Raw genomic sequence first — 72,089 nt, forward strand, 5'->3', positions numbered from 1 at the left:
ACAACAGATCAAGAAATGGCTTTACTTATAGACTTTTTCATTTTTCCCCCTTTTTTTGGCAGTAGGGGTAGGGGGTGTGGGATTTGTCTTGCCATACTTAGCCATACCCGTCATGTTCAGGGTTCACTCCTGGTGCTGCTCAGTGGACCATACAAGGCACCAGGCGTAAAACCCGAGTCAGCCACATGCAAGGCAAGCACCTTCCTTACCCACTGAACTAGATCTCTCCCCACTGGCTTTGCTTATAGATAAGGTGTTTTGTACTTCTGTCTAAGCTTCAGAATCTTTATAATTTTCGGGGGCAGGGGGTTGGATCAACTCTGTCTGTGCTTCAGGGCCAACTTCTGACTGCTCAAGATTCACTCGTGGCTGTACTTTGAGAACTATACAAGGTTGTTAAGGATTGAACCAGACTTGACTGTGAGCACTACAATTACGTTGTCTCCTGTAGTTTGTCTCCTGTAGTTTATCTCTGGCCTCCAGATCCTTTTGAAGGTGGAGAGCACAATAATTATTCTGGGAGTTAATTAGTATAATGTGTCTATTACTCTATAAACCAGGCATCACAGCACTCAAGAGTTTAAAGACAATGTCGTCAGGTTTCCAGTCTAAAGTTTTCTCCATATTTACTCCTTTCATATAGTGAATGCCTATTCTTTTGTAAATAGTTTTCTATTTTATGAAAATAGAATCAGTCAGTGTCAGTGCTGTGCTGTGGTCTGAGTTCTCCCAAGGCTGCATGGTCTCTTGTTTTCAGCTGTGGTTTCTATTTTTTTTAAAAAGAGTCTCAAATGAAAACCTATTGACATTTTTTTGCTTTTTTGGGTCTCACCCAGTAATACTCAGGGGTTACATCTGTCTCTACATTCAGGAATTACTCCTGGAGGTACTTGGGGACCATATGGGATGTCGAGGATTGAACCCCCAGGTTGACGGCATGCAAGGCAAATACCCTGCCCACTTGTACTATCGCTCCAGCCCAAGAACCTATTAATTTTAAAAAGACAAAGACAAAAATACCCTAGACTAAGTTCTTAGAAGTGTTTAAAAATTTTCTCTCTTGAGATAAAGGGATTCTCACCGGCTTCATCAGGGAGGTCAAACTCTTCTCCTACATGTTGGTCTGTTTTGTAGTATGAAGCCCCTGCTTCTGGCCCCTGGAAGCTATGAGGTTGCGCTGTGCTTTTAAGAACTTTTTAGAAGAAAACCAGTGTCATGAACAGCACAAACTAGAAAAGTGCGCTCTAAAGGTCTTCTTGGAGATTGAATCTTAGAAATTGAATCTCTGCAACAGCTTATAAAGCTTTTTTGATTTTGTTTCCTTCCTTACATAAATTCTTATGCATCTCACTAGAAATTTAAAGTACTTCAAGATTTTCAAGCTCATTGTTGTTCAGAAGTTTCTCCTGTTAGGATTGACAGTAGAGTCTGCCTTACACTGGTTCTTTCCCAGTGACCATCGCATGAGAGTTGGTTGTTTAGAACAGGTATTTGTTTTATCCCACATGTGGGAACCACTACTATTCACCCACAAGACAACACCATATACAGAACGTGACTTCATTTTTCTAAAGGCAAAAAAGTTTTAAATAGGATTTTTGCATAGTGGTTTCCATAAAAGTTTCCTGTCAATTCTAGATAATACCACTTCACTTTAAGATTTTTGGTTGATTCTCCATTTTATAAAGAAATGCAAACATGTCTTCCACCATCCCCTACCAAGTCTACTAACCTTTCACTTTTTTCCTCATGATCTCGATTTCTCCTAAATTCAATTAAAAAAGAAATTTTCCCAATCCTAAAGTAGCTTGTGAATTGCATTAGAGTTATCACATTTTTGCACCAGCTGAAGGAATTCTTCCATAAAATGATTTCCCCTTTTTCTTAGTTTTTCCTGAGACCTTCACATTCTACACTTTTGTTCAGAAGTTCAGGACTCCCAGAGGCCGGAGAGAAGGACAGTGGGTGAGAGAAGTACAGTGCCTTGCATGGGGCCAACCTGGAATTGGTCCCCATCACCACATATGGTCCCGTTGGTCTGCCAGGAGTGATTCCTGAGCAGAACCAGAAGGAAACCCTGAGTATTGCTGGGTATGGTCCCAAAGCAAAACAAAGTAATTTATTTATCTTTTATTTTTTTAAATGTATTCTTTTATTGAATCACCATGTGGAAAGTTACAAAGCTTTCAGGTCTAAGTCCCAGTTATACAATGCTCGAACACCCATCCCTTCACCAGTGCACATATTCCACTACCAAGAATCACAGTATACTTCCCCCCTATCCCCCCACCTCCCCAGCCCCCACCCCACCTGTGTAACTGATAAATTTCACTTTTCTTTCACTTTACTTTGATTACAAAAGTAATTTATTTTTAACATCTAATATCTTTATCTTTTACCTTTTAACTTGTATTTTATATGCACTATAATATTTCTAAAATGTTAATATAATATATGCACATAAGTTATGAATAAATAAATACCCACAAATACATAAACATTTTATACTGGTGTTACAATTAAAATAGAAAGCATTTTGAAACTATTGCTCAATGGACTAGAAATTATCAGGGCTGCTTTTAAAATTTTCAGTGGAAAATCTTCCAGCTTTAAGTTTGAGAAATAAGCCCACAGAGGTCAAAGAGATAATATAGGGGAAACCACTTTTCTTGCATGTGGTCAGCTGGGTGTGACTCAGACACCAAAAAAGTAAAATAAAAAGAGAAACTTAAATAAACTCACAGGCCAGGGATATGGGTTAGTAGTAGAGCCTACAGCTTGCATGTGTGAGCACCTATGAGGACCTAGGTTCAGTCCCTGGTAAAACACACACACACACACACACACACACATACACACACATACACACATGGAACTTGAATCAATTTTGGTTTACTATTGAATTTTTTCTCTTGTAAAGTAATAAAGCAGGGTATCATTATTCACAAGCTCCATGGCTTCCAATTTATTAATTTATTCAAATATTTATCAACCACATCCTGTCTGTAGAGTGTAACAAGGCAGACCTCCTCAAAGTTGCTAAATTAGATACTTAGAATTTTAACACAATTCTAATTGCATTTGAGTTTCATTTCCCATAGACTGCTGCTCAAATATGCAAATCAGATTACAGAAAGAAGTTTGTTATTGCCCAAGACTAGAATCTAAAAATACAAATAACTTCCAGTTAATTCCTAGGTTAAAAACTAGTTTCCAATAAAGGACTAATTTTTTCCTTTCACTTCTTATTTTCACCTTCTAATGCATTCAAATGCTACCTATTCTTAGAAGCATCCATGGTTGAATAGAATCAAGCTTAAACAGAATAGCAGAGGATGTAGAATATGGTAGTAAATACCGTAAACAGCTACTAGTACTTGCTATGAGAGTATCCAAAACACTTTTAATCACTTAATCTTTAATAATGAATATTCAACATTTTATCTTGTTGACACTTAACATTGATAGTAAGGCCAATTTTATTTTATTTTGTTTTTGAACCACACCCAGAAGTCCTCAGGGACTACATTGGTTCTGTGCTCAGGGATCACTCCTGGCAGACTCAGGGAACCATAAGAGGTACTGGGGATCTAACATAGGTGGGCTACATGCAAGGCAAACCCCTTACCAGCTGTACTATTGCTCCAGCCCTATAATGTCAATTTTGAAAATGAGTTGAAACACACTGTTAATTTAGTTAAATTTATATACAATAAGGAGAAATCAGGAAGTAGCTCCTGGCAGGCCAAAGAACATGAACAGGTCTTAATATTTTATTTTACTTTATTATTTGACACTCTCAAGCAGGGTGTCTAAGGGTCCCAGAGGTTACTTTACGAATCTGGACAGACAGGTAAATGCAAGGGCTGATGTAAAGAATCACCAGGTATAAACCTGGTGGTGTTCAGAGTGTCAGAAGGAAGGTACTGAGTATTGAACTAGGGTCTTTTGCATGCAAGGCATGTGTGTCTGATCACTGAGCTATCATTGTGGCCCCAAAAGCATGCGATTGGAATTACTACATTCTAATATGACTCATTTGACAAATATAACTTTTTTCTTTTTATAAACTTTATTAAGATAAAATTTAACCAAAATAATTATACCTGCTTAAAGAGTACAGTTTGTAGTTTGCACAAATGTATTCAGTCAAAATATCTAACAGTATTGTGCTTTTGTGAGAAATAGAAATTGAGGAATCAACACTTTCTCTTTATAAACTGTTCCACTATTCCTTATTTGGTTCATTGTTCTGAATTTTGTCATAATGCAATCACTTTAGCTTTCTTATAATTTAGCATTTACATTCTACTTTTTTCCATGACTACTTCAAAACTGATACTTTATATTTCAAATAATTTTTTGTAGAAAGTATACATATTTGGTTTTTTATCTTATCATCTTGCTCTTTGTTTTCTGTTTATCTAAACCCACCTGTTCTTTGTTCTTTGTTTCTTTCTCCAGCCTTCTTTTATATTGATTTATTTAATTTTTTGGTATTTTCATTTATTGCCACTTTGATGTGTTAACTACATCTCCTATTGCCATTTTGCAAATAATATACAGTTCCTCATTTCCTACCCATTGCTTAAATAAAATTTACATTGAAGTTAAATTTATGAGATTCTCAGGATAAATTTAGCTTTATTTGCCCAAGAGTGTCAAATACTGCTAGTTTCCTCTCTCTTCTCCAATTTATTTTCATAAAAAGATTGAAAATGCTTTTATAATAAAGTATTACTTTCTTAGAATTGTTTTGCTTGCCTAAAGAGAATAATATAAAGTAGAAGCACTAAAAGGACCTAAGATATCAAGGAAAAAAGTAATATAATTGGTGATCCAGGGTAATAGTTGCATTTCTAGACTATAATTCAAATGTTGAGGAAAGGGATTAGGTGATAAATCCCTTTCAACTAAGAATAAATACAAATAAATTATGCATTGACTTATGCTCCCCGGGGCGTATCCGATATGCCAAAAACAGTAACAAGAAGTCTCACAATGGAGACGTGATTGGTGCCCGCTTGAGCAAATCAATGAGCAACAGGGTGACAGTGCTACAGTGAAGAAAAAATACAGAAAAATACATTTGCCATTTCTTTAAGTTTTGTTGGTGCAACAATATGAAATACATTCCTTTTATGCTTGAGAAGGGATGGAGTAGGCTGGGGGATGACAGGGACCCTAGGAATACTAGTGTGGGATTGGTGTTGCAACATCTCATACCTGAAACAATTGTTATGAGCAATTTTAATAAATCAAGGTATCTTAAATAAATAAATAAATATATAGTTCATATATATGAAAGAATAAATACAGATATAGCAGTGGTTGAAACCCTGTTTTGAAGCTGGCCTATAATCTTTCAAAGTCAAAAAAGAAAATTTTCTCATAGTAAGATTTTAATATGAACAAAGATAGGTGCAACCATTTATCTAAATATAGGATTTGTAAAGGTTTAAAATTTAAAATAGACAATCCCTGAATGGTAGATTTTACTTAATTTAAAATAAAATAGTTCTGTTTGCAAACCAAATCTATTTTAAAGAAAGTAGGATTAAGAATGTTTACCCATCTGTCACTGGATAAATGTTATTTATCTACTTTTGAATAAATGGAGCTAAAATCCTAGAATTTCTTATCTTAAGGAGTATATACAATAATGTTCATACTTTCTGAAAGAAAGTAATTTTCTTTTATTTTGAGGCCACAAAAAAGGGATTATTTCTGGGTGTGTGTTCAGGTCATGGTACCTGTCTGTTTTTTTTTTAACCTTCTGTAACATCTTTCCAACCTAAGAGAATTATATTTTAAAAACTAAATTTAAAGACTGTTGAAATTGGTGGCCAGAATGATAGTACAGTGGGCAGGGCACTTGCCTTGTACACGGCCAACTTGAATTCAGTCTCCAGCATCCCATATGGTCCCCTGAGCACTGCCAGGAATAATTCCTGAGTGCAGAGCCAGGAGTAATCCCTGAGCATTGCCAGGTATTACTAAAAAAGCCAAAACCAAACAAAGATAGCCTCTTATGAAGGATTGTTGTATTTTAGTGATTCATTCCCTTTTTGATTAAATCAGTATGTTTCCCCCATATTTATATTTTTCCCTCACCATGGATTATACATACAGACAGTGTGTATGTTTGCACATGTGTGTGTGAGAGAGAGAGAAAGAGAGGGGGGGATGGGGAGAGAGCTTGACATCTGGAAAGTTTGCAACCCAGCTGGTGGAGTGGGTGTTTTGGGTGTTTTAAGTCACTGGCCCATCTAATTTCTGGGACACAGTGATGTCACCTTAGAATATAATTCTTTAAACAACAAATTCTCCATTTCCACACTTAATATTTTTCTATCAAAAAATACACTTTTTTTTTTTAAATGAGAATAAACTCATTGTCTTAAAATGTTTAGAATCTAGGCTTAATCCTGAGGATTTTGAACAATGATGTGAGAACAAATCTTGATAGTATTCAAAGGCTTGTGAAAGTCAATGAGGTTGTGGAGACTAATCTATGCAATCAGAATATAACAATATAGAAGAAAAATATTATTGTGTAGCAAATTGGGTTCTCCTGTTCATTGTCTAGTATTTATATATAAAAACATTTCCTACAGAGAAAAAAAATACATGGAAGCAATATGAGAATGCTTATTAATTCCCAGAGAAAAGTCTTTTTATGTTCATCTACAATTAACAGCAGCAATAACAAAAGAGGCACAGTCTTGGTCAAATACTCTATAGCACAGCTTTGTATTTATTTAGTATTTAAATGCAACTGAAGAAAATACTTCAGTTACAATTCTTAGGACTCTGTTATCTATCATTTTCTATGAGTCTTTATTCGATTTTTTCTTATTTAATTAACTTGATTTAAAATAATTAAAGCAGCACTGTAGCAGTGTCATCCTGTTGTTCATCGATTTGCTTGAGTGGGCACCAGTACATCTCCATTGTGAGACTTGTTACTGTTTTTGGCATATCAAATATGCCCTGGGTAGCTTGCCAGGCTCTGCCATGCTGGCTGAATACTCTCGGTAGCTTGCTAGGCTCTCGGAGAGGGACCAAGGAATCGAACCCAGGTTGGCCGCGTGCAAGGCTAACACTCTACCTGCTGTGCTATTAAGGTAATGTTTATATAAATAATTTTAAATATTAGCTATATTGATTAAGAATGGCTAGAATCAGAATTTGGGTTTCCATTTTTTATGATGTGGGGATTTTAGCTAGACATAGGCAATTTTTCCATCTGCAATTATGATTTTATCATATTGCATTCATTTTGATGTCTTTCCTAGTACTATCTCTAAGAATTATATCTTCATTCTCCTTATGTCTTTTATGGCTTTTCTGTGTGTGGTTTAAAAATTCTCTTCAAAAATATTTTATTATTACTATCACCTTGGGTGAATTAATTTCTTCTACTCAGCTATTAGTAATTTCTTGTGTTTTATGGGGTGAAGCTCCTAAGTCGTGTCCTTGCTTATGATTTTCAGCCAACTTGATTCAGTGCAAGAGCCTGGGGATGAGGTGCTGCTCGATGGGGGCAGGTTCCCTGGGCTACCCAGGCATTTTTCTAAGATCTCCAGGACTATGTGAGGTGATTCTTGGGAACCTTCAGGGCTACCCACCACAGGGGACCAAGTGGTGTCAAGGATCCAATAGAGTGGTTGGATGTATGCAAGGCATGCAAGTTAACTACTATTCCACCTCCTTGCCTTGACTTCTAATTGAATTGCTTGGTCATATTCAGCCTTTAGTTTTTTTAAATCTTTAAAAAAAATCTGGCCCAGGGGCTGGAGTGATAGCACAGCAGGTAGGGTGTTTGCCTTGCATGCAGCCGACCCAGGTTCAAATTCCAGCATCCCATATGGTCCCCTGAGTACCGCCAGTAGTAATTCCTGAGTGCAGAGCCAGGAGTAACCCCTGTGCATCGCTGGGTGTGACCCAAAAAGAAAAAAAATATATCTGGCCCAGTTAAAAAACATTTCATCTTTGTTTATGATTTATAGAAACCACAAGTAGTTATTTATATGTAAGAGTTTCATTTTTTGTTTTGGTAAATTATTTTTTGTGATGTACTTAGATTCTTCATCTTCAGAACAATTTCCTTTTTGCATAGATATGCCAACAGAGTTGTTGTATTAAAAATCAGAAATGAAATAATATGGAACCCAAGAGATAGTATAGAAGGTCAGGCACTTGTCTTGCACATGGCAAATATGGTTCAATCCCTAGCACCACGTACAGTCTCCTGAGCACAGTTAAGAGTGATATCTGAGCATAGACAGGTTTGGCCTAGATCCTAAAAAAAGAAAAGCAACAAAAACAAGAGAAGATAAAAGAGAAGAAAAAAAACACTAATACCCTGATATTACAATTTTTATTTGACCTTGAGTTGAGTTCTGTTCAATATTATAAGAAAATGAAATCTGAGCATAATTCTAAAATGCCACTAGTTTTATATGTTATGATCATTTACATAGATAAATAATATATGCATTACTAAAAATAGTAGGAGAGTTTAGCAAACAGGCTAGAAATATGATGCCTGCCAATTTTCGATATATCTTGCTATGCCAGTAGTAAAGTACTAGAAAATGAAATTGAGGTGATGAAACCATTTTCAGCAGTTTCAGGAAGACTTAGTTATATAAAAATAAATCTATAAAATATGTATAAAGTCCTAGAGGGAAAATTATAAAACCTGATTATACAATATTAAAGACTATGCATATAAAGGAACCTCATTTTTATGAATACAAAGAGAACACTATAGAGATATCAATTTTTCCAAACTGATCATATAATAGCTATGTTGAATTATATATATTTATATAGCATGATTTTCACTTTCTTTAATAATTAGCATTTTGCGGGGCTGGAGAGATAGCACAGCGGGTAGGGCATTTGCCTTGCACGCGGCCGACCCGGGTTCGAGTCCCAGCATCCCAGGGCCAGGGGTAATTCCTGAGTGCAGAGCCAGGAGTAACCCCTGTGCATCGCCGGGTGTGACCCAAAAAGTAAAAATAATAATAATAATAATAATAATTAGCATTTTGCTATATGTATCATAGTGATAGAAGAATAAAATACATCCCATGAGTTGTAGTGAATATATTTGAAGTCCAGAAACAAATTAACTTTACCATAATTTCTCCACAGAATCATTCTTGTCTAAAATAGGATTTAATATATCCAAGTAGATATAAAACTAACGTGGCAGGTATAGAATTAGTAAAATTAACTCACATTCTTAAAAATAGTAAATGAAGATCACTCCACCAAATTCATTAGTATTAATACTTGTAAGATACTGCATATTTACAAACAACAAAAATAAAATAATATAATTGTGATATTTTAAGTGGTTTTTTTAGGTTGAAAAGTGACTTTGAAATAAAAAAAATTAATGTCTTTTTATCCAAATTTTATATCATTAACATTCAAATATAGGTTTATAATAAATGTTTTCCATTTAGCTAGGGGGTGAAAAATACCATAAGTATCAATGGAATAATTATAAAGTTTAATGTTGTTATTAATTAAATTATATAAAAGATTACTCAAATAGGGGTCAGAGACATAGAATAGAGGGTAAGGTGCGATGCTAGTCTTGCACACAGCTGGAACAAGTTCAATCCCTGACACCTCATGTGATCCACTGAGCCCAAAAAGAGTGATCCCTGAGCTCAGAGCTGGAAGTGAACCCTAAGCATAGCTGGGTGTGTCACCCCTGAAAAAAATCCCCAGAAAAATAACTCGCATAAATTATCTTGAAAATTATGTGCTGCAAATACTATATATATAAATATATATAACATATATATATGCATACATAAAAATTTGTTGGAAGACCTAGATAGATAAGATCTCTATTAGGGTAAGACTTCCTCATTTCCTTGGAGATATCTCCATATAAACTAGTGCTAACTAAATCTTATGAATCCTGGTAAGTTGTAATATTATTGAGAATAAGACAAATCTTTACATGTCATAAATTGTTTGACATATTTTATTGTTCGAATAAAAGGGTCATGTTTCTTCCTTGCTGAGAGTGTCACAAAAAACATTAATGTAGAGGTGTTCTTGCATAAGTAACATCATTTCTTTGATGGCAGATCAGAGAGCATTGTTGGTCTCCTAGTCTAACTTTGCATTTATCTTTGAAGAAATATTGGAATCTTAACTTATAAAGATTATACAAAACTAAAACATAATAATAATCTGTAAATATTTGATACATTGCTTTATCAGCAAAGGAATTTAACCTAAAATGCTGCTGTTTTATTATGAAGCTTAATCTTACCCCAGACCATCTATATGAAAATCTCTCTGGATAATAATGGAATTTTGCATTACTATAAAGCTCCCAGGATGGTTCTAATAATAATTATGTTTTAAAAAGTACTTCTCAAAATTCTGAAAAAAATAAAGAAAATGTCAATTTTGTTCTCTTTTAACATATGCCTTACACTATTTGAGCAGTGGATGGGGTATGATAGATCAGACCACCTGACCTCTGTTCTTTTTGTTCTCCTCTCCATACTACAAAGGCAGCCAACCCCCGTATAGCTTCTTTTGATTCAGGGCCTGCACACAAAATGTTTATTTTTCTTTTCTTTTTGGGTCACACACGGCGATACACAGGGGTTACTCCTGGCTTATGCATTCAGGAATTAGTCCTGGTGGTGCTCAGGGGACCATATGGGATGCTGGGAATAGAACTCGGGTCAGTCGTGTGCAAGACAAATGCCCTACCCACTGTGCTATCGCTCCAGTCCCAGAAAGTTTATTTCTAAGACTTGAATTCAAAACTTAAAGGGTGAGAGAATGCATTCAAGGCCTCTATTTTGCTATTAAGATCTAGTTCATGTGGCATGACTACAATTAATATATCTGGATATGCTTCTTGATTCCTTGATGGTAGTTAAGTCACCAGCTGCCGAGGTGATTTCTCCATCAGTAGTTTTCTAATCATAACAGAAATAACTGATTTCTTTAACAGATCAGTTTCTTTTTTTTTTCTTTCTTTTTTTTTTTTTGGTTTTTTTGGTCACACCCTGCTATGCTCAGGGGTTACTCCTGGCTCTGCACTCAGGAATCTCTCCTGGCAGTGCTTGGGGGACCATATGGGATGCTGGGAATCGAACCTGGATCGGTCGGGAGCAAGGCAAGTGCCCTACCTGCTGTGCTATGCTTCCAGCCCCAACAGGTCAGTTTCTGTGGTGGTATTCTGAAAGTAATCTTGAAAACTCAATTTGGCCTAAAACCTATTTCTTCACCTCTTCTCAGAAGTATGAAAAATTATGAATTCGCTATATTTTGTTCTGTTTCTCTTAAAAGAGGTAGAGTATAATTTTAAATCTTTAACTCCTCCCAGACCAATGTCTTCTTTTATAGCTACCTGATAATTACTCAGAATTTGACATTTCATGTACAAAGTAAATAAGAATTCCAAGAACATAAGCCTTCTGAAACAAAATTTGAAAAAATACTTACAACTTATAATAATCCATAATAAGCAGGTCAGAGGATCCACTGAAAGAATAATTTCCAGGGCTGGAGCAATAGCAGGGTAGGGCGTTTGCCTTGCACTCGGCTGATCCGGGTTTGATTCCCAGCATCCCATATGGTCCCCTGAGCACCTCCAGGAGTAATTCCTGAGTGCAGAGCCAGGAGTAACCCCTGTGCATCGCTGGGTGTGACCCAAAAAAGGAAAAAAAAAAGAATAATTTCCAACCATTTTGATACCTGATTTTACACCAATGGCATGGTACAAAATTCTTTTATTTCTGCCTTTAAAATTTCATTACACATTTGGATGACATGTGCCTGGAAATATATATATCATCAAAAGGGGCTAGGAGATAGCACAGTGATTAACCAAAACAGGTTCTATTTTAGCTTCTGTTCCCCAGAGCATCACTAGGCGTAGCTCTGGAGGCCTTCAGCACGCTGGGCTGGGTCAGATATCCCTTGCACTGCAAGGTCAGAGCAGCAACATGAAGATGCAAATCTGTGTTTTAAAAAGTTCTCAAACTTCAGTGGATAAAGGCCTGAAGATCAGGTGTGGCTGAAAAAAGATTAAAAAAAAAAAGACTGTCAAAAGATTAATAAAGCATTCTGACTGTTTGAATTCAAAGGGTGGTTTTAGAGATGGAGGGAGAATGACAAAGTAGAGAAATATTTAAGAAGTGATCTAGATAAGCCTTGACAGGACCTTGATTATAAAGAATAGAGGGTTAGAAGTGATTTTGTTTTCTCATTTGTGCAGTTGGGTTTATGTGAATGTCATTCACAAACATGTTCTCGCATTCACATACATGTCACAGACATGTTTGTGAACTAGGTATGGAGAAAGATTTCATTTCTGTTAAACTGGCACCTTTCTTTATGTTAAGCCAACATCAAGTTGAATCTTGGACTTGGCAGTTGGAGTAAGATGTGTTCTGAGCCTGTCTCAAGTTTTTGGTGAGAAAAGTTTAAATGCAATGAACTAAGGTTTCAGTGGGAGGGGAGAGGGGAGGAGGGAGGAGGCAGGGAAAGGGCGTGAGAAAGGGAGAGAGGGAGGGAGAAATCATAGCTGGCAAACTCAAGTCCCCCTGCAAAGGGAAGAGAGTGGCTTTTCATTAGATGTCTGTACTAGAAACACAGAAAGAAACTTGAAGGAGAGACTCCAATTAAAAAAAAAAAAATTTAGAATCCTTGACATTTTTCACCTTCCTTGAGGTACTGTGGACCAAGACAAACTAATAGCAAATTGATTCTCACAGTTTCTCTAGATCCTTCCACCCTCACCCCAGGCTACCAATCTGTATGCAGATTGCATTTAGCTAAATATATCCTCAGGAAACCAAAATGTCTTATAATACAGGTCATTTAAAATCTTACTAAATGACCTTCTGTCCGTTTTTTTTTTCCCACATAGATTCTATATTCTGTTGAAGAAAGAAAAAAAGAAAAAGAACATTCTTTATTTTCAGAACTCATTAGTGAATTCAAGCCACACTCTTCCTTTTGTCCCTATTTCATCTCTGTCCGGTTCTCACGTTCTTAGAAAAAGAAATGAGAACTTTAAATTCGCTGGGCTTGCGCTGGGAAGAGTCCAAAATGAGTTAGTTTTCCATTGACACTCTGCTGGTGTAGCCTTCCCGGTACAATGTAGGAAAGGCATTTACACCATCTCCCATTCTTTCCTAGTTTGGCATAGTTATGCCTTTGGCCCCCCCTGCAAATATGAGAGAGAATCAAAGACACCATTCAGACTCCTTTGTCTTTAAAGTCTGGCCTTTTAGAAGCTTTCTTTAAGGGGGGTCCTCATTTGTAGCCTGCTTTTGCCATTAACGGAAATCAATCTCAATGTCCTATTATCCCTCTTTTTTTTTTTCTCTTCACACTCTGACATTGCTCTTGCCAAGTTTTCAAGCTGAACCTGAAAGACCCTCTCTCATTTCCTGCTGCCAGTCTCCCCCGCAGCCCCCACCCCGCATTGAGTCCTTGCAGAGTTTTTCTCAGGCTCTGTGAGGGCTATGGGAGTGAGGCCTGGGAGGAGCTGGGCCTGCCCTGCTAACCCAGTGGCCTGAGCCAATCGCGGAGGAGCCTCGGTCCACCCGTTCCACCTCCCCCGCACAGTCCCTGGGAAAGAGGGACAGAGGAGGGGTGTGTTCGCTATTCACATCCTTGGCTCTCTGCCTGCCTCTTTTCCAAATAAGAAGGCTGGAGCTGCTGCGGGGTGCTTCAGAGGTCTTCTGGATTGAAGAGCCTTGCTTCTTGCCCTTCTGTGTCTGAAGACAACGGAAAAGAGCAAAGATGGTCGAGGCTTTCTGTGCTACCTGGAAGCTGACAGATAGTCAGAATTTTGATGAGTATATGAAGGCCCTGGGTATGTAAAACAAAAAGATATTCTCTGCTTTTTGGGGTCACATCGGGGGACGGACAGGGGTTATTCCTGGCTCTGCACTCAGGAATTACACCTAGCGGTGCTTAGGGGACCATATGGGATGCTGGGAATCAAACCCGGGTTGGCCACGCGCAAGGCAAACGCCCTACTCGCTGTGCTATCACTCCAGCCACAGATGTTCTCTTCTTAACTATAGGTTAAGACACTTGGAGATTTCTTTTTTCTGCCCATCAGATTAGCAAGAGACAAAGACAGAGCACATTGTCATAATGGATGATGAGCTATGCATGTCCCACAGAATGGATTTTTAAATGAGCAGACTTCTGCTTTTCTTGTTCGAGGTCAAGTAGTGGCAAATATGGAAGTTGTGCAGGATGTGAAGTGTGGTACCTTTCAACTTTTCTCTTTAGCATCAGCTATTATTTGTGCATAACAATGTGTTTATTGTTACAGCTGAGCTGTTATATTGCAATATTAAGCTAAACATGCTCTGATAAAATTTCTACTTTGGAACATGGACATAGGCTAGGAAAGGAAGATTTCTGCTTTGTGAGCCATTCTGGAAGTTACAACCGACTGTATTGCTTCCCTTTGTTATATTAGGGGTTGGTTTTGCCACTAGGCAGGTGGGCAATGTAACCAAACCAACAGTGATCATCAGTCAGGAAGGCGACAACGTGGTGATAAGGACTCAGAGCACTTTCAAAAACACAGAGATTAGTTTCCATCTGGGAGAAGAATTTGATGAAACCACTGCAGATGACAGAAATTGCAAGGTAAGACATCTCTCAGGTGGGAATCGGGAAGAAGGAATAAAGAGAGATTCTTAATTTTCTCTTCTAAGATGGTGAGGAATAAAGAATGTTCTCAGCATTTCAATTTGAAGGAAAAACAACAGGGTCAATTTTGTCTTTTCATTGTGTGTTAAGAGTGCTTGCTATAGCGCAATGCTCCAATCTATTTGTCTTTACGACGTGTTTTTTATAGTATATATCAAATCTGCTCTTCATGATATATAAAATAGTGTTGGTTTGATGGAAAGATTGCATTTTATGAGACATATCTGGTGGCCTCAGATTGACAGCTTGCCTGAGTCTAAAACTTTGTTTAAAAGAAGGTTGCTAGTCAGAAAGTGTTTGTTTAGGTTATTGCTAACATTTCTGCATTTAGATATGCATTCTTAAATTATGACATTAAATTTTACAAAATTATTCTAAAAGCATAAGATAACAGAGGATAGAGCAGTGATATTATATGACAGTCATGTGACATTCAATTGTAAAACATGAAAAATCACTTCACTTGACTTGCACATCAAAATTCTGACTATTGTTTGTGCTCTATTTTGTTTTCACCTCAGTCGGTGGTTAACCTAGATGGTGATAAACTCATTCATGTGCAGAAGTGGGATGGCAAAGAAACAAATTTTGTAAGAGAAATTAAGGATGGCAAAATGGTTATGGTAAGTAATGCCAACGCTCTCTTCTTCCTTGCTTTACACAACCTCCCCCCATTTCCTTTCCCTTCCTTCCATCAGCTCTCTTGCTCAGGTCCATATTCTTCTAGCTTCTCACCCTCTTTTTTCTTCCTTTCTCCTGGTCTTTCTTCCTACTTTCCTTGATAGAATTAAATCAATAGCAAGTTTCTTTAAGTATATGTAAAGCAGGAGAAAGAAACAATCCTAGCTAATAGTTTTCTCCACTGTTTAATTATAGAAAATCAGTGTAGTTTTAATGATTTTCATTGATTTAGTTAAAACTGTGTCAGAAGAATGATTTTTGTATGCTTCTGTACATCTAATCCTCAAGTCAAATCTAAAACCACTCGTCATATAATACATAAACCATTGATATTATCATTATCATAAAATATTAAATTTTGGGGGCTGGAGTAATAGCACAGCAGGTAGGACGTTTGCCTTGCATGCCGACCTGGATTCGATTCCCAGCATCCCATATGGTCCCCCAAACACTGCCAGAAGTAATTCCTGAGTGTATGAGCCAGGAGTAACCCCTGTGCATTGCCGGGTGTGACCCAAAAACCAAAAAAAAAAAAAAATCAAGCGTCTAGATGGCAGAAAATTACTTTGTGATTCTTGCAACAAATAAGAGACGCTTAAGAATTTTACATATTTTATTCATTATTGGGCCATACATGATTATGTTCAGGGCTTACTCCTGGTCCTGCACTGAGGGATCACTCCTGGCAGGTTCAGGGACCATATGTGATGCCAGGAATCAAATCAAGATCTGCGGTATGCAAGGCAAATGCCTACCCACTGTAGAACGAGTGTTTGATAGTTTAATCTGTGATGGTTATATAAATGTAGCACATATAATTTTTACTGTATTAAAAAATAGCAAAATTATAAAAATCCTCTCTATTCTGCTTAGAGGCAGCTGGTTTTTTTTAAAAAATTATTTTTTAATTGAATCACAGTGAGATACAGAGTTGTGTATGAACACAGAGTTGTTCATGATTGGATTTGAGTCATATAATGTTCTAATGCCAGTGTACTCTTCACCAGTGTACATTTCCCACCACCAGTGACCTCAGTTTCCCTCTGCACCTCCCCCCACCTCACCCTCTAGAGACAGCAGTTTTGAGTGTGTCCTTCTAGCTATTCCTTTCATGTATCTTTGAGCATACCTATTTAAAACTGGGTAGTCATGGGCAAAAGTATATAATAGAATATTATTCTAAATTATTTTTTGTGTTGATGGCATAGCATCATAAACTAGAAAACTACTATGCTTTAGTCGACTATCCCAGGCACTTTTTTTGTGTACCAAGTTGTGGTACTTTAATGACAGTGACATAGTTAATGTGTCACTTGGATTTGGGGGGATGCAGGGTAGGAAACTATATTTTTTCCAAGATAACAGCAGAGTATTTTTTTTTTAAAACTTGGCTTGTTTCCTTCTCCCACTGATTACTAAAGTGAAAACTGTTCTAGATTAGGTTGGTGTTTCCAGATTGTTCTTCTTTGGTTGGGGGTAACATGGAGCCGTGGCAACAGAGGAATGTTTTTTCTTTCATGTTCAAAAGAAATGATTGATTGATTTCTAAAAGATTACATCTAAAGTTCTCAACATTTTTTTTTCACCCTGAAAGCAGAAAAGTAGATAACTCACCAATGTCAGATATCTGACAAAATTGAAAAAAAAAAAAGAGGCCAATGTAATGGATGATAAGGGAAAACTTATGTTTGCGTATGTGCTTGCTCTGCTCACACCTGTGTGTGCCATGGTGGAATGCTTACAGTGGTGGTACTTGCACACACTACTCTGGTTCTCGGACTCATTGGGGATCATACCTCTAACCATGGTGTTAGCACATCCTTAGTTACAATTCTTTATTATTATTATTATTATTATTATTATTATTATTATTATTTTGCTTTTGGGGTCACACCCAGCAATGCTCAGGGCTTTTCCCTGGCTCTGTACTCAGGGATCACCCCTGGAGGTGCTCAGGGGGACCATATGGGATACTGGGAATCGAACTAGGGTTGGCCGCGTGCAAGACAAACACCCTACCTGCTGTGCTATCGCTCCAGATTCCTTAGTTACAATTCTTGCTAGGGTCATATACTTTAGTTTTAGAGCTCCCACACACCTGGCTATGGTGTGCAAGACATCACCCAGTCTGCTGTAGCCCCGAATGGCAGAATCACAGTTACTGAGCCCACAGCATGTGCTCAGCCTGTGGGATTCAATCCTTAGACTGCATGCTTGTAACTCAGTTACTTTTGCTTGCTGAGCTATTCCCTGGGCCTTCTAAAATGGTTTCAGAGTAACTCTTCAATTGAATTTGACATGAGTCTACATTACCTCTCCCCTTAATCCAAGGGTTCACTGAAAAGAAAGGTAGCTAAAGTAAAGAGAATGTTTTAACACTGGCCTTTTCCTGATGATTTCAGAACAAGTCAGTACAAATTTTATTTGATCAAGTGATTGTCCTAAGAATTGTCTCAAAAGTTTCTAGATCATGAATTGAAAACTGTTAAAAAAAACTTACTATAAATTTCCACGTTCAAAGCAAATAGCTAATTTTTTGCCAATTACTCTGGTAGTTTAAAGCAAAAGAAATTATTTTGATCTGAATCCAGATAGCTATCTCCATTTTCACATTATTTTTCCTTTAAGACACACAGAACTGTCTACATATTTCATTAATCATCAGGGCTTTTTAGTGTTGTTTTAAGAAATTAGAAGCTTATATATTATTTAATGTCTAAAAATCCCATTATCAATTTGCATACATCAATCATGTATATGATCATCTATAATAATTTCTGTTTCTGATACTGCTGTGGAAAAAACTTGTTTATTTTTTTGAACCTTACAGACTCTTACTTTTGGTGACGTGGTTGCTGTTCGCCACTATGAGAAGGCGTAGAAAGATTCTTCATCTGCAGCTGGAGAAATGATCTAATTTCTCTGTTTACTTGAGTCTCAGTACTATCCTGTTATTCCAGCAGGTGATTGACCACCAATTAGAAGGCCATCTTTGGTGTGGTAAAGGAAAATTGTGATAAAAAATTTATTTCAATGGATGTTACTTCAAGTAACTCCCCCAATTTTGGTGAGCTAATTTATCATGTTTTATAAACAACATTAAAATTTTCAGTCACATTTTTATAAAGAAACAGACACATTTTATAATTTTTACTGTAATGTAAATTAAATTGGAATAAAAGTCTTGCATCCATGAGCAATTTTGTTATTGTTTTTAATATCACTAGTCTCTTGGGAATTGTATATTAGAGAGGTTTTAAATATAATAGACTCTTACTGCAGTAGTTAAGGCTGGAAACGGTTAAGATGCTAATGGAAAAAATACACAGAAACCAAGGAAAATGGACAAAATGCCTCAATTTTTATTAAGAGCCCTTAGATAATGGTAATGATTAAATTCATTTGTCCTGAATCCAAAAATACCTGAATCCAAAGAAGAAACAGGTAGTCTGAACAAACAAAGCAATATGCAGTATTTATTTTCTCAGACTGGGAGGAAGGCAGGGCTACCCCAGCTGGGCTGAGGGTTTACTCCTGGCTGTGTGCTCAGGTGGCCAAATGGGATTTGGGGGATATAGTGTGGGTTAGGTGCTTGCAAGGCAAGTACCTTACCTATTATATACCTCTCCAACTAAAAAATAATAACTCTTAAAAGTTATACATAATTAAAATATCATATATTTATTATTGAAATGTGAATAGGAAGAGTATATTATTCTGAATTATAAAAAACTGTCTCCTGATATGCTAAAAATGGAGTATGCATAGAGTATGCAAAGCCTCAAATTCCTCTGTGTGTGTGTGTGTGTGTGTGTTTGGGAACTGTGTTGACTAAGTAAAGTAAGTAAACTGTAATTGACTGGACTTTACATTTATAAAGTACAAAATAGTACAACAAATGTTATTTTGCTTTTCATTGTTTATAAATTGCCTGTTAGATACTCTCTTTAGACCACAATATTAAAGACATTTTTTTACTTTATGTAGAAACTGAAGATAAATGTCCAATATCTTATCACTAGTAAATAATTCCAAGAACTTCTAGCCTTAGAATTTTCCTTTTTCCCCCCTCAAAATTTAATATTGCAGATAAGTTTTCTCCTGAAGCAAAATGTAAGATAATTTTTATTGATTATTCTTTAGAAAATCTTTTGGAAGATTTAGAAATCTTTAGGTCTGGGGAAAGGGTAAGTATTTTTCAGGACAAATATTCAATATTTATTTATAATTAATCCAATGATTTTGGTAGGTTTCTATTGGTTAATTGAAAGCCCTCAGTTTAAACTTCTCCTGAACATTTAGGAAACATGCCGATTGATTTGTGCAATACTATTACCTGAGGATTATATTTAACCATCCCAATGAAGAATAGAAAAAATCTAAAGTACAATTACAGGATTTTACATTTGAATTATAACAGGATTGACCTTTGAATGTCCAGAGAAGATTAGGCAAGTTTACCAAATATACCAAGCTTATCTTTGTCTTGAAAAGCGGGAAATTACATTGAAAGATAGCTTCAACTTCTCCCACATCTACTTTTCTAGTAGACCAAATACGCTTGGCAACTTCTGAGGCATTCTTTTTCTATTAAAAATACAAAGCCAAGAATAGGGATTCAGCATTAGCTCATTATAATTACAACAAGTAACACCTTGTTGGCATTAACTTTTATAATAACCCTCTTCCTGAAAAAAAAAAAGAGAGAGACGTTATATGGGTAGCCTAAAGTTTACTGGGCAAAGAAGATGAAGGATTGCAGTGCAGTGGTGGACTAAATGAGATTTCTGAGAAGATCATTAACATAATTTGGATAATTGCAAAGTATTTTTCTTCAATTCTTATACTATCTCAAAGAGTAATCTGCCAATGTACTAACTTTTCTGTGCCTTCCCTATCCCTAAAGATCCAGGCACTCTTAAAAACAAACATAGTAAACAGAATCACTGTATCACTGTCACTGTCATCCCGTTGCTTGAGCGGGCACCAGTAATGTCTCCAGTGTGAGACTTCTTGTTACTGTTTTTGGCATATCGAATACACCACAGGTAGCTTGGCAGGCTCTGGCGTTTAGTTGGGGTACTCTCTGTAGTTTGCTGTGCTCTCCGAGAGGGACAAAGGAATCGAACCCGGGTTGGCCGTGTGCAAAGCAAACGCTGCTGTGCTATCGCTCCAGCCCATAGTAAACAGAAAAAAGAATGATTGTCACCCTCAAAAGACAGATTGACCAATAGGCCAAGAATATAGATCTTAAAAATAGATGCCCAAGGTTGAGCTACACATTATTCAGGAACTGTGTTCTCTATGGTGTATAAAGGAAAGCAAAGGAGGGCCTGAGGAAGATTATAGTGGGTGAGGACACTTGCTTTACAAGTGACTTACTCAAGCTTCATCTGCAGTATCTGCATATGGTCGGTCCCTGGAGCAGAAAGCCAGGAGATAGCCTTGAGCACTCCTAGGTGTGGTCCCCCCACCCAAACGAATAAACAGAAAGAAAAATAAAAGAGGAATTAGAAAGGGAGGGTTAAGTTCCTACTCACTGATTTCCATGTTATTGTTTTAGGTTTGCAAGCATTTCCTAGGAATTGACATACGACATACATATGCCTATCTTAGAAGAACTATTTTATAACCACTTTAATGTCTAGTTTTTTTGAAAATAGGCAGAAAGATTGCTGCAAATTTTATAATTTTAAATTTTTCCTCTGGTCTTTCTGACTCTTCAGACTGGAACCACGCAAGTTCTGATGTCCTTAAAACTGTTCCCTCATTTTTTTTCCTTCCTCCATTTTGCTTCAGACGTGAGATGGTGGGCTGAGGAACAACAAAGACCATTTTGTCCCTGTTTGGGAGGCATGTGAATTTTACAGAAAGGCTTTGCAATCATCCTCAAGCCCAGGCAGGACCTGAACTGCTCTGGCAGGGCATTAGAGAGAATCCATTTCAAAGCTCCTCTCACCATAATGCTGCCCAGCAGACGTCACACAATACAAAATCAGGTTCTCTCTGGTGGGAAATAAATATACCTTACCGTATATATTTTATGAGATTAACAACTCTGGAGGGTGCCTTCTTCTCCAGAGGAATTCTAGGCCCCACCCATTTAAATGACATTCATCTCCTTTATTTTTTATTTTTATTTATTTATTTATTTTTGCTTTTTGGGTCACACCCGGCGTTGCACAGGGGTTACTCCTGGCTCTGCACTCAGGAATTACCCCTGGCGGTGCTCAGGGGACCATATGGGACGCTGGGAATCGAACTCGGGTAGGCCGCGTGCAAGGCAAACGCCCTACCCGTTGTGCTATTTGCTCCAGCCCCTCATCTCTTAAAGTGGCTGTATTGCCTCTTCCTAAGAGGCAATACAGAGACTAGCAGTTTGGGGATATTCGCTTCTATATGACAAAGTAGATCTCTTGATAAATTCCGTCAAAGCGTCAAATCAAGGGGCTCTACTTAACGACTTTTCGTGCCTCTTTGTAGTGCAAGAGAGCGCAGTTCAGAGGCCGCAGTCAACATCAGGCGAATGTCTTTGATCGCTGTGGTTTTCAAACAAAATCCTCACTCGGGCAACTTCTGGAGGACGTATAAAACACTAAATGACGGTGCCGCACGCACTCGCACAGGCGGTGATTCAGTGGTGCGGGGTGGGGCCAGGCGCACTGCATTTCTAACGAGACTAACTCAGTGGTGCTGGCATCGGGGGTCAGACTCGCGATCCACCGCGCTTTCTCAACTCTCTGCTGCCCTCGTCCCAAGCAGGACGCTTTAAGGACACTTTATAATCAGGTGGCACCTGGGGAGGGCGACGGGCGCCAGTGAGCCCAGGCACGTTCCTTCCCAACTCGTCATCCGTGCTGCGAGACTGAGGGACAGATCATCGGCAGACAGCTGCTGCCGCTTTGGCAAAGCGACTCGCGACGGAATCTGCGTTCCCACGTGACCTCTGGGCGTCTACACTGCATTTTTTTTTCCCCGTGTCTCCTCCCCACCCCCCAGGCCCGACGGCCAGAGTGGAACCGCCGGACACCCAGCCGTCCGCCTGAGCCCTTTGGCCACGGGCCGCGATGGCGCTGCTGAGCGCGCTCGTCTGCTGCCTGCTGGTCGCCTGGCACGGCCCCCCTTGCCTTGGCGTCCAGAGTCCCGCGGCGGCGGTGGGTGAGTGATCGGCGACCCCGTCCCTAGCAGGGGGCTGCCCGGGGTGGGGGGAGGGTGGGGAGGGGGGGGGAGACGAGGGTGCAAGCGCGCGCAAAGTCGGGTTGCCACGGTGCGGGCGAGTCCAGCCGGGACGCGCCGAGCGCCCACGTTGGCAGCTGGGCATCGGGAGGGTCAAGGGCAAAAGCAACGGAGGGACGCCAGCGCCCTGCTGTCCACCCGGCCCGGAGGCCGCGCGTTGGCTGGATCCAGCGCCCCCTGCACTGGGTGCGCTCCGTTCAGCCATCCGAGCCTTTGTTTACACGTTTTGCGTCTCCTGGTCTTTGGCTTCCAGCGGAAGGAAGGAAGGAAAAACCCGCCAGTCTCAAAGGAAGGAAAGAGCCCGGGAGTTGGAAGACTGGCACTCCCAGCGGTTCCTAACTCCGCCCAGAGTCGCAGGGGCGCAGCCGAGCGGCCGCTTCACTCCCAGGGGGTGTCGATTTCAGTGGCACTGGAGTAACTCCTGTCCTGCTCAGCGACTTCGGTGGCCTTTTCCAATTCCCTCTAGCTAGAGTACTGTTGCTCACCCCTCCCCACCCCCACCCCCCCGGGTCAGCCTGTATCTACTTTAAAAACATGAGATTTCATTTTTCTTTACCTGGATCCCTGAGGGTGGGATTAGATTTGTTTTAGTTTTGTTTGGGGGGGGGGCACAACTGGTGCTCATGCATCCTACCTGCTGTCCTGACGCCCCGCATTGAATTATTTTCATTCCAAACACTTTTTCAGTGCCACAGTTAGTGCTCTTGAAGTATGCAGGACAGCAGTGCCCAAGACTGATAGAAACGCAACGTCACAGCCCAGTTGAGTTCGAAAGACGGATTCGAACGAACAATCTGTTTAAAAACGTTCTGATATTAGAATCTGAGAACCTCGGTCCCTTCTAAGTGTTGAGTGAGAGACGGTCTGATGCTGTCTGAGCTTTGTTTAAAAAGTTCAAGGTATCTCTTCACCCTCCTGACTTCTATTACTGTTATTTAGAAGGGAAGTATTAAGTAGGTGAAGTGCTGTTTTGTGGTTTGAGGCATAGGTGTCTCTGAAACTCAGTGACCCAGTTCTTGTGTTGAAACTCTCTGTCTGCCGCTGGTGTGCAAGATCTCACAGGACTTCAGAAATACTTTGGAGGGAAAAAAAAAACAAAACCCTCCTCTTTGCAGGCCAAGTTCTTATGACTCAGCTGTCAGGCAGTCTAAAGCATGAGCTTTAAATATGGTTTTCCAACCGTCCATCAGAACAAGATGTTGGTCTCAAATAGTTAGGGATGCTGGTTTCTACTTTGATCAAGTCCTGAAATGTGTTTGTTAATTACGTGGCTGTTTAGGACTTGAGGCGCTTGTCCCAACTTTCCCTGAGATTAAGCAAGGAAACGCACCTTAGAGTTATAAGGTTCCCATTGAACTTCTACTTCACAGCTCCAAGCTGTAGGTGTAGGAAGCTGGAGGTAAGTATTGCTGAAGATGTGAGGAAGTGTCAGGTTGAGTCATTCAAGGGAAGAGAAAGGGCGAAGAGAAAGGGAGTGTGGTAACAGCTTCAAAGGCCCACTGAAGTGCTCACTCTGCTATATGGTTTCCACACCATGGGATCTATTCCCCCCTCCCCCTCAACTTGCTCGCAAAGCTCCACCTTCTTTCCAGTATCAACCATGACTCGCACCCACTTGCGTCTGTTGTGTGTATGCATGTAAATTCACAGTCTTTGCTCTCCATTCCTTGATGTCCTGGTGATGAAACTATAGCACGATGGCTGGAGGTTTCACCTGGATGTGATGGGCCCTAACCATTTTTGTTTCCTACCTAGATCAAGACAAACTGAAGTATTTGGTAGGAATTGACATTGTAAACAAAGAAAATGCCTGAACGACATCTATGTCCTGACGTTTGATTTATAATTTACTGGACTCTGTAGGATACAATCTACCATTTTTAGAGAAATTATTTTTCAATTTATCTGAGCACTTTAGTGTGGAAAAAAAATTTTTTTTGAACATTAGTTACAGGACAACAACGTGTTGTGTAATGAAAGGAACTCTTCAGATTGCAAACCAGAGAATCTGGTTTAGAGTGTGAGCTCTGATATTGGCCAAGTCCATGGCCTTGAGTATACTCCTTGCCCCTACTCACCCCCTTCTCCAGCATTTGTGTATCCTTTCATATGCTTTCATATTTGTATATACTTTCATAGGAGGCAGGAGATAGGTTCTCAGCTATTCATTATTCATAAATGCCAGGTTAAGAACCTGTCAGAGCTCTGTTCTTGGCTTCTATTTAAAGACAGGCTTGAAGATAATTAGCCACCCTGACTCTTTTACCTGTCTTACAATGCAGGGTAGGAAAAGATCACTGGACGGTAGTCTGGAGAGCTGGCCCAGCTCAACTTTCAGTACTTTGTTGCCGTGCATTCTTGAGGAGATGCTGAATTATGCTTATACCTAATTAAATGCTTGTTGAGGGCCTGCTTTAGGGCAGACACATTCTAGATGCTGGGAATAGATAAATCTAGGTACTAGATTACATCAGAGGGAAATATGTTAATGTTTTTTCCAGTGTAGCTTTACAATAATATTTAATATATTCATAATTGACAAACCTTTAGTCATCAAGTATCTCATATGGATGTTGTCATGATCTATTTTACGTAAATCAAAAATGCAACTGGAAGGACATTTCAATGTAAACACTCACAACAGAGGCAGTGTGTACATGGGTTAAGAGAGATTTGGAGTCAGATCTCTCAAAATTGTATCTTACTTCTCTTGCATATAACATCTGTGACTTGGATTTTTACCCTCCTCATGTGCTGTAGTTCCTTATCTGCAAAGTGGAAATAATGATGAGTCAATATATGCAAAGCATTTAGAAAACCAGTAGTAACCTTACAGTAAGTACTACATGAGTTTTAAGAGTTCATTAGACATGAGGAAGTTCAAAGAAACTTGGGCATGCAAAATACAAATATTGGGCTTATTAGATACTGGATACCTCTTTTTTTTCTGGACCAGAGAGAACCTGTAGGCAATGCTCAGAGGCTCTTGCAGATGGCAATGGCAGGAATCTACCTAACTTTGGCCTCTCATATGCAAAACCTGCGTCCCAGTCCTTTGAGCCCTCTCTTTAGCCATTTTTTTCTTTTTTGATAACATAGCTTTAAATAGTTTTATTTTAATAGTTTAAAATAAAACTTAATAGTTTTATTTATTTTCTTAGCTCTCATGCAGTTGGCACTATTATTCTTTTCATTTTTTTACAAATGCCAAGATCACACAGCTAGATTAGTAAATGAAACTTGGATTCAAAGTCAGTCTATTTCTCCACTCATAACCCATAAAACTATACTGTTCTGTTCATTGAAACTTTACAATTAATAAAACATATGCTTACATAAAATGAGAGTCACTATATATTTCTACCTTAAGGAAGGGCAGTCTCTAGGATGATTGAGTTATTGCCTTTTCCCTTTTATGTACTGGATAAAGTTTGTCTAAATTGGAAATAGATTTGTTTCATTTGTTTAACAATTTGTTTAGCAATTTCATCTGTTAAAAGATGAAATAAATAATTTAGCAAATGTTTTGGGTGATAAGTAAATGCCAAGTAATTGATCATAAAGTTGATTCTTGTATTTCTTCTTGTAGATCTTTTGTTTCTCACTCCTTATCTGTGAATTTAAGCATGTTAAAAGAGTATAACAACTTCATAAGCAACTGACTTAAATCACTATTTCCATGATAACAGTTTAACTATAATAATTATTTATATTGCTATCCTGACTTTAGATTTTATTGAAATATTTGCTCATTTAATACTTAGCTTTGATAATCATTGTATAGAGAATGTTTAAATTCTATTTATTCCATGCTTCTGACATAATAGGTGTTGTGTTTCTCAAGTAGCAGTCATGATCAGAAAGAGTTTAAAATTCATTGTGAAAGTATTGTAACATAACTTATTCATTGCATTAGAAAGGCAGGAAAATAAAGATATTTGTAAATTATGTATAAGAAATTCTAATGAACTTTCAAAATGGGGATTTAGAATTTAGTTACCCCTTATTAAATGTTAATAGCAAATTTCCTATTTTATGTAGTATTTGTGTTTCAAGTATAAATTGAACATGACTTCTGTTTCAGAAAATTATCAGAATGAAAGGACATAGTATTTTTTAATTTCCTTCAGAATGCTTTATGCATAGTGAATGCTTAATAAGTAAGATACTTAAGGAAATATTTGTACTAAGATTTCTTTTGGTGAACAAATCTCTTTCAAACAGGGAAGTGAACAAATGGGTTCTAATTTACTATTGAAATCCCAATCAATGAAAATATGCTCTTTAACACATGTTTTTCTTTAAATATTATTATTATTATTATTATTATTATTATTATTATTATTATTATTTTGCTTTTTGGGTCACACCCGACGATGCTCAGGGGTTACTCCTGGCTCTGCACTCAGGAATCACCCCTGGCGGTGCTCCGGGGACCATATGGGATGCTGGGAATCGAACCCGGGTCGGCTGCGTGCAAGGCAAACGCCCTACCCGCTGTGCTATCACTCCAGCCCCTCTTTAATATTATTAATGTTTTATGAAACTGGTAGAAAATTAACTATATTAAGTGCCATTAAACACCCTTAGCAATTTCTTTTCATCCCAATTTTTATTTAGGCATTGCTAGTTACAACACGATTATTAATTTAGACATACAATGCTTTAACACCACACCCATCACCAGAGTGTCAGTATTTCTCCACTTATGTTTCAGGTCTCATCTGATAAACCCTATCTTCTTGGTATACTCAGTTTTGTAGTTCAGCTCTCAAAATTTGTTGCCATTGTTCATTATTATTTATTTTTTTGTATTTCTTCATATTTCACTATAAAGAGATTATGAAGGGAGACCATGAAGAATTGCCATTCTATATTTGTTTATCTCCTCTGACTTATTCACACAATATTAAGGAACTTATATCCATATACCAGCAAGTTGTATGATATTACCATTTCTTATAGCTGGGTAGTGTTCTATTGGGGATATACATATATATATATGCCTACATATATATATATATATATAGTAGTTTTTTTGTCCACTCACTTGTTCTTGGGCAATTGGGTTATTTCTAGGCTATTTATAGACTATTGTGACTAGTGCTGAAATAAGCATAAGTATGCAAATATCTTTTTCAAATTATCATATTTAAACTCTTGAAATTAATGCTAAAAATTAAAATTGCTAGATAATATGGAAGCTCAATTCTTATTTTTTTGAGGATTCTTACATTTTTTTCCATAATATTTTCCATAAATGCTATATCAGATGTCATTCCTGTTAGCAATGGATGAGGGTTCAAATTCTTCCACATCCATATCCCTATCAAAACTTGTTGTTTCTACTCTTTCTGATATGTGCCAGTCTCACTGGTATTAGGTGATATCTCATTGTTGTTCAAATTTGCATATTCCTGATAATAAGTGATAGAGTTTTTATTCATAATTTTTATAAAATTATAAAAATATAATTTTTTATACTTATTGGATATCTGTATATCTTTGAGCAAGTATTCAGCTCTTTTCATTTCGGGGGAACTTTGCTTTTTGTTATTAAGTTTTGCAAGTGTTTTTCTATGTCATGCATGTCAGTATACTTTGCTAGATGTGGTGAGCAAATATTTTCTCCCAGTACACGGGGTGTCATTTGAATTTTAGTTATAATTGCTTTTGCAGTGCAGAAGTATATTAATTTGGTGCATTATCTTTTGTTTATTTATATTTCTGTTTGTTTAACCATTGGCATTCTATGGTCCAGCTGGTATTGTGTTTGCCTTGTATGCGGCCAGCCCAGGTTGTATCCCTGGCTTTCCATATGGACCCTCAAGCACCTCCAGGAGTAATTCCTGAGTGCAGAACCAGGAGTAACCCCTGAGCATTGCTGGGTGTGACACCAAAAGCAAAAGCAAAACCAAACAAAACAAAATAACCATTGGCATTGGGGTCTCTAGATCCAACTCCATAAAAAGTTCTGCTTATATTTTCCTCAATGTAATTTAGACTTACATTTACTATCACACTCTTTTACTCATTTTGGATTATTCTTTTTAGTATAGTGTGAGAAAGGGATGTTTTTGGCATGTGACTAACTAGTTCCCCCAAATGTTGCAGAGGTTTTTTTAAAAATTTATTTATTTATTTATTTATTTATTTATTTATTTATTTATTTATTAGTGAGTCACCAAGAGGGTGCAGTTACAGATTTACACATTTTCGTGTTTGTATTTCCCTCATACAGTGTTCGAGAACCCATCCCTCCACCAGTGTCCATTCTCCGCCACCAATGAACCCAGTATCCCTCCCACCCCCTAGTCCCATCTCCCCCACCCCACCCCGCTCTGTCACAGAGGTTTTGCTCCAGTTCAACACCTATGTCCCTCTGTTGAACATTAGCTTCTGTATATTGGGAGGTCTGTCTTTGGACTTTCAATTCTGTTCCACTGTCCTGAGAATCTACCTTTACTCCAGGTTTTATTGCTATAGCTTAATATTTATTTATTTATTTATTTGCATTTTGGGTTACACCCTGTGGTGCTCAGGAGTTATTCCTGGCTCTGTACTCAGGAATTACTCCTGGCAGTGCTCAGGGGACGATATGGGATGCTGGGAATTGAACCCGGGTTGGCCGCGTGCAAGGCAAATGCCCTACCCACTGTGCTATTGCTCCGGCCCCAAATTTATTTATTTATTTTAAAAATTATTTTATTTTTATAAAGTTTTCCACAATATTTGATTAAATTTAATATTTGAACACCAATCTCACCACCATTACACCTTCCACCACCATATTTCAGATGTTTCCATCCCAAACCACAAACCCAGCCCCCAAAGCAGAACCAAAGTAATTTATTTTGTATTGCTTGTTATGCATGGATAATGCACTAAAAATGATCTGAAAAAGATTTATTAGAGGAAAGTATGTGAAGATTGTTATATTCCACCCAGGAGCCACTAAGAGGTTAGTAACATATCTGTATAAATATATTCCCCCCTAAATTTGGTTGCCTTCTGCTTTAAATCCCATCACATGTGGTGTGCTACTCTTGGCATATTGGTGGCATAAAGTATGAAATGTCCAGAAATAGATTCACTTGTGGGGGAGGCTTTTCTGAGCTTGTGGAGAGCCGTCATGAGCATTGTGGTGGTTAAGTTCTGGAGGTTTTTGGCCCTGTTGGGGCAGGGAGGTACCTCATCCGCCCCTGTTTGGGTCACCCTGAATGAAACAGCTTGGCATGGGGTCTGGAGGTATATCTATTGAATCTTGTTCTGCGCTCTCTTCTGAGAGATTTATTGTTGAGTCTCTGGATCATGGCCATTAATGAGATTATATGGCACCAAGGGCGGCTTGTGGGGGTGATTGACAAGCTGCTGGGGGTAGGGGGAGAGGGGGGTAGGTCACCCATTCCCAGTTTGATTGAACCTGGAGTTTTCAGTCACAAATCCTGCAGATTCACTCATCAGTGTAATAGTATAATTTAATGTTGGAAAATACTCCCCCACCCTTACCCCATCTTCTTTATTCCTAAGATTTCTTTGACTATTTGGTAGATTCTTTTACTACATATAGATTTTAATAGCATTTGGTCCCTAGAAAATGCCATAGAGATTTTTATGGACTTCATTAAACCTATATCATGATTTGGGTAGGGTGATCATTTTTAATCAATGTTAGTGAAAAAGAAAATCCTCATAACAAATATGAACTCAATCAAATAATACATTAAAAAGATCAGACACCACGATCAAATGAGATTTATCCCAGGGAAGCAAGAATGGCATAATATATACATGTTGATCAATGTAATGTGCCATACCAATATTCTGTATCTATACAGAGAAAGAAAAATTATGTGAACAGCTCCATAGATATAATATTTGCAGGTGACATGATTGTACTGTCTGTCATCCCATTGCTCATCGATTTGTTTGAGCGGGCACCAGTAACATCTCTCATCGAGAGACTTATTGTTACTGTTTTTGGCATATCCAATACGCACGGGTAGCTTGCCAGGCTCTGCCGCTCGGGCTCGATACTCTCAGTAGCCTGCCGGGCTCTCCGAGAGGGGCGGAGGAATCGAACTCCAGTCGGCCGCGTGAAAGGCGAATGCCCAACTGCTGTTTTATTACTAAGACTAAAAATCTTCTAGAAACAATACTCCTGTAAGAGGGATAGCCTATAAAATCAACACACATAAGTCTCTATTTCTATATATTTTGGGTTTAAAGCTAGGATGAAAGATTTATGTTACCTTTCCACAATTCTGAAAGGCAAGATTTTATAAGTAATTAGTAGCTCTGAAATTTTTTTGGTTCTGGTTCTACAATCATTTTGCTTTACAGCCCTGATAAGTCATATCACATTTCTAGACCAATTTAATATAAAGATAATATAAGTAGGTTTAAAGAACCTTAAAGACTTGTGAGGGAGGATGCATGGTAGTAAGACACAAGATGAGATTACTATTGCTCTCCCAGAGGGTGTCTCCATACAATTCTTTATGCAAATTCATGTTTTGTACTCTTTGTTAGGTAGTCATGTCAGCACTGAGCTCACAACTTCTGACACATGTAAATAGCAAATTCTCCCTCCTATTCTTGGAATCTTAATCTTCTCACAGGGAAGAATTTTATTTGACTTCAGAGCACATGAGCAATTTTTGTTTTGTTTTGAACAATTGCTTAGTTTGTTTGGGGGAGTCACGCCCAGCGATGCTTGGAAGAGTCAATCCTGATATTACTGCTTGGGAAACCATGTGGATCAAACCTGCCTCCAGTTTGCAAAGCATGAACTCAGACCTTTTTGTTATCTCTCCAGCCCTTCGAGTGCATGAACTGTTTGTTAAATTACTAAGATGGTCCTCCTGATAGGGAAGAACGACTGTCTCTAGTATGACTTTAAATATTTGCTTGGGAATTTCAAAAGTGAAATTGGCGTATCAGTGTTTCTTTTCTAATCTACAGGGCAGTTTTGGCATGTGACTGATTTACACTTGGACCCCACTTACCACCTCACAGATGACCACAAAAAAGTGTGTGCTTCTTCCAAAGGAGCAAAAGCTGCTAACCCTGGACCTTTTGGAGATGTTCTCTGTGATTCTCCATATCAACTTATTTTATCAGCATTTGAGTTTATTAAAAATTTAAAACAAGATGCATCTTTTATGATCTGGACCGGGTAAGTGGTCATATAAGTATTATTGCTCAATATTTATCTACAGTGTGCTAAGCTTCAGTAGGATTCTGAGTTCCATCAGAACATTATGTTTTAAGACCTATCTTGGCTTAAAATATAGTATTTCAAATTAATGTTATAAGAGATAAAGATTTTAGATTTTTGGGTAATTTTTTAAAAATATACAGATTCTGGAACTGAGTTGTTACTTAAAAGATAAATCCGTAAAGGGAACACATATATCAGAGTCCTTTCACATTAGTTTACTCATGTGAACATAAATTTTTATTAATTTAAGAGAATTCATTTATTAATTATTAACTATCAACACTGAATTTTCTTGCTAACACTATCAGTTTCTGTAAATTAGAGTTTTGCAGACTTCTATCAAAAAAAAAAACAACCAATCCATCATGTTAGTTAAAAGAACTCCCATAGATAACCCTAGAGAAATCTGAGGTTGTGCTAAATGAAAGATTAACTAGAAACAGTGTACTAAATTATTAGTTACCATCAATATTATCAATTGATGTCACAAGTTAACTGGCACCATTGCTCCCTTATTGAGGCTATACTAATTTATACTCAAATTAGTGTAACTAATTTCATCCATAGTGGTAGAGGGAAGAAGCTATATTTCTTGTATCTGGAATCATCACTGTTACCCGTTATAGTTTAGTTACATATTGTAATCTTTATAAAAGATATTACAATTCTCATTTTGTATATGAGAAAGTGAAAGCACTGAGCACCTAAGTAATTTGTCTAACCACATATACATAGTAATGAATAAATTACTGCTATTGAGTCCAAGTTATTTTGGCTCTTGAATCAGTGTTTTCTAATTGTGACAGTTTTTCATCTCATAAATCTTTAGCCTTCCATGAAATGGGTGAGATTTCTAGTTTATCTTTTGTTTAATACAACTTTTGTTTTCTCTAGGATTGTCTGTGGGAGTTCTTTTAACTAACTCGATGGGTTGATTTTTCTTTTTCTTTTTTTTTTTTGATAGACGTCTGCAAAAATCTAGTTTAGAGAAACTAATTTTTTCTTCAATTTTGTCTCTTTTCAAGGGATAGTCCACCTCATGTTCCTGTGCATGAACTCTCAACAGACATTGTCATTACTGTAATTGCTAACATGACAGCAATAATTCAGGATCTTTTTCCAAAGCTCCAGGTTTTCCCTGCACTGGGGAATCATGACTATTGGCCACAGGTAAATATTATTTTATCTTTAGGAAATCCTTAAAGGATTTTCCCCATCAGTAGTGCAAAATTATTATGTTAATTAGATAAAAGTAGGGCATAAATGTAGGCTTATGGAAGCAGAATGTACTCTGAATACCATCTATGTTGGAAGCAGAAAAATATTTCATTCTCTTTAAATGACTCTTTAGTTCATCAGAAGTTGTGTCTGTAAGCTAGTGGAGGGGAGTAAATTTACTAGTTTATTGATTTTTCTTGTTTTTCTTCATTTTCTACCTTAATTTTTCCTTCCTTTGAATCATAATATTATTTATTTATATTTCCATGATAGTGTTAGCAAGAAAATTCAGTGTTGATAATTTAAATTTTCCAGAATTTCTATTAGGCATACAAAGACTATCCACACTCTGATGTAAGCTAGAATATTATTAAAAACAAAAATGCATCTTGAGAACTAAAGAGGGAGGTTCATGTTCAAATCTATTTGTTCCAAGTCAAGTATGATTCAACAGTCTGTGTTTGTAATAATTTAATCCCTGGTACACCCCAGTTTCTAGCCTGAGTGACAGTGTAATAAGCACTCTGTGCATAAAGGCTGGATACCAGACATGCTTAAAAGGTCAGTTATAGGAATAAAGAGTCTTAAATTTTTGCAGATCCAAAAGATCTCAGATATTATGTTTTCATTAGTAAATAAAAAAATATGGGTGGTGGCCAAACTTTGATTATATCATTGATCTAGCCTGAATAGTGTGATCTTTAAAAAGGATGGACTTAAATTTCACCTGAGTTCTTGGCACTGGTCTATACTCCTTGAGATAAACAACCTATGATTCGTTGTGAGTCAGCTTTTCAATTGTTGGTTAACTTTTGTTGGTTAACTTTTATTGCTATCTATATATTGCACCACACAGAGCAAAGGCTGGGGGAAGAACCGTCTCAGGAGCCAAAAATTACACACACTGTTTTTAAATGCTTTTGGAGACAAGCAGATAGATAGGTTTAAAGTTATTGTTATAGGAGTTCAAATCCCTGTTTAATCTTACTTCTAGTGGCTTTAGCAACATGGGCAATTCACTTATTGTCCCTGATCATTCATTTGTGATAATTTGTGATACTATATGAAAGGCCTCAGCTTCCTACCTGGTACATGATCATTCGATCGGACAAGTAGTGGCTATTACAGCAATGAGTGTGACTCTAGATAAACTTTTCCTAGTTCCCCTGGAGACATGTTTTATTTTATTTGTAGCTCAGTCTTCTCTTGGTGAAATAAAATCTTACAAATTAAAAGATATAGATAAGATCTAACTTCTTACAGATAAGACCTAAAATATGTCTTCTTATATGTGCAACTATTAGCTATACCTTAAATAGTTAACATTTTCTCTTTCAAGTTTGAATTTTTTTTTTTTTTTTTTTTTTGCTTTTTGGGTCACACCCGGCTGTGCTCAGGGATTACTCCTGGCTCAGCACTCAGGAATCACTCCTGTCGGTGCGCAGGGGACCATATGGGATGCTGAGAATCGAACACAGGTCGGCCGTGTGCAAGGCAAATGCCCTTCCCGCTGTGCTATTACTCCAGCCCCCAAGTTTGAATTTTTATCTGAAAATTTCTATTTTTAAACTGCCATATTTTCCACCCCCATTTTAAATGTGATGTGAAAGTCCAACAGTTCTCCTGGAGATTGATATCTAAGAGAATTTTGGTGTTAGCAGAAGATAAATAATGGCATGTGTTATTTCTCCATAAAATTCCTCATATCTGTTATAAATATAGCCACATGAGCACATAACCAGAGACATGTCCCCACCCATTACATCAGAAGTAATATGAGTGTAGGCAGCACAGGGATTCCTTCCATTTGCCACGCAAGGAAGCAGTCTGGGCCAGGGTCCTTATTTACTCCTACACTGGCAAGACTTATTCTACCAAAGTAATGGGTGGGAGATTTTCCAATTCATTGCACTTCATTGGTCATGATCACTTCAGTGATTGTGTCACAGCCCCAAAAAGGGATGAGACAATAGCATGATGCAATAGATAATTATGCATTACTTTTCTGTCTAGTGATGGAAAGACCCAGACTTAGTACTGAGACTAAGCAACAGTTTCTGGATAAATAATCTAGCTTCTGGGATGCTTTTACTTCTCAAGTTTAAAGAGAAAAAACCTAGAGTTATTTTCATGTGATTTGAATATTCTATATGAGCTGTCAGTATCTTGGTATTCATCCCAAATTTCACAAATGGCTAAGACTTTGTAGTTTTTCATTACAACAATGGCAATAATGTCACTGTCACTGTCACTGTCATCCCGTCGCTCATCGATTTATTCGAGCAGGCACCAGCAATGTCTCTCATTGAGAGACTTATTGTTACTGTGTTTGGTGATTACTAATTTTTAATTAGGTGATAGATTGGCCTAAGTCTGTATAATTCTTGACAAACACTGAAAATATATTTTGGATGATTAGCTCCAGCTAAATAAGTTATTTTGGAATTATTTGCCTTGAATATTGTTACATTTTTTATCAAGTATGAATTATGCCATAATTCATCAAAATACACTATGCTTATGCTTGGGAGTTTATGTATGTTTGAACCCTGACACCTCACACATATGAGGACACTGAGTAACATCCCCAGCCCAAGAACTTCTGTGATTAAGACATTATCTTAAAAAAATATATGAGCTCTTAAATTAGTACTAACAGAGAAACTTCTGTAAGAATAAAGTCTATATCACCAGTACACAGAAATAAATGAAAGAATTAAGGAAAGTTCTCCAGTATTTAATTCTACTTTTTATTTTAAAAAACACCAAGAATTTAATAATCTAATTTTATAAATAATCTCTGATAATTTGCATTATCCACATTTTCTTAAAGTTTATCTTGTTTTCTTTTTATAGAGCATATGCCATCATAAAGGCAAGTTGCCATACTATGATAAAGTAGAACACACAGATAATAAATGGTAATAGTCTCACATACCACTGTCACTGTCACTGTTATCCCATTGGCCATAGATTTGCTCGAGTGGGCACCAGTAATGTCTCCATTGTGAGACTTGTTACTGTTTTGGGCATATCCAATAATATCACTGTCATCGATTTGTTTGAGCGGGCACCAGTAACGTCTCTCATTGAGAGACTTATTGTTACTATTTTTGGCATATCCAATATGGATATTGGATTGGATATCCAATAATATAAGTAAAAATATGATACAATTTATGCTGACATAGTGTCTCTAAGTCTCTATAGATTTTGTTCAAAGAGTAAACTTTTATACTAATGTTAACATATCAGGGATTCTGTTTTAGTCTGACATCCTGAGGCTTTTCCCCCTTTCCCTGGGCATGCTACACTCGGCCCTGTATGATCAAGCTCAGACATTTCTTCTGTGTCTTTTTAGTGAGTACATCCCCAAATCTATACAACAGGCTAAAGGAAGTGCTTTGTGGAATTCGTTTCTGGACCACAGTTTATATTCCGATGCTGTTTCTTGTCAGTCTGATGTAATCATTCTTCAGGGTCTGTTTCAAAAGCTCTCCTGCTTGTCTAGGTTTTGCTTGGATGCTCCCAGCACCTCTGAGGTAGCACGAGCTCATTGTCTTACTTTTCACCATCTCCCCAAGTAGGTTATAAATTCTTGAATTTTTAAGTCTACCTAGTATTCATCCTTGCATCTCCAGATTCCTAACATAGTAGTGAGTGCACAAGTCATGTTTAAAATAATGAATATATATAGCTTTAAATTTCAAGGGTGGATTTTCTTGTTTGTGATCAGGATCAGCTGCCTGTTGCCACCAGCAGGGTGTATGAGGCAGTAGCAAACCTCTGGAAACCGTGGTTGGATGAAGAAGCTCTTGCTACTGTCAGGAAAGGTATGTGAAAGATTTATCAACCTCATTTTATCTCCATTGTAATGTATGTTTACAGGGCTTAGATCTTTTTTGCTTTTGTTTTTTGGCACACCCAACAGTGCTCAGGGGTTACCTCTGGATCTGCACTCAGGAATTACTCTTGGTGATGCTCAGGAAACCATATGGAATTCCGGGAATCAAAACCTGGCCAGCCGCATGAAAAACAATTGTCCTACATGCTGTACTATGGGTCCAGAACTTAGATCTTTAATATTTCCTGAGCGTATCGATTTTGGAGACCCTCTACACCATTTCTCAGTAGACCATCAGTCATGTGTGAAATCTAGAATGGTATGACCTGCCATACCTGACTGCTCAGGGCTTACTCCAGGCTCTGAGCTCAGAGGTCACTCCTAACTGGCTTGGGGGACATATATGATTCCAGGAATCAAATCCAGGTCAGATACACGCAAGGCAAGCACTTTACTCACTATCCCATTGTCCCATCTCTCTGGCCCTTTCGCTGACGGTTCTTCCTCCGCAGTCTCTGACAAGAGCCAAGTGTCCCTTCCTCTAGGTATGTTTTATAATAGCTCTCATTCTAAACTCCACAATCAGATGAAAGTGGAAGTGGTTGTACTATTGACCTTTCTTTGATGAAATTCAATACTTTCTCACCTACAGCTGAACATTTAATTATCTTTTAATCTAATTGGATATAACAGTTGTTACTTCAGTATATAGAGAAATCTGCTTTGCAGCTGGCCCATAGGAGGTATTCAATATTCATTTTAAAATCTGATTCCTCTGTAATGACACCAATACCTGCGCAAATGAGATAGTAAGAAACAACCTTTCTGATTGGCTTGTAGACCTTAATGAAAAATTTATTTTCACAGCTTCTGCATATCTGATTTTTTCAGAATGTGTTTTGAATTTGTTTTTATAGGTGGCTTTTACTCACAGAAAGTGAATCCTAATTTGAACCTTAGGATCATCAGTCTAAATACAAATTTGTACTACGGCCCAAATATTGTGACTCTGAATAAGACTGACCCAGCAAATCAATTTGAATGGCTAGAAAATACATTGAACATCTCTCAGCAAAATAAGGAGAAGGTAGATCTTATAGCGCCAAATCATCAAGGGATAAGCAGGGCGAAGTGAGAGGATTTATTCAATCTGAGGGCGGCCAGGTATTAATAAATGTAGTAAAATTTGAAGATATTTTTACATGAAGTACTTACATTTGTTCTTTTATTATTAATAGTTTTTTTTTATATTGCTTTGCTTTGAATTATTTGAGGACTGATTAATATCTGTTGGTCTGAAAAGAATCTGATACAAAAAATTGTCATAGTTACTTTATATTATCAATGTTGTACTTATTTTATATCATCAAGTGTCATTCAAATGAGACAAGAACATATATAGCAATATTAATAGTTTTACAACTATTCTTGTAATGGTTATTACTAGGAGATATGGTACATTAAACTTTTAAATTTTAATTCTTATGCTTTTAACCCTGAGTGTTTAAATGTCACTAATAATAGTGAATGTGCAAGTGGATTTTTATCAGGTCTTCTTGTCTTTCTTTCTCCAGGTATACATCATAGCCCATGTTCCAGTGGGGTATCTGCCCTATTCGAAGGGAACTACAGCAATGAGAGAATATTACAATGAAAAATTAATAGAAATTTTTAGAAAATACAGTGATGTTATCGCAGGACAATTTTATGGGCACACTCACAGAGATAGTATTATGATTCTTTCAGATGGAAAAGGTAATGTGACTTGTTTGTATTGACTTTATTTGCCTGAGCAAAGACATAAATATTGAATTATTTTCACTTATCCACTCAATGAAATGTGAACCTGTCAGTGATAGCATGTCACTGAATTACCTGTCCTAAACTACCTGCTGTGGCTGTGGCTGTTTAGCATGTGTCCAAAACATAGCATGCAATCGGGTTTATTCCTGTTCCATAGGGTCACCGTCATTTGGTTATGTCGTAAAAGCGTTAGTTCACTCAGTTTTCATTATATTGGTTGTCATTTACCTGCTCTACTCAAATTTTCTTTAATATTACTTATTTTTTTTCTCAGAATTTAAAGAGTAAAGCACAGTTTGCCATTTAAACAAATCCAGTTCTTTTAAGTATCTATTGATTCAGCATTAAAAGAAAAAAAATAGAAAAGTTTTAGTATCATCCCAAAGAGTAATTATCTATTTTTAAATATTATTGATGTATAAAGGTAGAAAAACTTAACAAACAAAAGTTCCTATTTTCTAATAATCAAACAGGAGAAAAATGAAAATTTCAGTAAAGAAACACTTTAAATATTATTTATAATTTTCACCTAGAATGAATTAAGTAAGTATGAATATTTATATCATCTCATAGTTTTTTCAAGGAGAACTGTGACTTTACAATAAAGTGGCTTTATAATAGATTATGTAAAAATGGTAATGATACTTTAATCAAATTTTATATTAGAATATCTTTTAGGGTATAAAACAAAGTAGCTTTATGTTTTGAGCAATACTTGTAATTATTTGAAATTTTTATTATAAAATTTAAAAAATACATAAAAGAATGATAAGCTCCATGTGTTATTATTTATATTCAACATATTAAGTTTTTCCACATTTTCTTCGCCTATTCCTTTTTTAAATTATTTTTTTACTGAAGTATTTCAAAGTGAATTTCAAACATCAGATATTTCAGTCCTATATATTTTTATATGTTTTGTTCAAATATTTAGGTAACCTACATAGAATACCATTAACTAACCTAGTATTTTCTATTAGTTCATAACAAAAGTTTCCTTATTTCTTCAAAGCTATATCTTTAAACTTTTTTCAGTTCAACACATATTGATGATCACACATCATTTTGGCAGTAAAATCTGGAAGTTACTTATTATAAATATAGTTGATTTGGTGTTTTAAAATATTATTTGTCTGTACATGTTTTGTCTAGGAAGTCCAACAAGTTCTTTGTTTGTGGCTCCAGCTATAACCCCAGTAAAGAGTGTTTTGGAAAAACAAACCAATAATCCTGGTATCAGGCTATTTCAGTATGATCCCCATGATTACAAATTATTGGTAAGTTGTGCAATTTTAGAATTTACCCCCATTTATGTTTTTTGGGTAGTTTTCATCAGTTTAAACGAATGTTCCTTAGCTCTAACTTGTATTTTATGTTAAAATCTATATTGGTATATAGTATTGTAAACCACAGTGCCTAGGAGGAATAAGAGGAAAGGCAGAAAGAGGGGGATGGAAGAGGGAGGGTAAAAGGAGGGAGAGAGGGGGAGAGAGAGAGAGAGAGAGAGAGAGAGAGAGAGAGAGAGAGAGAGAGAGAGAACAAATGATGTGTCTGCCAAAGCAGTGTGGGTTCAGGGAGCTCATGGAGGGAATTTGGGGATATTGGCAGTAGGAAATGTGCACTGGTGAAGGGATGAGTGTTGGCACACTGAATGACTGAAACCCAATCACGAACAATTTTATATCTCATGACGATTAAATGAAAAAACTAAAATAAGAAAAAAAAATCCCACCTGATTTATGGGAGATAAAATGGAGACATTGCATGGGAGATATCCCCTCAGGGAGGAAAAAATGGAACAAAAGAATAATAAACCTGGTTTTGTTACTCTTTTTTGTTTTAACTACAGGATATGTTGCAGTATTATTTGAACTTGACAGATGCTAATCTAAAGGGAGATGCCAACTGGAAGTTGGAGTATGTCCTAACCAAGACTTATGGCATTGAAGATTTGCAGCCCAAAAGTTTGTATGGATTAGCTAAACAATTTGCCACCCAAGACAGTAAGCAGTTTTTGAAGTATTACAGATACTTTTTTGTGAGTTATGATGATAGTGGAATTTGCAACGGCATATGTAAGGCCCTTCAAATTTGTGCAATTATGAATCTTGATCATACTTCTTACATAGATTGCCTCAAACGATATTATTTAAAGCACAATCCATAGGATTTTACTATTTGTGTTCAAAGAACACAATAGTTCTTTGAGCCACTGTTCTGTTGCTGAATCCAGTTTGTGGGAATTGTTATGCAAACCTTGGTGAGTTATTGAATGGGCAAGCACAATTCTTGTCTTTGTTCATTTTTTTATATTGCCCAGATGTAGATACACATAATATCCTAAATTTTCATTTTGCTGAATATATTTAAAATTACTGGAATATTTGGATGTAAATATCCTATAATCAGTTTATGTACCTAATTTATATTCCTACTGAGATTGTCATTTATATAATAAAAAATTGCTTCTCCCTAAGTATGATGAACTGTTTTTAATATTCTTAATTTTAGTCTTCTAACTCGCCTTTATTAAAATCTCATGTTCAACCTTCATTCTAAAGTGTTTAAATTTCATGTGTAAAGGATGGATTAACACTTTACAGTGTCTACTCTTATTAAGAAACACCAGGATATACTTAGGAGTCTCTCTGAACCTATGGAACATTAGAGAACATGAATTGCCTAGTTGTCTTCACTCAGACTCTACTAATATTATGTCTAAAATATTTAAAATCCCTTCTCCAAGATGTGGCCTTGAAACCACCTAGAATAGTCCTGTCCCAGAGGCCCTCTTGGTGCGCGTCTCAGTCCAGGAACTGCCTGTCTTTAAGCATTATTTTATTTTATTTTATTTTATTTTATTTTGTTGTTTGAGTCACACCTAGCAGTGCTCAGGGCTTACTCCTGGCCCTGCACTCAGGAATCACTGCTGGTAGGGCTCATGGGACCATAAAGGATGCCAGAATGGAACCTGGATTGGCCATGTGCAAAGCAGACATCCTACCCGGCCCCAGCCCCTGCTCCTGCCCCCCACCTTTAAAAAAAATTTATTATTGCTTAGGTAATGGGCTGGAGTGATAGCACAGCAGGTAGGGTATTTGCCTTGCATGGGCAGACCTGGGTTTGATTCCTCTGTCCCTCTCGGAGAGACCGGCAAGCTACCAATAGTATCCTACCCGCACAGCAGAGCCTGGCAAGCTCTCCATGGTGTATTCGATATGACAAAAAAAAATAACAACAAGTCTCACAATGGAGACATTACTGGTACCCACTGGAGCAAATCAATGAACAATGAGACAGCAGTGATACAGTGAACAGTGATTTAAAATCCCTTAGCGGTATACATAGTGTACTTACTATGGGTTTATCCTATGCCTGCCTCCCTAGTGGTACTGCCTAAACCAAGTTAGAGAAATACTCGGTACATTTACAAAAAGGAAAAAAGTGGAATTAACTCAATTGTTGGTGAGTTATCTGTTCTTTTGGTAGAAAGTGGATTTATTTATGCTGGCAGAATCTCTTGGGTTACCTTTCTTTGGAACAATCAGCATAATATAGGTGGCTATTCCATGGAATGTTAAGAGAAATAATGAAAAGATATATCTTATACATTATATAAAGTTTCTTTTTCAGGGGATGACTGAAGTTTATGTTTTAACAAAAGTACCATTAAAATTTAGCTTGAATCAGAATCAGCATCCTTCCTTTTTAATAAAGTAAATTTCTACCAACTGTATCTTCTTTTATTCAAAGAATTAAATGTGGTGCCAGAGAGATGGTATAGTAAGAATCTTGCTTTTCTCTTGGCTGTCCCTAGTTTGATCACTGGCACCATATATGGTCCCCTAGCACCACCAGTAGTGATCCTTGAGTGCAGTCAGGAGTAAGCCTTGAGCCACTTTGTATGGCCCCCAAACAAAACAACAATAATAAAGGTTACATTTTTTATTATTGTCAAATTTCAGGTCTTTGGCATTCTCTCTGAAAATCTGTATTCCCAAACCATTGGTTTAGAAAGATGGCTTTGATGATCATAATGTCCTATGACCATTGTTTTGAAGGTTGGGAGGACTTGCTTTTAACGCTGGAGTGGGGACCCACCTGCCCTTTTCTACACCTCCCATCAGCATGTCATAGGCTAAACAAAATAAATTCAGTTTGTAAATACAAAGGTCATAGTCCATTTTATCATGTTGCTTATTTTTTTCCACAATCTAAACTCATCTGATTTTTACTTTCCCTAAATTACTTTTTTCTAAATTACCCCAAATAAATATTCCTTGTCAAAGTATATCTAACTTCTTGAGACAAACTGTTAGTTTTTTCCTTTTGGGGGGCCACTAAAGCACACTTTTATCATCAATATTACCATTGTCAGACCTCCTTTTCTTTAGTTCTGAGAATACAGTGCTCTGTTCTCTATCTCTACGGCTTGACAAGTTGATCAGTAAGCTTTGTAATAAAGTGTTTAGTGGATATAGTGGCATTTGTCTTTGGAGATGTTTATTCACCACTTTAAAGCTGATGCCTGACCTGGCGGCCGCACGTGTGCAGCCTCTCCGCAGCTGCACGAGCATGGTTCCAGAGGCCAGCTAAACTACTTTTGGTACCGGCAGCTTCTTGCAGAAATGTCTCTAGACTGTGAATAAGCTGTGACCCCATGCCTGCCCAGGAGAGGAAAGGTTTTTCTCTTTCACCTTTTCCTTGCGGGGGGAGGGAAGAGGGGGGCGTGGCAACTACCATCTTATGAGGACCACTAATGAGAGGTACAAGCTTGCAATGATCAATTCCAGAAATTTCCCTGGACTTAATTACTAAAATACAGAAATCCAAAACCGTGTGGCTTCATAGCTCTTCACTCTCAGCAATGGAAAACAAATTATCAAGTGCTTCATTTTCAGCAGGTCTGATGCTAGGGGGAAACTCCAAACAATAATAGTGAGTTTTTTTATTGAAATATTGAATGTAACCAAACTAAAGAGAAAGTAAAGTGAAATTTATCAGTTACACAGGCGGGGGTGAGGGGGATGGGAGGTATACTGACGTTTTTTTTTTTTTTTTTTTTTTTGGTGGTGGAATTTGTGCACTGGTGAATGGATGGTTGTTTGAGCATTGTATAATTGAGACTTAAGCCTGAAAGCTTTGTAATTTTCCACATCGTGATTCAATAAAAAAAATAAATTCAAAAAAATGATGCCTGAATTCCTTTATGAATAAATAAAACATACACTGAAGATTTACCAGTGAGATAAAAGGTTTATGATGGAAACTTTTGGCTTAAGCAATACATTGAAACTTACATACACTAAAGTGTAATGAGTTGATTAATCAGCCATCTTATTAAATATGTCACAGCATCATCTCCTGAGTTATAATTCTCACAGGAATTAAATGAGAATGGAAAATGGATGGCTCAGTTTCTCGGCATAGAAAACATCTCATAGCTATTAACATATTTAACACTGTTACATTCTGTTATAAAAAAAAAGAGTGAATTTTTTTAAAATAAACTTATACCGGGGCTGGAACGGTAGCACAGTGGGTAGGGCATTTGCTTTGCATGAAGCCGACCTGGGTTCAATTCCAAAATCCCATATGATCCCCTGAGCACCACCAAGAGTAATCCCTGAGTGCATGAGCCAGGAGTAACACCTGTGCATCGCCAGGTGTGACCCAAAAATCAAAGGAAAAAGAAAAAAACCCTTATACTTGGGGGTGGTGGGAAGGATGCTGGGACCATTGATGGAGAATGGGCACTGGTGGAGGATGGGTACTGGATCATTGTATGACTGAAATGCAAGCACGAAAGTTTGTAAGCCTGTAACTGTGCCTGACGGTGATTCACTAATAAAAATAAACTAAAACAAACAAACAAAAAAAAAACCTTATACTTATTTTAGTGCCTTAAAAGTATAACAGAATAACTATATATACTTTCATTTGAAATAATGTCCGTTTATTTTTGTATTTTTATAAAATATTGAAAAATTAATAATGGAGTAAATGACTATTCTTTTTGTTTGGGGGCCATACCCAGTGGTGTTCAAGGTTTACTCCTGGCTCTGCACTTTGGTACTGTTCTTGGTGGGACTCACTGACCATATAGATGCTGGGTATCAAACCCAGGTCAGCTTTTGCAAGGCAAGCACCTTCCTTACCTGCTGTATTACCTCTTCAGTTCCATCAATTATATTTTTGATGTATAAAGTTATTTCACTTTACCACCACAAAAGTGCCACTTAACCCACCACCACCACCACCACAGTCTGTCACTTCTCTGTCTGCTTCTCACCTGCACTCCCCTCGCTTCTTGGCAATCTTTTTTGTGATCCAAGGCCAAGGATTTTCCTTGTTCAATACTGTCAATACTCTTGTTCTGTTTGTATACATACCACAGATAAGGCAAACCATCTGGGTTTTGTCTTTCTCTCTTTGATACCATCCAGTTGTATCCAAGTTGCAGCAAACATCAAAATTTTATCTATTCTTTAGCTGAGTAGAAATCATTGTGTATTAAGATATCAAGAAGTGAAATCATCGGGTCATATGGAAGCTCTATTCTTATTTTGTGGAGAAATCTCCATGCTGTTTCCCATAGTAGTTGACCCAGAAAACATACCCACCAATAGTTAACAAAGGTTTCCTTTTTACCACATCCAAATCAGGTGTTTGTTTATACACTTTTTTTAATATGTGCTATTCTTATTGGTGTGAGATAATTCATAGTCATTTTTATTTACATTTTCCTGATAATAAGTGATGATAAACACTTTTCTTCATAGATTTTTTTTTTTTGGCCATCTGTATATCCTCTTCTGGGAAGTGTCTGTTCACCTTTTCCCCCCACCATTTGATGGAGTTATTTTATTTTTATATTGTTGAGCTTTGTGAGTGCTTTATATATCTTGGATATTAGGACTGTATCTGATTCATTCCATCTTCAACTACTGACTAACTTCCTTTTTAAATATGTATGCCCTAGATTTTTGTCTTTTCTTTTTTCTTTACCTTTTTCTTTTCTTTTTTCTTTTTCTTTTTGGTCTGATTGCTGTGCTTCTAAAACTATATTGAATAATAGTGGAGAGAGTGGAAATATTGGTGTTGTGCCTAATCTCAGAGAAAAGATATTCTCATTTTTAAGAGTTTTCATTTTAGACACTGTTAATGGTAGGTTTTCATGCATAAAATATTCTACCACCAACCCTCCACCAGAGTATCTTCTTCCCTTCACCATTGTCCCGATGTCACCTCTGATCCTGTACCACCAATCCTACTCTCCCTTCACCATGGTAAGTTTCTTTCTGAAGACTAGTATTCAGTTTCTATTGCCTTTTGTTACTTTATTATTTCATCATATGTTTCTTTATATCCCACATATGAAGGACTTCATTATGTCTTTGTTACTCTTCTTCTAATTAACTTAACTCAGACTCACAATTTTTTGCTACAGTATAATATTGATAACAGCCTGTTATATATCATCATTATTATCATGAGGTACATTCCTTCTATCTTATTTTGGCACAGATGAATTATCTCCACAAATATATATGGAGTTCCTTTACTATTCCAGACATTGTTCTAGATGCTAGGATATACCAGTGAGCAAAATAAATATTTTTGCCCTGCAGAGCTCATTCTAGTGCATACATTAGTATGATGTGTGAATATGTACATATGTACATCTTAATGAGAATGTGAATTGCATTAATTAGGAATGATATTTCTAATTAAAGGTAATTTAACAATGCATTTTTTAAACAATCAACTTTATTACAATGAACTTGATACCCAACTAATTAATATGGACTGTGACTCACACGTCACAAATGTGTGATAAGTATTGACAACTATATTTAAAAGATGACCAGTGATGTCCTTAATGTTTTAGAAGAAAGTTGAAAAGTTTCTAAAGATGATTGCTTTGGACAGCTGCCACCATATTGAGTCACCCACCAGCCCTGCTGTACCAATACCCAGCTAAACCTCTGAGGACTTGCAAGCCAACCAGATAAAACTCATGGACACACTAGTTCCTGCAGCTGAAAATTCTGGGGCACCCTCAGGCGGCCAGAGTCCTCACAGCTGCACCTACACCTCTCCAGCCATGCCAACTCTTCAACTCCATTGGGTCATGAATATTCTCTGCAGAGACTCCAAACTGCAAATAATTTCAGATACTACAGTGACCAGATTGAGATATCTGGTGGCTTCTTGGAGTGGGGCAATCTCCCCCTTGGCCCCAGGTTACCTCCGGAAGCCTCTGCAGCCACAACCACCTCCCACAGTCATGTCAACTCATTGGCCCAGACCAGAGACCCTAAAGTCTCTGGACCATGGCACTTCCCAATTCCTCAGTGCTGAAATTCCATTGGGAGCACACCAGATTAGATAGGAAAGTAACATAGGACCCAACTAAATGCAACAAAACCAATAATACAGAAGGCTTAAAGCAAAAACCAGCTTAATAAATTCTTAGACAATGACAATAGCCCAGTGATGAGATATAACAATTTTTACTTTCAAAGCTGATTTTAAAAAATAAACTGCTTTGTTAAAAACCTTGTTACATTCATGAACATGGAAATTCTTATCCCAGTATAGAAAAAAAAAAAAACTCCAGGCTTTTGAATAGTCTGTCAGGCCGATCTATTGTTTGCTTGATCAATATTGAGGTGTCTGCCAGATGCGTACAACATTTTTTTTATATTCTTGTTATAAAATCATTTATTCTGAGATTCTTAGCAATAAAATTATTCTTAGAACAATGGATACATGAAACATTTTGCTCTGGTTCTTCATTTGCCCTCATCCCTGTAAAAAATTACAAATTGCTGCCAAATGGTGTCAAAATACCATAGCAACAGTCCAAGGCAGTTTATGTTCACCTCTAATTCATTAATCATCCTTTTCCTAAAAATCCAGCTAACATCATTAGCTTAAGAATGTGTGGCTTCTTCCTATTTTTGAGGCAAGATTGGTCACATTTATTTTGGGATACGTAAATACTAAATTATTAAAACAATTTTCTTATATTTAATTTAAGTATGTAATTAAAATGAGACAGTAACAATCTATACTGTATTTAATGTTATGCTTGCTAGACTAGAAAGAAAATAGTTTGGAATACTTATATTTGAGAAGAACAGTAAGATTTTAGTAAATACATATAAGATGATATTTATTTCAAATTGAGGATGATATGCCACAGAATATTAAATGGCAGCTCTCATATAAAAAAGGTAATTATGAATCCATCATACATTTTCTTTTTGTCTATTATTGTCAAGACCTGGGCTCAGGGGCTATGGTGTAATTGAAATATATATATTAAAAAAAGGAACACACACACAAATGGATAGTTAGGAATCATTTACTAATCACCAAAAAAAAAAAAATGCCAGTAAGCGATATAATAGAGGTGTAAGTTAATATAATGAGAGATATTTCTTTTTGGGGGTTGGGTTGGGATACAACTGACAATGCTCAGTGCCTAATTTTGGCTCTGAAGTCAGGGATCATTCCTGGAGGGGCTCATAGGACCACAGTGGTGCTGGGGATTGAACCCAGGTCAGTGACATGCAAGGCAGGTGCCCAACCCACTCTATTATCACCCCAATCCCTAAGTTTATATTGTGGCAATTATTTTATAATATAAATGTATCAAATTAACATTGTAGACTTAAAATCTACACAATACTGATATATAATACATAAATTTATTAAATTAGCATTGTAGACCTAAAATCTACACAATACTAGATACTTATTCGTCTTAGTGCTGAATAAAGGAGCTATCAGTCTAAGATAATTGAAACACAAATTACATCAACTTTTAGAATTTATATCACAAGCTTCTAGGATGGAGACATTTCTGAGCCATAGATATCTTTGTGTCAATTAGTGCTGCAATTCAGTTTTAAGTGGATTTAAACTAAGGAATTAATAATAAAGACAAGAAGAGGTATGTGTAACAATAACAAACATTTCTCTTAAAAATCGGTTATGATAGCTAAATTTTATTTATTTGCAGTTGTATTTTATTTTAGCCTTTGCAATAAGTTATAAATTTGTGTGTTTGCTTAATTTAGGAATTATAAAAGATTTTTAATATTTTTTGGTACTTGTGATGGATTATTTTAGAAATATACTTCCTTCTGTATATCTTAAGTTTCAGTGTTTTCCTTATTTTTGAAGTTTCTCTTTATGTAATATGCAAGGTAGTTTTTTTTCTGTATTTTATTTTCAAGTGAGATGCCCTTAATTTTGAATTTTATAGTGAGAAAAAGAAGAAAATTTGTTCATCTGTAAGAGTTTTAATAGTATTGCACACAGGAAATTGTTGTGAATCATTTTTCATAAAACAGGTAAACAATGTCCTGTACAAAGTAAAAACTATATAGTTAAATTAAAAATATCCTATCCTGATTCATTGTCTTAAGTTTGCAAGCTGGCCTAACACAACTTACTCTTAATTTCATTTTGCAAATGGCATTTTCCCCCAAACTCAAGTTAAAATGAGGGTAAAATTTAGACCAAGTTGAAACATACATAGATACTTATTGACTAAATATTTAATAATGATGTAAATAGCTGCATATGTTTGTTATATTCTCAGTCTACCTCTTTCTATTATAAATTCATTATACCGTTTCTGATGAGATGTTTTAAAGGAAGTCATACACTGTGCAACTCTGAGATTTAATCAATATGCTGTTAGGTCTAAAATTGGATGCCATATGCTGTTAACAACTAGCCTGACTCAAGTATATGTCAGACATATAATGATTGAAATTATGTTTCATTTCAATGACTATCTTGAGTCATCATTCTTAGTTTTTGAGATGCACCAGAATAATGAGAAAACACATAATTTCCCATGAGTAGTAGTATACCTAGGCTCATCTATATGAGCATATCATTTTATAAATGAGTACTATTTCTCTTGGAAGTCTATAAATATTATCTTTTCCACATACCTTGCAGACTTATTTCAGAAAAGGTATTTAATATGTAAAATAGAAAGAGATAGATTGGGAATAAAGGAAGCAAATACCTGACCTGTTACATTTATGCTAAAAGAATACATACCTCTAATTGATAAAATATTTGTGTTTCTGAGCTGGAAGCTCAGATAGTGATAAAAGAAGAAGGATTTCTTTAAGTTAGCAGACTGGCACTGCTTAATTGTATACCATGTATAGATGAATAGTTGTACTTAACATCTGCTTAAGTGCTCAGTTACCAATTCGGATTTTTTTGGAATCTGACTACAGTATAGACTTATAGGACCCTAGTTAATTATTCTCTTCTTTCATCAACTATTTGTGGAATTCCTGTTTCATGCCAGACACTATATTAGGTATAAGCTATACATAAAAAAGTGTTTCTTTATGGAACTTAAATTATTTTGGCAACTTTTAGCCTTATTGTGTGAGTTCATGGAGTATTTAGTATAATGAACTACTCAATGATGTATTTGACTATGAAGTCCAACTTCAAACATTCTTAGACATATCCACTAAGTTTTTATTTTCAGAGTAATTATCGGTTTGATCTATATAATATCCACAAACTTATTATTAAGAAAATAAAAATTATAAAGCATTTATATGTATTTCACTTAGACTATCAAAATGTATTCAGTACTTTGACATTTTAAAAGTATTTTAGAGTAACTACCACAGTACTTAAAGGAAGAGTTGGCTTAAAAGATTAAATAACCCACTCAATAGTTACGCCTAATTTAATCAAAAAGGAGAAACTCAAAACTAGACATCTAACTTCAGTACTATTTTCATTAGACTATTCAAACTTGCAGTCTAGCAATTTCCACACTTATGTATAATTCATGAGGTTCACAGGGCAACAGATAATAAACTCTTCACTAAAACAATTTCAGTTATGAGTATCACAATTGAGGTAGACAGCAGATGTTTTTCAAGATTGCCTGTCATATTTCAAATGCAGTGTTTATTCAATATGCTTCTTGCCTCTTTGTCCTGTGAAAATTTGCCTGTTTTGAGAGCTCAGACTCTCCTCTTCTGATGCCATAAGTCACCTTATGAGGATACACTCGATGGTATTAATGATTGAAAATCAGCACAGAAGCTATATTGCTCTTTACATTTTTTCAATGAAATTAAAACATGTATATTTTGATTTTCTTTTTCTCTTGATCAAGACATAATTTAGAACCATCCATGAAAGAGCTTGTTTCTTTTTTTTTTATTGCTTTAGAGTAGGTAAAGCATCGCATTTTATAGAATTCATTTCAATCTTGATTTTTACACATTTAATGCATCATTACACTCAAGTATGTGCTAGAAATCTTTATATTCAACATTCAATAACCCATGATATATTTAATGGGCTTAGTCAATTATTCAGTTAATTTGGTCTATTGGGCATCTGTTTTATGCAGAGCTTGCAATTAGTTAGAATGAAATTGATTACTCCAGTTTATGAAATGGTTTTACAAGATTCACAATGGTTTTATTCTCCCAGTGACTCTGATATGAAAGAAACCTTATTTTTAGACATTCATTAATAAATCCCTTGATTCACAGGGTAAAAACCTTATAAGTGCATTAAAAAAAATAGGTTTGTAGTTGAAAACATTCTACCAATATGTAATGTGTGTGATACCATGACACTTTCTTAGAAAGTCATGAGTAATACCTGCTGTACATGCATGCACTTACACACACATTAAGTCATCCTCATAATAGAAAAGCTTTTTACTAAGATAATGTGAGAATGAAATACATCTTCATGAATTAAAAGTCAATGAATTATATATGAATGCAAAGTACAAACTTATGTCTCCACACATAAAAGCAGTAAATGCAAAATTGGGGTTAGGGAGATAACTCAAAGGGGTCGTGTATATACTTTGCATTTGGGAGGCCCAGTTTAATCCCTGGCATTGCATGAACCCCAAGCACCACTAGGTACAATCTGGACACAGAACTGGGAGTAGTTCCTGAGCACCGAAGGTGTGGCCCCAAAACAATGCAAATGGGAGAAATGGCAAAGTTATTTTTAGTTTCTACTAGTATGTATATTTTCAAAATATATTAACATAATTTTTATGTCATCACAGTAAAATTATTTCAAACAAGTATCATTAATGAATACTAAAGTAGGTAAGAATTTTGAACAACACTGATTATTATCTCTCTCTTTTTTTTTTTTTTTTTGCTTTTTGGGTCACACCCGACAATGCACAGGGGTTACTCCTGGCTCTGCACTCAGGAATTACCCCTGGAGGTGCTCAGGGACCATATGGGATGCTGGGAGCCAAACCTGGGTCGGCTGTGTGCAAGGCAAACGCCCTACCCGCTGTGCTATTGCTCCAGCCCCTGATTATTATCTTGAAGTATTTTCAGGCATGTGATAAATTGCGGGCTGGAGCGATAGCACAGAGGTAGGGCATTCGCCTTTCACGCAGTCGACCCGTGTTCGGTTCCTCGGCCCATCTCAGAGAGGCCGGCATGCTAACGAGAGTATTGTGCCCGCCGGGCAGAGACTGGCAAGCTACCCATGGTGTATTGGATATGCCAAAAACAGTAACAATAAGTCTCACAATGAGAGACATTACTGGTGCCCGCTTGAGCAAATTGATGAGCAACGGGATGACAGTGACAGTGATAAATTATAGGCAAAAATTTAAACAGAAACTTTATGGTAGAGAAACCTAACAAATCCCACATTAATTTAATATTCATAGTTATTTTACTAAAATCAGCTAACCTTCCTGTGGTGATATGCTAGTGTGTTATTCCTGCTTAAGAAGCATAAAAATCATCAAATGCTTAAGGAAATTTCAAACAAATCCATATTGAAGGGCATTCTTCAAACAATCCATGATCTTAAAAAAATGTTACTGTCTTGAAAAGAATCACTGTCACTGTCATCCCGTTGCTCAATGGTTTGCTCAAGCGGGCACCAGTAGCATCTCCATTGTGAGACTTGTTACTGGTTTTGGCATATCAAATACAACACAGGGAACTTGCCAGGCTCTGCCTTGCGGGCGAGATACTCTCGCTAGCTTGCCCGGCTCTCTGAGGGGGGAATCGAACCCAGGTCAGCTGCGTGCAAGGCAAATGCCTTACCACTGTGCTACCGCTCCAGCTCATGAAAAGAATAAAAACAGGAATAATTTCAAATTAAAGGAGAATTAAAATGTAAAAAAAACTAAGCATGCCGAAGGGCGTGTGCTCTCAGGCTCTCCGCCCGCATTCAGTGCTCTGGAGCCGCTCTGTGTGGACTGGATCGGGAAGGCTGTTGGCCAAGGACAGGTGAAGGAAGAAGGAGGACCAGGCTGGTTTCTGTTTAGTTACTGTTTATTCCATTCACTCCTGTCTGTCTCTGCTTCTCCCCTCGCTCTCCATCTTGCCCCCTACTTGTCTCTCTCCACCTTGCCCTCTAGGCTACATATGGTCTGATAGCACAATCAACATAAGAAAGCCCTTCCTGAGGGCACCAGGTTCAAAGGAAACATCACCTAAGGGCATTCCAAAGCCCTTCCTGATTTCCAGCAGGCAAAACACCTCTTTTTTTTTTTTTTTGCTTTTTGGGTCACACCTGGCAATGCACAGGGGTTACTCCTGGCTCTGCACTCAGGAATTACCCCTGGCCGTGCTCAGGGGACCATATGGGATGCTGGGATTTGAACCCGGGTCGGCTGCGTGCAAGGCAAACGCCCTACCCGCTGTGCTATATCTCTCCAGCCCAGCAGGCAAAATACCTCTTAAGGTGTTTTTTTTATCTTTTCCTCCGTCCAAAAACTCCATCAACATCTTAATACTAGTTATTTTTGTATGGACACAGTAAGAGATACATTGAGGCTTGTAAGGCAGCTCTCCTGGCAACATCTTGCCACAGACTCAGAGTACAGCACTCAGGCCAGATTAATCATTCCTAACCCTAGCAGGGTCCGAATCCAGTTATTACTTCCTGGATCATGACAGCATTTGTCCATGACCAAGCTCTTAACTTATAGTTAAGCATTAGGCACTTTGCCCAGGCCCATCTCGATGCCAGGGTAGCACATAACTCACAGCTTGCCCTGGGTCCGTCCCGTCCCTCGTTGGGACCCTGCTTTTGGGGGTACTAGGAAGTAATGGCAGCCTAAGCTGAGGCTTAGGTCTTAGTTTGAGGGAACAGATGCCCAGGAGAAAAATATCATGCAGAGTCAAATGACTCCCAGGTTACAAAAGCATAGCATTTGCTACAGTCTTCCAGTGCCCATACAAAAGGACTTGGCTCTGAATAAACTATATAAAGGACTCAAGGAGAAGAGAAAAACGATATTTGCAAGTTAAAAGAACACAAAGAGACAAGTTACAAATGAACACAGAGGAATGGGAGCACTGTGATGGGAGTAACCCAAGAAACCTAAACTACCTCAGGCTATGTTATCCTACATTAAAAGACTTAAGAAGTGGGGTTGGAGCAATAGTATAGTGGGTAGGGCATTTACTATTCATGTGGCTGACCAGGGTTCGATTCCTGGCATCCATATGGTCACCTAGGCACCACAAGAAATATTTCCTGAGTGTCAGGAGCAACTTCTGAGCATGCCCCATTATGACAAACAAACAAAAAAAGGACCCAAGAAGTAAATGTAAAGCAAAATCCTGGATTGAATGATATTTACCATAAAGAACATTACTGAGATATTTGTCAATATTAAAAATAAGTTGTCACAAAATTTTATATTTTATTTGTTCATGTAGGAAGCTGTTCTTGGAAATGTAGGAGTAAAGGGTAAGATGTTTGCAACTATGAATTTCAGAAGTGAAACTAATGCATATGCAAATAAAAGTGTTAGAAAGGAAAATAAAGTGCAAAAAATTAATTCAAAGTACTTGATCCCAAAGTATTGGGAAGAGGATGAAAGACTACTACCACTGGAGTAGGGATGGGTGGGGAGAGATAGAGGAGAAGTAACAGGGGTCAAGGGACAAGGTACATAGGTGGTGTTAAGGAATCACAGAGTCAAATAGACAAACCACAGAGTCAACAACACTAAAATCATGAGACTCAAACTCCAATAACGAAACTGAAAAAGGCACCTGTGGAGATGGCAGCTGGCGAAGGGAGGCAGGGCAGGAGCCTGGGAATGCCGGTGAAGGGAAGCTGACAATGGTGGCAGGAGCAGTGATGGAGTGTTATATGTCTAAACCCCAACTACTGGTAGCTTTGTAAATAATGTTGCTTTAATAAAATGAAACTTGAGGGGGAAAATGTTCAAGCTGAAAAAAAATTTAAAAAGCAAATAAAAGTTATTAAAACTGATGCAGGCAGGTAGATAGGGAAAGGCCCTTGGCAATGAAAATTTAGATTTAACAGAATCTCTGGGAAGGAGAATCTTAAGACTTGCAGATTCAAGAAAACAAAAGACCCCGAAGAAACCATCAATGGACCCTGAGGATAATGTACTCCTCCCCAGGAGGTTCCCCAAAGAAGGCCATCACCACTCCCAACCTCCCTGGTAACCTTAGCAACGGACTTTTAACTGGAAAGAAACCCCATGTGGGGGCAGGTTGAAGAAACCCTATAAAAGACACCTTGAACTAAGGAAGCACGCACATATGCTGCCTGAGCCCATGTGCTGCTTGCGCTCCGGTGACCGAGCACATGTGTCGCCCGCATCTCCCCTCTTGAGATGTGTACTTTCATGCTTTCATACTTTTGTGTCTAAAGCTCGGTTATGTGTAGGGGCTTTCTCCACCCTTGGAGAAGCCCGTGTTCTCTCGTGAGCGCGTTACTCTTACTATTCTCTCTCCCACTTATCCCTTTCTCCTTCCCTCAGAAACCTTTGAATAAAATCTATTTACTTCACTGCTTGTCTACTCCTGAAATTCTTTTCCGTGAGTGAGACAAGAACCCAGTAACTCTGGCTCCCGGGTGGTAGAGGCGGCTGGGGAGAAAGTGACCGTCTTTCTCCTCCCCACTTCACGCAAGTCACTGTGGGGCCCACCAACATCAAAACAGCATTAGTTATTTGTCCTTTAGTCTGTGACTTGAGAGATGTGAAATCTCAGTAGTGAGTACCAAGTGATACAAATTAGAGATAACACTGGGAGATTTGATAAATGTATACTCTTCTTACTATGGCAAACTCCCTAAAATGGCCTCTTTTTTTTCCCCCCTCTTGTGCCATGAATGGGACTTCTTATTTTTTCCCCCATAATTTATGGAATATTACACTGAGAATGCAACTTACTCTAGTGTGTCTCTTATTTTAAAAAGCTTTTTCTTTCTTTTGCTATCCTAACGATTTAGTTAGGCAGCCATGTTAATATAAAACAAAGAACCATTGGATTTCCTACAGCACCATTCTGGTGCCTTTCTGTATTCTCCATTCACACTCTGCATGTTCAGCATTGCTTGGAATGAGGCTGCCTGAGCCATGGTAACCTCTTGTAACTCAGTAGACAAAGGAAAGAGATGGATCATTCATTCCTGTGGCATGTTGTGAGGTAATTGGCTTTCATTACAGGCTTTCTGGTGGAGGTGATGGAGATTAGGCACAAGGTAAAATATATCTGCTTTCATCAAAAAGCCACATTCAAGATCGGTAGGAATTTCTCTTCTCTTTTTCCTATAACCGTTTTTAGTTCCATACTCAGTTCTGAAAATGATAAAGTCCTTTCCAGTGACTTTTTCTACTTTCAACATATCTTTTATGCATTTTCATCTGTATAAATGGTTCCTGAAGTAAATATTTCTTTCACATCTCAATGAAGCAATGAGGAGCCAGAAGCAATGTGACTATAAGCTACACTTTCCTGAGAAAAAGGAACAGCTTTTCTTAACCTTTCCAACTCTGGGTAGGAAACCATAAAACTTTGCAGTTTAGGGAAAGAAACTATAAAACATTACTCTGGGTATGTGACTGTGGTTATCTAAAGCCTCATGCAAACATCATCCAAATAAATGATTTCTTATTTTTTTCATTTTGGTTTTGGACCTCATAGAGGAATCACCCTTGTTTGGGCTCAGGGGACCATATGGGGTGTCAGGGATTGAACCCGGGTTGTTTGCATTGAAGGCAAAAGACTTGTACTCATACTCTGGCCCCTGAACACACTAACATACTTGAAATACTATAATGTTTTTTACTGTTAAAAATTTACAAATTATAATGAAACTCATCTTGGTCTGCTATAGAGCATTCTCATATTAGGGACCAAGGATTTTCATCAAATTTTGATGCTTCTTGTTACTATTAAGTTACTGAGACTGAAAAAAGTAAATTCTCTTCAACAACAGGATTTTTGTTGCAACTACTTTTGGATGCAGTTTTAGGGGAGATTTCCTTGTCCTTATTACCTCTCTTTTGCAACAATAATTACCTACATGCATTTCATTTGGAATACATTTCTCTTCGAAGATCTTGAGTTTATAATTAAATAGTGATCTCCCTTATATATTCAGAAGAGGAGATATTTGAGAAAATTTTTGGAAGTGAGAAAACTGTTTGGCATGAGGTAACTATAAAATGATCTCTTTTGTCATTTTAACAAGAAGTTTATCCCTGTTTCAAAAGCCGAAGAAGTGCAATTTTGGGGGGTGTCTAGTATTATTTTAAATTTTGTAAAATTTTATTGAATCACTGTGAGATAGTTACAAGCTTTCATGTTTTGGTTACAATTACACAATGATCAAACATCCATCCCTCCATCAGTGCACATTCTCTACCACCAATATCCCCGGTATATCCCACCTTTCTCACCCTCCCCCTCCCTCCATAGCAGACAATATTCCCCATACTCTCTCTATAATTTTGGGCATTATGGCTTGCAACACAGACACTGAGAGGTCATCATGTTTGGTCCATTATCTACTTTTGGTACGTATCTCCCATCCCAACTGATTCCTGCAGCCATCATTTTCTTAGTGATCCCTTCTCTATTCCATCTGCCTTCTCCCATCCGCTCATAGTTTTCCAGCTATGGGGCAATTCTCCTGGCCCTTGTATCTACTGTCCTTGGGTGTCAGCCTCATGTGATGTTATTCTATACTACACAAATGAGTGCAGTCCTTCTATGTCTGTCCCTCTCTTTCTTACTCATTTCACATAGCATGGTACTCTCCTTGTCTGTGCATTTATAAGCAAATTTCATGACTTCATCTCTCCTAACAGCTGCATAATATTCCATTGTGTAGATGTACCAAAGTTTCTTTAACCAGTCATCTGTTCAGGTCACACGGGTTGTTTCCAGATTTTGGCTAGTGTGAACAGTGCTACAATGAATATATAGGTACAGATGACATTTCTACTAAGCTCTTTTGCATCCTTGGGATATATTCCCAGAAGTGGTATTGCGGGGTCATATGGAAAGTCAATTTCTAGTTTTTAAAGAACTGTCCATATTGGTATCCAGAAAGACTGGACCAGTTGGCATTCCCGCCAACAGTGAAAGAGCGTCCCTTTTCCCCCACATCCATGCCAGCACTGGTTGCTTTTGTTTTTTTGAATGTGTGCCAGTCTCTGTGGTGTGAGATGATATCTCATTGTTGTTTTGATTTGCATCACCCTGGTGACTAGCGACATGGAGCATTTTTTCATGTGCCTTTTGGCCATTTGCATTTCTTTTTTGAGGAAACTTCTGTTCATTTCTTCTCCCCACTTTTTGATGGGATTGGAGGTTTTTTTCTTATACAATTCTACTAGTGTCTTGTACACCCTGGATATTAATCCCTTATCAAATGAGTATTGGGTAAATATTCTTTCCCATTCTGTGGGCTCTTTCTGTATTTTTGTCACTGTTTCTTTTGAAGTGCAGAAGCTTCTTAGTTTGATGTAGTCCCATTTGTTTATGTTTGCTTCCACTTGCATGGTCAGTGCTGATTCATCTTTAAAGATGTTTTTTGCTTCAATGTCATGGAGAGTTCTGCCTACATTTTCCTCTATGTACCTTATAGACGCATGTCTGATATTGAGGTCTTTAATCCACTTTGATATGACTTTTGTGCCTGGCACTAGACAGGGGTCAGAGTTCATTTTTTTGCAGGTAGCTCTCCAGTTTTCCCAGCGCCACTTGTTGAAGAGGTTTCCTTGTTCCACTTCACATTTCTTGCTCCTTTGTCAAAGATTAAGTGGCCATATATTTGGAGGTCTGTGACAGAATATTCAACTCTGTACCATTGATCTGCAAGTCTGTTTTTAGCCCAATACCATGCTGTTTTAATTACTACTGCTTTGTAGTAGAGTTTGAAGTTGGGGAAGGTGACACCACCCATCGTCTTTTTCCCAAGGATTGCTTTAGCTATTCATGGGGGTTTATTTTTCCATATGAATTTCAGGAGTGTTTTGTCTATTTCTTTGAAAAATGTCATGGGTATCCTGATAGGGACCTCATTAAATTTGTATAGTACTTTGGGCAGTATTGCCATTTTGATAATGTTAATTCTCCTTATCCATGAGCAGGGGATGTATCTCCATTTCCTAGTGTCCTCTTTTAATTCTTGAAGTAGTGTTTTGTAACTTTTGTTGTATAGGTCCTTCACCTCTTTGGTTAAGCTGATTCCAAGGTACTTGATTTTCTGAGGTACTATTGTGAACAGGATTTTTTTTTAATGTCTCTTTCTTCTCTTTCATTATTTGTAAATAAGAAAGTCATGGACTTTTGGGTGTTGATTTTGTAGCCTGCCACTTTACTATATCGACCTATTTTTTTAGGAGCTTTTCTGTAGAGTCTTTAGGGTTTTTTTAGTACAGTATCATATCATCTGCAAATAGTGATAACTTGACCTCTTCCCTTCCTATCTGTATGCCCTTGATATATTTTTCTTGTCTAACTGCTATGGCCAGGACTTCCAGTACTATATTGAGTAGGAGTGGCGAAAGTGGGCAACCTTGTCTTGTGCCCAATCTTAGAGGGAAGGATTTTAGTTTTTTCCCATTGAGAATGATACTTACTGTGGGCTTGTGGTATATGGCTTTGACTATATTGAGGAAAGTTCCTTCGATGCCCATTTTGCTGAGAGTTTTCATCATAAGCAGGTGCTGGATCTTGTCAAATGCTTTCTCTGCATCTATTGACAGGATCATATGGTTTTTATTATTTCTTTCATTGATATGATAAATTATGTTGATTGTCTTGCGAATGTTAAACCATCCTTGCATCCCCGGGATGAATCCTACTTGGTCATGGTGTATGATCTTTTTTATGAGTCGTTGGATTCTATTTGCTAATATTTTGTTGAGGATCTTTGCGTCTGTGTTCATCAGGGATATCGGTCTGTAACTCTCTTTTTTTGTGGTATCTTTGTCTATTTTTGGTATCAAAGTGATACTTGCTTCATAGAAACTGTTTGGAAGTGTTTTTGATATTTCAATTTCCTGGAAAAGCTTAAAGAGGATTGGGAGTAAATCCTCTTTAAAGGTTTGGAAGAATTCACTAGTGAATCCATCTGGGCCAGGACTTTTGTGCTCGGGGAGACTTTTTATTACCGTTTCAATTTCCTTTATGGTGATAGGTCTGTTCAGGTATCCCAGGTCTTCTTGATTCAGTCTTGGGAGGCTATAAGAATCTAGGAATTTATCCATTTCCTCGAGGTTTTTGTGTTTCATGGCCTAAAGATTCTCAAAGTAATCTCTGAGGTTCCTTTGAATTTTGTAGTTTCTGTTGTAATGTCCCCCTTTTCATTTCTGATTTGGTTTATTAGGGTTTTCTCTCTCCCTTTTTTTGGGAGTCTTGCTAGGGGTTTATTGATTATGTTTATTTTCTCAAAGAACCAGCTCTTGGTTTCATTGATCTTTTGGATTGTTTTTTTTGGGTTGCCATTGATTTTTGTTGATTTCTGCTCTGAGTTTTATTATTTCCTTCCTCCTGGGAAATAATCAGATTGGGCTTCTTTTGTTGGTCTTTCTCCAAACTCTTAAGCTGTGAGGTTAAGTTACTTATGTGGGTTCACTCCTCCTTCCTGTGGAACGCTTGTAGATCTATAAACTTTCCTCTTAACACAGTTTTTGCTTTATCCCATAAGTTTTGGTGACTCGTGTTCTCATTTCCGTTCGTTTCCAGGAATCTTTTGATTTCCTTTCTAAGCCACTCATTGTCCAATAGTGAGCTGTTTAATTTCCAGGTGTTTGATTTTGTTTTCTGTTTGTGTGTGTGATTTATTTCTAATTTCAGTACATTGTGGTCTGAGAAGTTCATTGATACAATCTCTATCTTCTTAATTTTATGAAGGTATGTTTTGTGGCTCAACATGTGGTCTATCTTGAAGAATGTTCCATGCACACTTGAGAAGAATGTGTATTCAGCTTTTTGAGGGTGAAGTGCCCTGTGTATATGTACTATGTCCCTTTCTTCCATTTCTTCCCTCAGATGAAATATGTCCTGCTAAGCTTGAGTCTGGTTGATCTGTCAAGAGGTAATAAAGCGGTGTTGAAGTCTCCCACTAGTATTGTGTTGCTATTGATGTCTTTCTTCGAGTCTATGAGTAGTTGTTTTAAGTACTTTGCTGGTCCCTCATTAGGTGCATGTATATTTAGTATTGTTAGTTCTTCCTGTTGTACAGATCCCTTTATCAATAAAAAATGTTCTTCACTGTCTCTTGTGACCTTCTTCAGTCTGAAATCAATGTGGTCTGATACTAGGATGGCTATACCAGCTTTTTATGGGAGTTGTTCGCCTGTAGGATTGTTTTCCAGCCTTTGACTTTGAGCCTGAGATTGCTCTGACTGTTGAGATGTTTTTCTTGCAGGCAGCAGAATGTTGGGTTCAATTTTCTAAGCCATCCTGCCACTCTATCTCTTTTAATTGGTGCATTTATCTCATTGACATTGAGGCAGATTATTATTATGGGGTTTTGTCCCATTTTTCTGCTGAAATTTGGTGTATTTGAGGGTCCTGTCTTGTCTTAAAGTAGCCCATTCAGTTATTCTTGTAACCATGGTTTTGAGTCTATGAAGTTCCTGAGCTGTTGTTTATCTCTGAAATTATGTGTTGTTCCTTCTGTTATGAATAAGAGCCTAGCTGGGTAAAGTATTTTTGATGAGGCATTTATTTCATTGAGTTTTTTCACTATATCCCACCACTGTTTTCGGGCCATGAGGACTTCATCAGACAAGTCGGTTGTGAATCTTAAGGGTGCTCCTTTATAGGCAAATTCTTTCTTTGATCTTGCTGCTTTCAGGATTTTGTCTTTATCTAAGGTTTTGGTCATTTTGATCAGGATGTGTCTTGGGGTATTTTTATTTGGATTTCTTCTAGCTGGTACCCTTTTGGGCCTCTAGAATGTGGTCGCATGTTTTCTTCAGCTCTGGGAACATCATAGCAATGATGTCTTTGACCGTTTCTTCTTCATAAGGGTTTTCTTCCTGTCCCTCTGGGACGATAATAATTCTTATATTACTACTCTTGGCTTCATCACGATCTTTTCTTGCCATCTGTTCCAGGATTGCCAGTCTCTTCCATTTTCTGTTGTTTTCTAGAGAATCTCTGGACTTCATCTTCGAGCTCACTGATTCTGTCCTCAGCAGCTGTTACTCTGCTGCTGAGGCCTTCCACTGAGTTTTTTTATCCTCCTACCAGGTTTTGCATGTCTGCCATTTCCATTTGTAATTTTGTTTGTATTTTCCACATTTCTACCTTCAAATCCTCTTGTATTTTATTGGCATTGCTTTCCATTCTTTCTTTTAGCTCCCTAAGCATCCTCAGTAGCTCTCTTCTAAATTCCTTGTCAAAGAGGTTATCTTCATTGCTGTTGGGGTCTTCTGGGCTAGCCTCTTCAATAAGTAAGCTTGGTGGGGTTCTGCGTTGCTTTACCATTGTGACCTATGTGGCTTAGTCCTTCATGCTCACTGTTACTATTCTGTTTAAGATGTAGTATTAATTGAGTCAGGCTTAATGAGTTATTGGCTAATGTGTTTCTGGTGGTTAAGCTAACCTGGTGAAAGTTCCAACTAAAAGGGTAACTTATGTTTCTTATGACATATGGAGAGGAGAGAATAACTCGTGGCCATGTTAGCAGCCGCAACTCTGGGAAGGAGCCCTGACACAGGCTGGATACCTGCTTATTAATTAATTTAATTTTGGGCTACTCCCAGTGGTGATGAGAGGTTACACCCAGCTTTACACTCAGGAATTATTCCTGGAGGGGTAAAAGGATCATATAGGATGTGAGGAATCGAACTCAGGTTGGTTATATGCCAGGCAAGCACCCTACCACTCTAGGCCCTAATAGTATTGTTTTGTTTTGTTTTGTTTCTTTCGGTCCAGAGAAGAGAACTTGACAAAATTTCCAAAAAGCTATTCTAGCTCAAAAACTATGTGACCAGAACAACTTAAAACTTGGCAAAAATAGATTTATATTCCCATATAATACTGACAAGAAATTTTTAGGCTCCTGATACCTGAAATTCCTTCTGAAATTTATTCTAAAATTTCATCTGAAGTTTATTTATCTAAATGTATCCATGACAAGAAACATCATGCCACCCCTTTCCTTTTCACTGCCCCATCATAACTACCTTTCTCCAGTTTACTAATAAATGAAATTTTGGGGACCAAGAGATCACTTAGTGGATATAGCACCTGCCTTGTGAGCATGAGGCTGCAAGGTTCATCTCTGGTGTTGCAGCACATTTTGGACATCATCTAGCAGTTCTGCTGATGGCGACTTGCAGTTCTCTGCAGTCTGGAATCCCTGGGAACACAGGGAACTTCCAACCAAACCATAATAATCAGGTGTGTGTGTGTGTGTGTGTGTGTGAGAGAGAGAGAGAGAGAGAGAGAGAGAGAGAGAGAGAGAGAGAGAGAGAGAGAGAGAGAGAGAGAAACCCAAATAATGAGTACAACAGTCAAGGAATCCTGCAGCCAAAAGGATGATTGAGGACCAGGCCAGGATATTTTCTGTTGCACAGCAAGCACATGTGCAATCAATGAAACTAAAGGACAACTCCTAGCAAGCTCTTCACATGCAAACACAAAGAACTTATGTGTGATCCCATTGAAGACAATTTTCCAATGAGTAAGCACCACAACCAAGCATGCGTGGTCACCGATCATTGCAACACTATCAACAGAAGGGAAGGGAGATTCAAAAGAAAAATTCTGAAAGTCATTCATCCAGGAACTTAGTCTGATGATTCATGAGTGATCCCATCCTGTAAAAAATTCTAAAATACAAAAATAAGGGAAATTTAGAAATGTTACAATGTTGAAAAAGTGTATGCATGTAAGAACTGAACATAGATCCTTTCCCAAGTCAGCTGCTTTTTAATTCCTTTTTTAATATACTCATGGATTATTAGTAATAATTATTTCCCTCTAGGTTCAATAGATTCTTAGTTTAATGTAGTCCAATTTGTTTATCTTTGCTTATTATATTGAGTGAAATTGGTTAGAGGAAGAGGAACAGACTCAGAATGATCTCTCGGTTATGGGATATTAAAAACTCCCTAGGGGAACATCAAATTCCCATGGCAATAGAAAGGAAGAACAGGAGACTGATTTTCAGTAAGAAGCTTGGCACTAGGGCAGGGCATAGAGATAAGTTAGGAAAGGGAACTAGGGCAGTGAGGGAGGGGAAAGTGCCTATCATTGAGGCAGCCTGGGAGGTTGGAGGTAAACTGGGACATGTGTAGGGTAGTGGGCACTGCTGAAGCTATTGGTGTTGGAACAATATATGCCTGTAAATCAACCATAAATATATTTGAAACTTTGTAATCTATGGTGATTCAATATTTGTTTTTGAAATTGACAATTAAAAACTTTCTTAAAAGGGCTGATAGAGGGTTCGGGAGAAAGCTCAAAATACTTCATGCCTGGCATGTACAGGGCCCTTCACTTGATTTCCTGCACTGTGTTGTCCCCCCACAGCCCTGTTAAATGTGACCCCAACTAAGGGAGAACCACCAAAAAGTGGCTGATAGAAAATTTCCAATGTACTTTAACATAAAAACTGTGTAGTAAAGAGCTCACTTTCTAATTTGGAGAGCTGGAATTGAAATTGCATCTCCACTGTAAGAATGCACAAAGCGTTTCTTGCCTCAGGCTTCTTAGCTATAAAACATGGTCAATTATAGAACTTATGCCACAAAATGTTCTATGTATTAAATTTATACTTATCAAGGGCTTAACTAGTATCTGGCAAGATGTAAGCATTGTAAGTTAACATAATGAGATAAATTTAACAAATTATGCCTGCATATAAATTAATCACATAATTTTTTTCCTTTTATTTCTAAAATCCTATCATTTTAGAATGATAGGATTCAGTGAAACATTGTTTCACAATAAATTTTAATAGGCTCAATGCTTTTTATTTTTCTGCTTAAAATAAATTACAAGAAAATTAATATATGTTTGTTATCTGTTCACCTAGAATTAAGCAAGTTTCCATATAAACTCACCAAACATCTATGTGAAAGAGTCTTGGTACAGTTGAAGTTTTTTCAGAAGAGGAAAGCTATGACAAAGAGGTCAGTGTTGCCACAGAATAGCTAAACTGTCTGGTGAATGTTGGATACAAATAAAGCTGCTTAAGTAAGGAAAGGAAGACAAATGTATAGAAAATGTAGGTAGTTATGGGGTTTCTTATTTTGCAAGAAGTGATTTAGCTCTCAGAACCAGATTAAGTGAGAGCTGCCATACTTCTGAGATCACCAATAATCCGATTGTAGTTTATACAGAATTAACAATCTCTTCTCAGGAAAAGCAGTGATTATTTTTAAAAAATAGACCTAAACAGCATTTCAAATTGCATTTAATTAAAAAATTATTTGATTGGGGCTGGAGTGATAGCACAGTGGGTAGGGCACTTGCCTTGCACACGGTCGACCTAGGTTCGATTTTTAGCATCCCATAGGGTCCCCTGAGCACTACCAGGGATAATTCCTGAGTGTACAGCCAGACATGACCCCTGTGCATTGCCAGGTGTGACCCAAAAAAGAAAAAAAATTTGATTATCTTTGGTCAGTATAAAAATGTAAATTGTTTCCAACAAAAAAAATTCACTTTCAAGAAATAACCCTCTTCTTTTTATAATGCTTACATGAGAAAGTAAATAACAAGTAAGTAAATCTTTTGCAATTCACAAAACATCTAGTGGGTGAGCAATTAGTTAATTCATGGAAGATGTAACAGACATCATCAGTTGACATGTTACTGTAAGACCTGGCAATTTTTTTCTATTATTTAATGAAATTTTATTTAAGATCCCTTTTATTCACATATAGAATATATATTATAGAAAAGTAGCCCCCTTTATTTCTTTGTATCTTGACACTTTCTTCTATTTCTGATGTTACAAATGCAGGTCCTTCCAAGTGTGCACTTCAGACAGTATTCCATCAGTTATTCTCTCTTTGTAGTGTTCATGAAGCTTAAAGAGGACCTTTGGGCTGGACCTTTAAGCTGGACCTTTAAGCTTCAGCAGTCTGGCTTCTCCTTTCCTTTCATATTTTTTGGTTGCTTTGTCAGCCCTTAAATGCTGCTTCTTTGGTTGCCTTTGTGGACACAGCTTTATGCTGAGATGTGATTTTGTTGAAAGCCGTTTGCAGCTTCCTGTATGAAGAGACCACCACCAGTTTGAAAGCAGCCAGCCAGTCTGTCCCCCACCTGTTATATCACATGATGTATCACATGTTAGTATCACATGGTGGTGTACCCAGAGCACCAGTCTCTCTTTAAAAAAAATTTTTTTTTCAAAGAAAAGTAAGAGGTGTCTGCCTTTTCTTGAAACTCACTGAATGCTGTATTATAACAATAAATATTTTAAAGACTTGAAGTTTTCTAAAGGAAGGGGACTGTAAAGAGAGAAGATGAGGGGAAATAATCAGAGATTTAGTGAGAGATGTTCAGTCTAACAGCTTCATCTCGTTTTTTACTTTATTGATTACTTCCCAACACCCTTCTAGATTTCTCTAACAATTATGTTAACCTTTTAAATCTCAAAATTGGCATGTTTAGTAACATAGCAGTGAAAAACGAATTTCCACTAGAAATACAAGTATTTATTTCTTTTGATTTTAATCAGATTAAGCAAAATGTTCCTTCCAGTTTTCTTAATGTTCTGGATACTGCCCCTTTAGATATTGTACTGCTTGCATTGCTTTTAAGACAATACAAGACAATACAAGATTATCTTGTATACAATACAAGACAATAGTGAGCCAGCCTCTATTCTCTTAACTATAGAGTATCTCATCAGTGTCACAAACCAGTCACATACTGGTAAGAGTTACATGGTTTTACTGAGAAATCGCCTGAGGTCTGTAATATTGTGTGTCCTCTTTTTCAAACATGTGTGGCAGTAATATGTCTTATGTTCTCCGAAAATACTTGTAGTCAATATTCATTGCTTATTCCTGCGGCGCATTTTATAGCAATCAATAGGGGAACAAGGTTTGTGGTCTGAATTTAAATCAAAGTTTTATTTATTTATTTATTTGTTTGCTTATTTATTTATTTATTGCTTTTTGGATCACACCCAATGATCCTCAGGGTTTACTCCTGCCTCTGCAGTAAAGCGTTACTCCTGGTGGTGCCCGGAGTACCACATGGGACACAGGAGATCAAACCAGGGTCGGCTGTGAGCAAGGGAAAAGTCCTACCCCTTCTACTGTCGCTTTGAAATCTTGGCCAAGGTTTTTGAAAGAAAAAACATATTCTGTTGAGGACCATTAATATTTCCATAAAATGAACCAGAGCCCTGAAAGTGCCTCTTCCTGACAGAACTGAACATTTTTCTATTTGACACATGGGGTTACTCTCCTATCATCACTGATAATACCGCTTTTATAAATATAAAAGGAAGGAAGCATCTGCTAAACTAATAAAGTGTGTTTCCTTTACTTCTGGGAAGAACTATTACTGATTCTGAGAAACTTGGTGCAGTTAATGAAGCAGAGGCACCAAATCAATGTCCTCAAATCTTCCTGTCACTTTTAATAAAGCTCACTTATATAGTATTACTGTATGTCTATCTCCCATATGTTTGCAAAGGAATGTCCTAACCATATCTTTAATGTCATTAATTCTAATGTTATCTATATTACGTAAATGTTTTTTTAAAAGTTGATTGTTTAAGTAAAAAAACATTCTTATTGTGAAAATGAGTAAAACTAAGAATCTGGAGGTGTATCTCAGAGTCAGAACATATGATTGGCATGAATGAGGTCTTGGGTTCTATCCCATGCAATATATACATTCTCTCTCTCTCTCTCTCTCTCTCTCTCTCTCTCTCTCTCTCTCTCTCACACACACACACACACACACACAAAACACAGAGAATATAAAGGATAAAAAATAACTATCATACCGCAATACCACACACTTGTTGTGGGACTGGTGTTGGAAAATTGTATGCCTGAGAGAACTGTATTATGAACAACATTGTAAATAACAATGCTTTTATTTAAAAAAAGGGGGGGGAGTAAAAAAAAAAGCTCCTTTAAAGAATTCTATGTGATGAACTGGGAAGGCATCCATCCATCCAAGTGGATGATACTGGTTCATCTTTTCCATTGTAGTAGTTCTTAAAGCTTAAATTATTTCTTCCTTTGTGTAATTTTATTTATTTGTTTATTTTGGCTATCTTTCACACACACACACACACACACACACACACACACACACACAGGACAGATGATTGTTTTCCTGAAACCAGGAAGCACTCCTTTCATATCTGCATATATTGTCAGGGACCAGCCCTGAGTGCACAGGCCTGAAGCAGGAGCATTGTGAGGATTAAGGAGACAGAAACAGAGACAGAAATAAGGGAGAAAAAGAGCCTGACTCTCGTCAGCTAACCCTATTTATTGATTAGAACCTTTAAACAGAAGAACTGCAAACATTCTTTAGTTGCATTAGACTTTTACATATCTGAGGGTGTTGGCCAAATATAAAACATGGGTTTAGTTGAACATGAATATAAACATGGGTTTGGTTGAACATAAATGTAAACAGAGGTAACATGCTTCCTTCAGGGGAAATTCTTCTAGGAGATCCGGCCAGGGGCAGCACTCCATCTTAAACCCCAGCATTCTTTTTTTTTTTAAATTTTTGGGACACACCCAGCAATGCACAGGGGTTATTCCTGGTTACTAATTGCACTCAGGAATTACTCCTGGTGGTGCTCAGGGGACCATACGGGATGTTGGGAATCCAACCCGGTTTGGTTGCTGCAAGGCAAACGCCCTTCCCACTGTGCTATCTCTCCAGCCTGCATTCTGGATTCTTGTCCCCAACAAAGAATGTGTAAATGAACGAGCACAAATATTTTCCTTATTTCCTTACAGTCTTTCCAAGTTGAGCCTACCTGTATAAGCAATTTTTTTTCCTGTTATGTAAATTAGCCCTACAAACAATTTTTTCCCTGCGCATTTATGAGGGACTCATTTAATGCTGCAGAATCAGATGCCAAGAGCGTTGAATATTGTTCCTTCTTGTGCTGGGAACAGTGTTTCTTTGTGTTGGTTATTAGATGACTGTTTTGTTACTGCATTGCTGGTACCATTCTTTTAAAGCTTCTGTTCTCTAGTCTCGGTGGTAAGGCATGGAGTGGATGGATCGCTATGACCCCCTCAGCAATTCTTTCTGGTTTCACTAACATTTTGAATCTGCCAAACTCTTGCACAGGCTTTTGCACCTTGTTTGGGAGACTTTTCTAATGGCAAAAGACAACGCTTGCAGTTCTGTGTTTAGCTGCTCCTTATCTAGTGTGACTTTCCTGGCCTGCTATCAGCAGGGACACATACCTATTACGGTATGACTTTTATCGCGTGAGTCATTCATGCACCTGTTTCTGATACCTTTGTTCTCACACCTACTAGGATTAATTTTTTTCATGAGAGCATAAACCTTGTTTTGTTCACTGAGGTCTCCTTAGGGAGAATACATTAGACAATATATTATTCAAGAAACATTGAAATGCTATACCATGCAATGTGCTAAATATTGGGAATTTGAAAATGACTGTGAGACCATCCTTGTCCTTGGATATTATGATCTAGAAGAACGGATTTATTCAGCCAAAAATGTTTACTGGGATTCCTGCTCTATAACCTGGCCTATTGCTTGTTGCCAGGGATACAATCTTATATGAGAAGTTCCTGGAAGCTAGGATATGGAGTGAAGCACAAGGTGGTGAGCATAGAGAATAAAATCCACCAATCATTGAAAAATTACAGTTTTGATAGTGCTACAAAGTACTGACATAGGAGACCAGAGAGGTAGTGCAGAGGTTATAGTGTTTACCTTGTATGTAGCTGCAATTTGATCCCTACCACCATATATGTCCCATGACCAGGAGTGTTCCCTGAACACAGAGCTGGGAGTAAACCCTGAACTCTGCCTCGTGTGGCCCATGAACCAAATAAATAAATAAATATATTTGAAAAAGAATAAAAAAGAAAGTATCACCATAGAAAACATAAGTAGGATCGAGGTTGGAAGGTACGATTTTTTTTTTCAGATATCCTTACCTACTATTCTGTTAAAAATTAAGACAAAATCATACATGTTTTAGTCTTTTTCAGATGATGACATAGATAGATTTCCCTCCTGTCTTTAAGCAACTCAATAGGTTTTCACCAAGAGATATGTGCACATATGTAGATTTTAGGGCAAAGTATCTTAGCTCCCATATTCATTTTGCTTTAAAATAATAGACAGTAGTATAAGCTGCCAACTGTGTGTTTTGTCACATCCTTTATTTTAACAATAGCAAAATACATGAGTATTTTCTTCCTTTTTTCTTTTTCCTTTTTGGGTCACACTGGGCGATGCACAGGGGTCACTCCTGGCTCTGCACTCAGGAATCACCCCTGGCGGTGGTCAGGGGACCATATAGGATGCTGGGAATCAAACCCAGGTCAGCCACTTGCAAGACAAATGCCCTACCCGCTGTGCTATTTGCTCCAGCCCCTGTATTTTATTTCTTTTAACAATAGCAAAATACATCAGAGACGTGTGGATTTAAGTTCCTGAAATAAGGAAAATTTATCCTAACAGAAATTAATGCATTTAATCCTATAAAAGGGAGGAGTTTTATTAAAGCCACTTAAATATATGCTCATAAAAAGATGATTTATCTCACTGATGGTAGTCGGTTTATAGCTGATTATCGTTATGTGCAATTTGGGGTACTATTTATTCTCAGAGGTCCTATGAGAGCTCAATTATCACATCAATCTCCATAAGCTTTTTGATGATGCTTTAATTTCTTCAAGCCAACAGAATTGAAATTTAAGCTTACTAAGTGCAATAAAACTTGAAAATAAATTAGTTTATAATCTTTCTAGTGTGTGAGTGCTCTGACTACTGGTCACATGTGACTCTTTACTGCCCTCCCCCGATCGACTTTAGAAATGCTGTTTCTTTTATAACTTACTCTGTTTTCAGAAAAACTGCTTTTGATAGAGAAAAAGTTTTCCTTTACATGTTTAAGCCATTTTCTTCCATAGACAAATTCAAATAAGCTCTTTTCTGGGATAAAATTTCTACACGTCAGATTTGGTCTCCAAAAGAAATGAAAACACAAGCACTTAATTGACACCATTTCTGCCTTAGGATTTCCAGAGTAGTTGTGAGCTTTCTTCCCTTTGCAGAAATATCACTTCTTAATCAAAACCTAAGATAAGAATTATTAACTTCACTTTTTTTGATATTGTCTTATTTCACACAGAATAAAATGTTAAAGATCTGTGAGCAGTTGATTGAATTCCAGAGACTCAAATGGAACTTTATGGGAAATGCATTGTTGCGCTTTCTAGCACAAATAAAAAGTTAAAGAAGGAGGGCGGGTTTTTGTTTTACTTAAATAGTGAAATACACACGCCAGAAATGAATCAAAGTTAAGAAAAACTACGCTGACCCTCAAAATTAAAGTATAATGAAACTGAGACACGAAGAGTGAAGTGGTGCTCAAACTCACACAGAAAGAAAGCTATTAACTCAAATATCTCCCAATTTCTTCAAGTTAATCACTAGAGGAATAAACCTCTCCTTTCCTATTCCTGCCAGTTCCAATTTGAACCCTAAGTGCGGTTGTGCTGCCCTCTGCTGTTATTATACACGCACTACAGATGCCACACTTCGATACACTCCACCTTATTTTGCTGAACAAATTTATGGAGGTTACTAACCGCCAGACCGTACTCTAGACACTGGAATTTCAGATCTGAAGAAGAAAGACAATATCGTTGCCTCCATGGAACTTATGTCTTACTTGAGAAGGGCCAAGCAGCAAACAGCATGTAAATACAAGGACAATGAAGCTCAATACATCAGATAGAAAAGCGTGGGGAAAAAGTTGCAACCTTAAACTGTGCTCAGAGAAGCCCTCATTGAAGGCATGACATTTGAGAAA

General features: G+C 37.3%; 2 protein-coding genes across 2 annotated transcripts; both read left to right on the top strand.

The window, feature by feature from the left end:
- The first annotated feature begins 13,726 nt into the window (after positions 1-13,726).
- FABP7 (fatty acid binding protein 7) lies at positions 13,727-18,619 on the top strand. The gene is made up of 4 exons (XM_004613983.2): positions 13,727-13,885; positions 14,507-14,679; positions 15,264-15,365; positions 18,254-18,619. The coding sequence occupies exons 1-4, from the start codon at positions 13,813-13,815 to the stop codon at positions 18,302-18,304; spliced, it is 399 nt and encodes a 132-aa protein (XP_004614040.1). The 5' UTR covers positions 13,727-13,812; the 3' UTR covers positions 18,305-18,619.
- Positions 18,620-22,074: 3,455 nt separating this feature from the next.
- SMPDL3A (sphingomyelin phosphodiesterase acid like 3A) lies at positions 22,075-41,223 on the top strand. The gene is made up of 8 exons (XM_004614019.2): positions 22,075-22,581; positions 31,624-31,837; positions 32,908-33,052; positions 36,837-36,933; positions 37,862-38,031; positions 38,519-38,699; positions 39,900-40,024; positions 40,597-41,223. Exons 1-8 carry the CDS (start codon positions 22,491-22,493, stop codon positions 40,912-40,914), a joined length of 1,341 nt encoding a protein of 446 aa, XP_004614076.1. The 5' UTR covers positions 22,075-22,490; the 3' UTR covers positions 40,915-41,223.
- The last annotated feature ends 30,866 nt before the right edge of the window (positions 41,224-72,089 follow it).

The sequence above is a fragment of the Sorex araneus genome, chromosome 4, assembly GCF_027595985.1.
Source record: "Sorex araneus isolate mSorAra2 chromosome 4, mSorAra2.pri, whole genome shotgun sequence".
In the NCBI taxonomy this organism is placed as follows: Eukaryota; Metazoa; Chordata; class Mammalia; order Eulipotyphla; family Soricidae; genus Sorex; species Sorex araneus.

What these genes read in the sequence shown, in the direction of transcription:
- FABP7 (XM_004613983.2), top strand. Translation starts at nt 13,813, where the DNA reads ATGGTCGAGGCTTTCTGTGCTACCTGGAAGCTGACAGATAGTCAGAAT. An exon ending in TGAGTATATGAAGGCCCTGG is followed by an intron (nt 13,886 to 14,506) that starts GTATGTAAAACA and finishes TTGTTATATTAG; the next exon opens with GGGTTGGTTTTGCCACTAGG. An exon ending in CAGATGACAGAAATTGCAAG is followed by an intron (nt 14,680 to 15,263) that starts GTAAGACATCTC and finishes TTTTCACCTCAG; the next exon opens with TCGGTGGTTAACCTAGATGG.
- SMPDL3A (XM_004614019.2), top strand. Translation starts at nt 22,491, where the DNA reads ATGGCGCTGCTGAGCGCGCTCGTCTGCTGCCTGCTGGTCGCCTGGCAC. An exon ending in TCTTGCTACTGTCAGGAAAG is followed by an intron (nt 36,934 to 37,861) that starts GTATGTGAAAGA and finishes TTGTTTTTATAG; the next exon opens with GTGGCTTTTACTCACAGAAA. An exon ending in CTCAGCAAAATAAGGAGAAG is followed by an intron (nt 38,032 to 38,518) that starts GTAGATCTTATA and finishes TTCTTTCTCCAG; the next exon opens with GTATACATCATAGCCCATGT.